The sequence below is a fragment of the Peromyscus californicus genome, unplaced genomic scaffold (assembly GCF_007827085.1).
Source record: "Peromyscus californicus insignis strain IS unplaced genomic scaffold, ASM782708v3 Scaffold_9__1_contigs__length_137607984, whole genome shotgun sequence".
Lineage (NCBI taxonomy): Eukaryota > Metazoa > Chordata > Mammalia > Rodentia > Cricetidae > Peromyscus > Peromyscus californicus.
Window position 1 is genome coordinate 69337024 of NW_026294617.1, and position 67146 is coordinate 69404169.

The 67146-nt window shown below is 49.3% G+C and overlaps 2 protein-coding genes across 4 annotated transcripts; one reads left to right on the top strand and one right to left on the bottom strand.

Annotated features, from left to right (window-relative positions):
• Positions 1–492: 492 nt before the first annotated feature.
• Chrnb2 (cholinergic receptor nicotinic beta 2 subunit) lies at positions 493–10941 on the bottom strand. Of its 2 annotated transcripts, none has more exons than XM_052731526.1 (6): positions 10490–10941; positions 9280–9482; positions 9115–9159; positions 8478–8587; positions 6551–7523; positions 493–3054 (listed from the first exon to the last, which is right to left on the bottom strand). In XM_052731526.1, exons 1-6 carry the CDS (start codon positions 10551–10553, stop codon positions 2884–2886), a joined length of 1566 nt encoding a protein of 521 aa, XP_052587486.1. In that variant the 5' UTR covers positions 10554–10941; the 3' UTR covers positions 493–2883. The 2 variants fall into 2 exon arrangements, with proteins under 2 accessions (XP_052587486.1, XP_052587487.1); XM_052731527.1 differs by having other exon boundaries at positions 9337–9482; positions 10490–10936.
• An 8015-nt stretch (positions 10942–18956) lies between these two features.
• On the top strand, positions 18957–28400 carry Ube2q1 (ubiquitin conjugating enzyme E2 Q1). 2 transcript variants are annotated; one of them, XM_052731529.1, is made up of 14 exons: positions 19300–19414; positions 20627–20737; positions 21486–21590; positions 21928–22032; positions 22671–22721; positions 25190–25330; positions 25513–25597; positions 26134–26194; positions 26375–26465; positions 26576–26634; positions 26735–26783; positions 27029–27124; positions 27438–27504; positions 27913–28400. In XM_052731529.1, the coding sequence occupies exons 4-14, from the start codon at positions 22003–22005 to the stop codon at positions 27942–27944; spliced, it is 762 nt and encodes a 253-aa protein (XP_052587489.1). In that variant the 5' UTR covers positions 19300–19414; positions 20627–20737; positions 21486–21590; positions 21928–22002; the 3' UTR covers positions 27945–28400. The 2 variants fall into 2 exon arrangements, with proteins under 2 accessions (XP_052587488.1, XP_052587489.1); XM_052731528.1 differs by lacking the exon at positions 20627–20737 and having other exon boundaries at positions 18957–19414.
• The last annotated feature ends 38746 nt before the right edge of the window (positions 28401–67146 follow it).

Sequence of the window (67146 nt, forward strand, 5' to 3'; positions counted from 1 at the left end):
CCACTGGGCCTGCGTTTGAGGAAATGGGGTATTCCTGTCTCTGAGGACGTAACCAGCTTTGTGGGCTAGAAGTGTTGCTCAGGGTAGAGTGCTGTTTGGCATGCACAAGTGGATCCCTGGCCCCCAAATTTGAAGATAGACAGTTTTCTTAAAGCCTAAGGTAAAGGCCTAGAGAGGCTCACCCACAGTTTCACTCTGATCCCAGGATTTGGGCGTGGCTCATGCCTGAGCTGTAGGAGTCTGCCAGCTGAAACCTGGGTTTCTTAGAGCGTGAGCTGGAGAGGAAGGCCCAGCCTCCTGGCCATTTCTTTTGCATCTGATCAATGGAGCAGATGAGGAGGGCAGCGTGTGCTGCCACTCACCTTTCCTTTTGAAATAAATGCCTTCCCCTCCCTTGAGTGGGGGTTCCCCTGCATTCTCCCCTTCCGTAGCTGCCAATCTTGTCCGGAAGGGTTAGCTCCCTTCCCCAAAAACAGAACCAAGTAACAGACATATTTGGAAACAATTTTAAGAGGAATGAGTCCAGCTACAGGGGGTGGGGGTGGGGGTGAGTTTAGGGAGAGGGATGTGGACCATTGCAAATATCCCAGGAGTGGAGACGGGCGTGCCAAGGATGGCATGAAGATGAGTGGACTGAAGGCGGATGGGCAAGGTGTCCTCCGGTCCCCAAAGTTGTAGTCCTTTGGGAAGCACGTGACCAACACACTGACAGACTTCTCAGACATGATGGGATAATTATTACAAAGTGACACTTGTTCTGTCCAGTTGGGTTTGGTGAGTGGGAAGCTGGCCAGTGTAAGTGGGGCTCCACAGCCACTTCTGCCTGGAAGCAGAGGGGTGACAAGAATTATGACACTCTGCTTGGAGAACAATTCGGAGAAGACTCCAAAGGCCTTTGCTTTCCTCCCTAGGAGGCTTCCCAAAGGCCATGGTGACAGGCAGGGAGCAGCTACCAGGCCCTCTGAAGACATGCTCTGCTGCTGCTCCTGATCTCTCGGGAGCTTGCGTCCCTCAGGCAGGACTGTCAGAGGCCGAGTCCCAGAGGACAGGCACAGTCGCCAGTCCCCCATTGTCCTTGTTCCTTACAAGGACGTCCTTCCCTTCCCCTGTAATCTCCCCCCCTCCCCCCCAAAAAAAAGCCTTCTGAAGGGTTCTGTGTCCTGTTTGCTTTCGGCCTTCCGCACTTCTTGGCACCAGCTGCTCCAGACTTGTAGGTCTCCATAGTGGCAGGGAGCCTGTGGGCCATCTTCCAGGCAAAGGTGGACGCCAGCTTACTGGAACTTGGTCACTGATGGGAATCCCCAACTCCTTTCTTCATGGCCTCTCCCATGCCACCCTGTCCCAGGGACCTGATTCTCTCCAGAGTCAGCTCCATGGAGGAGGCAAGGAGCCTCCCAACTTCACCCAGGGTAGAGACAGAAGACCCAAAATGACAGGGGCCAAGTTTCCCCAAAGCCTCCCAGTATCCTTTAGGGTTCACACTACCCTGGCACATAATAGCCTCCTACCATCCCTCCCTCATTGTAGTCTTCCTCACCCGAAATGGGGGGGGGCAGCATTGCCCCAGGATCCTTCACCCACAGGTCCTTCCCACCCATCACAGTTCTGCCAATTTCTGTCCTCATGGTTCAAATGCTGAGAGCAGGTTCTAAGGTGGGCACTGTTTGCCTGATATGTTCAACAGGACATGGCCAGGAGTCCAACAAACTGCTCATTGACCTTTCCAGCCTTGGCTGGTGACTGATTGGGACAACAGCCAGTCATAGGAGGTAGAAAGTCAAGGGTGGCCAGAGCAGCAGCTGGTGGGGTCTCGAAGAGGCTGGAATGCCTGCACTGGTGCTGCCCTCCAGAGGGGCAACACCTTTCCAGGTGCTACTTAGAACTCTGGGGGCTGTTTATGATGTTGGGGTGCCTTCTCTGGGGCTGGAAGTTTGGGGGGTAGAGGGGAGAGGCCTAATACAGGCAGTTTCTTGTTCTAGTAAAAGGAGGTCCCTCTTGCCACCAAGCAGAGATGCCCCTGAGTCCATCCTACAACTGGGATGTACACTGAGGCACAGTTCCGATGTCTCTCACTTAGGTCCTTCAAGCAGTCTGTGGCCTTGGAGCAAGGAGGAGGGGGCTCGCTCACCTTCCAGGCCTGTTCCAGATCTGTAACATGGCTCCCACTGGAATCCAGCACTGTAAGAGTTCTGAGTCTATGAGCCTAGAACTCTCACCTAGCTCGTGACCTTCAGAGGTTCCCCTAACACCTTACCTTTAAAAGTGAGAGAAGCAGAGGGAAATCTGGGAGTGCAGAGAATTCTGCCCTGGCAGAAGGGAACCTGGAACTGGGCCCTGGAGCCCTCCAAAGCACAGGCTGTGGGACTAAGTTGAAGCTCCTCGGGAGACTGTGGGGCCAGCTGAAGCTCTCAGGAAGAGCCCCTAAACCTGCAAGTCCTCCCAGATCAGCTGCTGCCCGCTTCAGTGGGTGGGTGGGTGCCAATTACTGGCCACACTCCTCTGCTCCTGTCTCAGTTGTCCCTGTCAGCCTGGCGGGAGGATCTGAGCCCCCTCTTCCCACCTCCTCTTCTCCCATGATCGGAAGCCATAGAAAACTATCCCTTTCTTGGCCTTTTCTCCAGCACCCTTCCCAAGGCGGATGGCTCTGAGACCTCTGGCCTCTGCTTACCAGCCTTGGCTCCCACCATTAACACTACGGTCTGAATTAGCTCAGGAGGAGGAGGAGAACGGCTTGAACAGGAGGCAGCTGGTCCAGCCTCCAGGCTGGAGGGCTCTGTGTGAATGGAGGTGTGAAGCAGGCCTTCGGTGGAGCGGGACAGATCATCTTCCACCCAGTACTACTGAACCCCAGGGGTCACAGGGTGAGGAGCTGCAGAAGAGGCCTCACTTGGAGCTGGGAGTGGAGTGGTCAGGGTGGAGGAAGGTAGTGGCAGTGTAGTTCTGGAAGAGAGGCTGCAGGAACATGCCAATGGTGCCGAAGACACAGACAAAGACAAAAATCCAGAGGAAGAGGCGGTCGATCACCATGGCAACATATTTCCAGTCCTCCCTCACCTGGATGGAGGAAATGTAAGTGGCCCAGATATCAGTCTCATAATGTGGGATGGGATAGAAAAGTCCCTGCCACACAAGCACCCCACCCCTCTCCCTCAGCAAACCCAGTACAACCTTTCACAGTCCTGATCTTGCCTGCTGTAAAGCCTCTAGTGCCCCCACTGCCCCCAGGGCCCATCAGAACCTACCCGAAACAAACAGGAGCCTATTTTCTATTGCCTCCCACACTCCAAAATCCAGACTTAGTAAAAACTCCAATATGTCTTAGTTCTCTCACTTCCTTTAAAAAACAAACAAAACAAAACAAAAAAACCTGGCAAACTCCTACACATATTTCAAAATCCTAATCAAGTATAATCTTTATGAAGGCTTCCCCGGTCCTTTTGTTTCCTTGGCACTGGTTATATATTGCCATCATAGCGTTGAGACTATGCCATAGTGCATCGTATGTCTGGCCCTCCACCAAACTGCAAACTCCTACTTCAGAGGTACCCTGATAGCATCTGGGACAGTGTTCAGTAACTGGGAGTGGCCGCCCCTGAAGCTCTACTTCCATGATAGCTTGGGGAACCCCATCCAACAGCATCCCTCCTGCACAGAGGGCCAGAGGGTGCAAATGGAGCCCAGGTAGGAAAAAAATCAGTCAGAAAGCTAATAATGCGTGGGGCTTGAGAACCAACTACACGGTCACCAGAAGAGGCAGCCTCTCTTCTAGCCTGAGTCTGGCCTTTGCACGTGTTCCACTGGGGACCAGCCAGCTCATGAGATGGGGAGAAGGCAGCTGTGCACCTTCATGTAGCCGGCAGCCAGTCACTCATTGAAGTCACAGTTGGGCCTGCCACAGACCTAGCATCCTGCGAGGCACTGGGACACAACCGAGTAAAATAAACAGCCCTGTGGTTTTCAGGCTCCTCAGGGAGCCAGAGACAATACAGAAAAGATTATTTACTGAGAGGGAATGGAAGACTAGGATGGACAAACAGAAGAAAGACAGGAGCAGAGTGTGGCCTGGAAACGCCTCTTCCAGGAGATGGTACTTAGAGCAAGATCCGATGGGCATGAGGGAAGCCCTGTTTCAAAGTCACACTGACCTTGACATGGTCCAGCAAAGCCAACAGAGCCCTACTCACCTGGCTGGTCCCCTCTAAACTGTTCATCTCGTGAAAGGCAAATCTGAGGGAGGACACTAATGAGGCTTGGGAACTAAACACAACTCGGGGTCTTAGGGCTAAGGACGGTGACCCTAAGAAAGAGGTTACCAGAACAACTGGAAGAGCCTGAGTGTGCACTTTACAGTGGTAAAGGTGTTGATGCTGTCTCCAGAATTCGATCTTTGAACCCAGTCATGGTTATCTTGTCGGTTGTTGGTTGCAGTGGGAACTCACATGCTAACCGTGAACTCTACCACTGAGCCACAGCACCAGCCCTGAAGCTGAGTCATGCAAGAGTATCCCTGTTCTTAAGGAGAGACACACTGAAGTGTTTGCAATAAAAGATTATAGATAGGTTTGCTCTTAAGAGCAAAAATTAATAACTAATAGGTTTTTGTCTTTCGGAAAAAGAAGGTTTAATATCAGCTTGATGAGATTTCGAGTCGCCATGGAAACAGACCTGGGCAAGTCTATGGGAAGTTTTCTAGATTAGATTAATTGAGGCAGGCAGCACTATTCCATGGGTTAGGGTCCCAGACAGAAAAAAAAGAACAAAAGAGAAAAAGATTAATTGAGCATCAGCGTTCAGCTCTCCCTGCTTCCCGGCTGCACGTGCAGCGGGACCAGCTGCTCCATGCTCCTGCTCCTACCTTCCCTGCCTTGGGCTGGAACCTCAGCCTGTAAGCCAAAGTGAACCTTGCTTCCCTGAAGCTGCTTTTGTCTGGCATTTCACCATAGCAATGAGAAAGTAACAAATACAAAGGTTGTTCCAGATGGAGGAACCCAGATGCAAAGGCTCGGGGGCGGGAGAGAGCTTGGCTTGCTTGAGACAACTGAGTGAAAAGCCAGTGACCCAGGCAAAGGGCAGTGTCAGGAGCCGAGGAGGAGCGTGGGTTATTTAACTGCAGCATAGGAAGCTGATCTAGGCAGGCAATTAGGATAGTCTCCTCCGGTCCACACAAGAGCTGAAGTCGAAGGCAGCCCAAGGACCAGGGTGTTAGGGTAAAGCGGGGATCATTTTAGAGGTGGTGCTCAGAGGACAAGACTTTTGATCACTGCAATGATGGAGAGAGAGAGAGAGAGAGAGAGAGAGAGAGAGAGAGAGAGAGAGAAGGATCCCCCAGGCTTCAGTGTGAACCACTTAGACTATGGTGATGCCACTTACTACAAGATGGAGAGACTGGGGCAAGTAAGGGTCAGGGTGGGGGTGTAGATCAAGCACTCAATCCCTCTGAGGCATCCAAGTAGGTCACTGCACCCTCAGCACCTGGCTTGAAATGTAGGCTAGATGATGGACTGCAGAAGGGGTGGAGGCCGGTGATCCAGCAGCAGCTGAGCCCTGCACCCTAGTGTCTCCCAGTTAGCCTCAGCGGCCTCCTCTCCAGTCTCAGCCCCTCTGCCTTCCTCTGAGCTATGAAATGCTCCCTGTCTCATGCTCTCCTGCTGCTGTCCAGAGGAAAAGATGTCTGAACCCAGTTCCCACCCAAAACCACAGGGCCTGCCCTTTCTCCTTCCCCAGCAGGAATGGCAGAGTCCCAGAGGAAATCTTGCTGGTCACTATAGTAACAGCTGAGCCTTGGCCTAGAACCAACCAGGTACCTGAACACTGATCTCAGGGAAGGCCAGATGGCACCCAAAATGGAGGGCAGGATGTTAACCCATCGCACCTTCCCCCAACTCCTGGATTAGTCTCAAGGAATTTCCTTCTGGGAAGACTGGGGGGAAAAAACCAACCAGAAGCCGTATGTGCAGAAAGAGGGTGAGATGACTCTAGGGAGCCCAGGCCTCTACCCACACCATCTCTATAAATATTTCATTAGACTCTTTTCAAGGCCCAGGACAGTAGAAGTGGGATATTGATTTTTAAATTCTGCTCTCTCCACTGGAATCAACCCCATGGAACCTCTAAACTTCCCTTTGCCTGACTGTGGTCGTCACTGTCCTCAATTTTGCCTGCTCTGTGGCCCACAAGGACTCACCTCCATTTGCACTAAGAGCAACACATTAACAACTTGGATGTGGTCATGTGAGCTACAGGGAAAATCTCGGTGACACCCTCAAACCCGAAAGAACTTCTCCCTGCCATAAGGTTCCTGGCTACCTCCCTCACACTGAAGATGTCTGAGCGCATGCATCTCACACCCTGAGTTCTGTTCCTCGCAGGAACCACAAGGTCATCCTTCTGGTACAGACTCCAAAGTAGGCAAGTCAACCTGCTAGCCTACCCCGAGAGTCCACCTCACTTATGTTTTCTCTCCCCTGTACCCTTGCTTTGAGACTCTAAGCAATACCTGCTCCCCACACACAGGGGCTCCTAGGATGCCTAGCTCACACTCCATACTCACACTCTGGTCGTCATCCTCACTTCGCATATGGTCTGCAATGAAGCGTACGCCGTCCACTGCCTCCCGGAGGCCGCAGCTGCAAGGCCCCACCGAGCGCCCTGGACCAGCTGCAGATGCGGGCTCAGCCCTGAAGGCTCCAGTCAAGCCCTGCACTGATGCAGGGTTGACAAAGCAGGTGCATGGGTCAGCGGCAGGGCCCTCACGGAAGAAGAGCGCGCCTGCCCCCTCGCGCTCCCGCTGGCGCCTCCGCAGGCGCAGGCGCTGCCGTGCACAGCGGTAGCGTGGCTGCTGCAGGAAGAGCAGGGTGGGCAGCTTCTCCAGGAAGACCACTTTGACCCAGGGAGCCATGGTGTGCGTGGTGGGCGAGCGGTGGTGCACGTTGAGCACACACACGCTAGTGACAATGGAGAAGGTGACTAGCACCATGGTGAACATGAGGTACTTTCCCACCAGCGGTACGTCAAGGGAGGTGGGAGGCACAATCTTGGAGATGAGCAGCAGGAATACCGTAAGCGCTAGCAGCACAGAGATGCAAAGTGTCATCTTCTCCCCGCAGTCCGAGGGCAGGTAGAAGACCAGGATGGCCAGCGAGGTGATGAGGACGCAGGGGATGATGAGGTTGATGGTGTAGAAGAGTGGCTTGCGCCGAATGATGAAGTCATAGGTGATATCCACGTAGGTGGAATCATCTGGGTTCTCGTTGCGCCGGCCTGGCAGCGCGATGATGTCCCACTCCCCACTGGGTGTGAAGTCGTCCAGGCTGGCCACATCACTTTTGAGCACCAGGTCGATCTCCGTGCGGTCATAGGTCCATGAGCGGAACTTCATGGTGCAGTTCTGCTGGTCAAAGGGGAAGTGCTTCACCTCAATCTTGCATGCACTCTTGTAGATGGCAGGCGGTAGCCAAAAGATGCTGCCATCATAGGAGACCACCGCATTGGAATAGAAGGATACCTCGTACATGCCGTCAGCACTGCCAAGGAATGGGGCAGTCAGCCCTGGCTTGAGGGTCTCCATCCCACTCATCAACCCAGCAAGGAGGACCCAGGCTGTGAATGACCATCTCATACAAAGATATTGTGCAGGAATGGAGCTGGGGGTGGGGATATGCATGGGCTGGTGGTAAGAACAGGTGTCCTATTCAGGAGGCATGTATATCCCTTCAGTGGTAGAAGAGAATGGTCGGGGGTGGGATGCATCTGCTACTTGTCCCACGTTGTGTAAACTGACTAGTCCTTATGAGGGTAGAGGTGGGGGAAGCCAGAGAGGCCAGAGCAAGGAGTCCCAAGCAATGAAAGGATATGGGCACAGTCCCATCATTAAGGGAGTTTTGTGCCGTAAAGGTAAGAAGACTCATTGAAGGGAACAGAACAGAATCTAGCTGAAATAAGGCCCATAAGTTCTTTGTCACCACCCAGGCTTCCAGAAGTGCCCATTCTTTTTTTTTTTTTTTTTTTTTTTTTTTGGTTTTTTTTGAGACAGGGTTTCTCTGTGTAGCTTTGCGCCTTTCCTGGAACTCGCTTTGGAGACCAGGCTGGCCTCGAACTCACAGAGATCCACCTGGCTCTGCCTCCCAAGTGCTGGGATTAAAGGCGTGCACCACCACCGCCCGGCCCAGAAGTGCCCATTCTTGAATCAACTTAGGCATTGACAACTGTCAATCTTCCCTCTCCCTACCCCAGTTCCAAATACTGGCAATCTAAGTAGCTGGAAGGGGCTGGTCAAGGTCCAAGTCACGATGGGCTCACACTGCATCCCACTAGCTGGGTCTGTCTGTGAGGATAATGCCTGTCTACAACCTGCCAGGGAAAAGCCATCTCCTTCTCACAACAGCACATGCCTCTTACATCCCCACCCCATGATTTCATCCTCTGCCAAGCACACCTCTGGTCTTCCATAACCTTCTTATCACTCCAGGGTCACCTACTTGTTGTATAGGACCACATCTGGGAGCCAGATGTGTTTGGAAGGGAGCCGGACTTTCTTCATATTGTCGAACTCCTCGGGCTTCCAGGTGAGGCGATAATCTTCCCACTCCTGGGAAGGGAGAGAGTAAAGCAACACCAACCTCCAGCCCCAGAGGGGGCCCAGAGTCAAAGAAAGGGACAAGAGAACTCACATGGCCTGTGGCAAACTTGAAAAAGTCAGCCTTCTCTCCACAGTGACTTCTCTGCCCAGACATGGGTCATGTGATGATGCTTCTTTGTTTAATTTGCACATCTGAGCCAGGATATTAGACTTTACATTTTACAGATGTGAAAATGACTCTTGGGAGCATTTAACATTTAAAGTCACAGAGTCAAGCAGGTATGGTAGTGAATACCTTTAATTTCAGTACTAGTGAGGCAGAGACAGGCAGACATCTCTGTGAGTTCAAGACCACCCTGATCCATATAGTGAGTTCTAGGTCAGCCAGGGCTACACAGGGAGACCAGATCCTAAATTAATTAATTACAGTGCTGGTGAGTGGCCCAATCAAGGATTCAAATCCAACTATTCAGGACTCCTCTCTGAAGGAAATGAAGAGAGGAGGGGGGGGGGTGTGGGTAGGAAAGAGCACTGACCTGGGTCAGCCAGACATTGGTGGTCATGATCTGCTCCCGCTCATGCTGCAGGGAAACAGAGCAGCTGCTGAAAAGGCCCCCCAGTCCTCAGACCTTCCACCACCCTCCTAAGGTCCCCACCACCGCCACCCCAGAAGCGCCTCAGGAGCAAACTCAGATGCTAACCCTTTCTGGCTGGGCTGGCTTCTGTGGCTGGACAAAGAGTTCGAGACCCACACTCACCACACTGATGAGCTGGGCCAGTGACACCATGAGCTGGACAGTGACCTGATCGGAGCCATTAGTGGCTGGCCGGATCAGCTTGTTGTAGCGGGAGGGATCCAGGAGATGCTCCACTAGCCGCTCCTCTGTGTCAGTACCCAAAACCCCTGGGCAAGGCAAGGCAGTAAGTGGGTAAACAGAAGGGCTCACAAAAGCCCACCTACCCCGGTAGTGGGGTAATAGATCAATTAGCTCAGTCTGCAAGTCACAGCCTCTTACAACCCTGTGCTTAAGGATATTGCAAAATGTTCAATTATGCCTTGGGACCACAGAAGCCCCAGGTTGACTTTCATAGGTAAGTCCCTCTCTGAGACCATATCACGAGTCCAAACAGCTCCAGAGAGACACCTCTAGACTAACCACCCACTCTGAAAAGATTAATTGGGACTTGTTTTCCCCAAAAGGTCTCAGATGGACAAGCCTCTGAGGCTTGCTTGAGGTCTCTGCCTCCATGGTTTGGAGCAGAATAGCGGGGTTGCCTGATCTGGGGGTGCAGGCACCCACCCCCTGTGCTGTCATGCAGGTGTGGAAAGTTCATTCTATTGCGCATTGCCTTGTGCTGGCCCCTCTCCTCATGCCTCCCCTTCTGTGACTCTCCACAAGCACACCATCTGCGCACCCCACAGAGCACCGCCCTCGCCCTCAGTCTGGCATTTTCTCTCTTCCAAGTCTCCTGTCCCATCCTACAAGAGATGGGAAGTCACTGGTGTCCCCTTCCCGCCTTGTCCCTCCCTGTAGGGTGACCCAAATCAGGACCCCAATGAGGAGGATGGGAAATACTGGGGAGCCGGGAGGAAGGCGTTAACCGGGGTCATAAAAAGTCAAATGCTATCAAGCCTCTTGTCATCCCAGGATCCTCTCCTTCCTTCCTCTTTGTGCTCACTTGCTTCTTCCCTGCAACGGTCAGGTTTCCACCTCTCCGTGGCCTCTCGCCTGCGCCTGCGCCTGGGTCTTCCAGACGCTCCCTGCCGACCCTGGAGTCTCTCCCCATCCCCCAGCAGGCTCCTGCACCTCTAGAGAACCCCTCGTTTCGCCTTTGTCCTTGCAGGGGTGACAGAACTTGGCATCCTGAGCCACTAGCTGAGGCAGGGGAGCCTGGCCGGCCACTTCTTACCTGAACACAGCCAGAGAAGGCCGAAGCTGAGCAGCAGCGCCATAGAGCTGGAGCGCCGGGCCATGCCGCCAGCATAGCGCGCTGCCGGCCTGACACTAGGGCTGCGGGCGGAGCGCTGTCCGTGGTGCTGAAGCAGCGCAGCCGCCTGCTTCCGGGTGGGGCTCTGGGCCTCCAGGGCTGAACGGCTCCTGGAACGCTAGGAGGACCCGGCCTCTCACCGTCCGGGCTGCTCTTCCAGGGAACGCAACTGGGACTGAGAGGGGAGGAGTCTCCGCCCCGGAGGCGGAAGCGCGGGATCCCAAGGAAAAAAAGGTGGTCCCTGGGTGGGATGCTCTTTGGCTGGGCCTGCCTAGGTCGGGTATGCGTGAGGAGAAAGCGACCCACTGCTCGGTGGACGAGTTCAAATGCCCCGAAGCTGGGGCAGGACTTGGAGAGGTTTGAGCAGGGCTGGGGGGGAGCAAGAGTGGGAGGGACACAAGTAGGTCAGGGCGGAGTGAGTTGGGGGCGTTTCTGGGGTTCCCGTCCTCCCTTATATTCTTACCCAAACTAATGATTCTGCTTTTCAGGAAAGCTAAGGATGCGCAGAGAATACGCGTGTTAGGAACAAAGAGGCAGGGAACAGGGAGCTGACTAGTTTTAAAAAGCAAATTGCTTTGGAGTTTTGGAATAGAGTCCTTTCACCGGTCCCTTTCTCTGCTCCCTAAGCTCCAATAAGGCCAAGATCCTGCCATCCTTCGGGGGGAATCTAAGGTAGAAAGGTCTAGACCTCCTGAAAAGAAGGTAGCCTTGAAGGTTCTGACATATGGATAAGCAGCCAGTATCAATGGTCCCTTCCACTCCAGTTGTCTTCTGTGTTCTGTGGAGATCAGGGGACCACTTCACAGAGAAAGAATGAAGCTAACACAAAGGAGAGCAGAGATGGGAGAGGTGTCAAAACTCAATGACATCTTTGATCTTGAAAGCCCTGAACTTTTAGCTATGGAGCCCATAAAGGACCCCTTTTTTCTTAGTGGATCAGTGGTCACTTTCAACCAAAAAGATTCCGGTCTAAAGCAGACTTGGTAGACAGCAAGGCTTCTTTCATTTCATCAATGCCTGCTTCCCTAATCTCATCTGGGCACATTGTCCTCAGCTCCACACTCAGCTATTAGCAATGTCTGTAAGATCCTTGAATATTTAACCCCTCCCAGCCCTTAGCCTTTTAAACATATAGTTCCCTCCAGCTCTTTTATCACCCCATCCCCCCTAACTACCTTCTACTTAAACTTGAGTGTTTGCAGGAATTTCAGTTCCTGGGGGAAGCTGTGACTGACCAAGGATTGAGTTAGGCACCTTGTTAGACTCTAGAATATCCTTCTATGGCAGCCACTGCCTTTCCAACTAGAGTATGAACTAGCATAGGGCCTGGCTTAAGATGAAGGCTTAACAGGAAAGTGGTACTGCATGACAGACATATTTTAGTGTATATGGGAAATTCCTGTCTATAAGTGCAAGCAGAAGCAACCTAATTAACAAGTGCTCGGATTTTGGGAGTCCAAGGGTTAGTGACGCAGCTTGGTGAGAGTGCTCACCTAGTGTGTACAAAGCCTTCAATTCAGTCCCCAGCATGGGAAGAAAAAGGTGGGGAAGAGTTTGAAGGGGAAAGACAGCAAAGGACAGGAGAAGCAGCAAGATGATGGGGGGCACCCATAGTGTATGTGGAAGTGGGTTTAGATCTATGCCACAGGTGCAGGGCATGTGCAGGGTCTATGCATGTGTAATAATTTCTTCAGGAAGAGATCTGAACACCAAGAAGTGAAGCCTAGAGAGAAGCAGGGTGTGCAGTCACACCACTTGGGGAAAGGCTCAAGAGTAGATCTGTCTTCAACAATTTAGATCAACATGTATTGAGTATGTCCTGTGAGCCCAGAATTGTTTGGAGCTGAGGAGGCAATGATCAAAGACTTGGTTCCAGTTATTAAAGAGCCCACACTGGCAGCAGATTACTAGCCATGGTGATGACTGCTCTCGGAAAGACACAGAGGACTGTGGAATCTGGGAACAGGGAAGGCAACAGCCTGCATGGACTAGGTAGGACATAAATGGAAGTGGAGATGAATCATAGGGCAAGGCTAGCTTACAGCTCTTCCACACTCCTGAGACAGCATGTCCAGTGGGTGCAGCATGGTTGAGGAAGGCTGGCAATGTCTTCGGTTGCTAAACTTCCTAGAGTGCTTACACTTTTCTTGATGACAGACTGAAGGCCACTCACCTTTTAGATCACAGATTGGGGGACCATTCATTGCCTTCTAGATGACAGACTTCTAGATCACTTGCCTTCTACATGACAGGCTGGGGGGGGGGGGGCATACACCTCGTCTAAAGCCTGTGGTTGTTCTTGCCAGTCCAGGTAGCCTGTATACCTTGGTCTTCAAGTTATCTTCTCAAAACTTCAGTTTTGGCTTCAAGTTTACTTCTAGCTTGGTAAGGATGAGTCCACTGAGATAACCACCCAGTGACTGGGGAGAGTGGGACAGCCTCCCTCCTCATGTGTACCCACATGCCTTCTATACCGTCCCCCGGGAAGAGAGGTTACAGGAGAGATACAGAACCATGTAGGGTTGGGACAAACACAGAAATGTCAACCCTGACACAACAGGGTTAGTAAGCAGAGTTCCAGTGCCCTGGATTGCAAGGAATATTTTCTTTTGAAAATATCAAAGTTAATATATTTCCTTTAAAGTGATTTACATTTTATAATCTTGTTGCCAGAGTAATACTTGTGTTCATAAAGACCAACTTAAAAAATACAAATTAGCAAAACAAAGAGGATTGAGAATCAAACCTCTAAAGGGAGAGACAACCACTTAGCAAAACTATGTATCTACAATTATTTAGGTATAACATTCACACAGAGAAGTAGAGTCAGTGTATCTGGATACATCATCATAACAGAAACACCCAGATTTTGTTTAAAGGAACAATTACCAATAACCAGATGCTTCTCCCAGTCATTATCCCTCCTCGTTGAGGACAGAGACCCCAGTCAACACTACTTCAAGTTCTGGAAGTGGGGCTGGAGCAATGTCTCAGTAGTTAAGAGCACTGGCTGCTCTTCCAGAGGACTCCAGTTTGATTCCTAGCACCCACATGACAGCTCACAACCACCTGTAACTCCAGTTTCAGGGGATGCAATGCCTTCTTCTGGCCTCCACAGACATTGCACCCATTGGTATACACACACACACACCCCCTGTGGATCCACATGGAGATAAGCACTCATACACACAAAATGAAAATATTAAAAAATAAAATTCTGGAACTAGTTATTGGGAATGATTACACAATAGTATGAATGCAAATGGTAAATTTTATGTTATATGTATCTTATCATTATTTGTTTTTGAGAGTTTCATAAATCCCAGGCTGTTCTCAAACTCATAACAGAGCTGAGGCTGGCCTTGAACTCCTGCTCCTGCTGACTCTACCTACCAAGTGTTGAGATTCCAGGCACGTACCACCACACCCATCCAGTTTTTTTAAGATGACTAAAAGGAAAAGAAAAAAAAAAAGAGCTGCCATTCTAATAGCACAGGTCAGCTTTTCCTGTTAGACTTTATATAAATGGAATAATAACCTTTTGTATGTGTGTTTTTGGCATTATGTTAGTGAGAATCATAGCTGCATTGTGTGACTACACTATCATTTACCCATCCACTCTTCCTAGACATTTGTTTCCTATTTAGGACTGCTGTGGACATTCATGTCATATTTTAGGTATACAAATATATACATAAGACGTACATTTTGCTTATCTTGCAAAGAGGAGCAAAGAGTGCTTGCTATACCTTTGCAGTCATCCTTTCTCATTCACTATCCCATTCTCCATAAGGGTAAGTATTCTTTGATCCTATTATTTATTGGTGGTATATACTAGGGGTTTTACATGCTAAGCAAGTCCTCTACTACTGAGATACCCCTCCAACGTGGGAGCCCATTCTCGGGTTCCTCGTGGCTTTACCCAGCAGGTCCTCATAGAGAATGATTAGACCACGGGCCTGAGTGCAGGTGTCTGAGATGGTCTGCACTTGGCTGTGCTGGGGGAGGAGGTCTTTTGCTCCACCCCTTGACGTCTCTATAAAAACCCTGGGGCAGAGACAGCCGGGGCCGTTGGAAAAGGTTCCAGGTCCTCTCGAGGCTATCCTTTATTTTCTATCTGTTTATCTCCGCAAGATTCTCCGCAATAAATCATTCATTCTATCTAATATTTCCTGCTGCTCACACTCAAGAAAACTCTGGGGAGCTGTGGGGTTGGTGGGTAAACGCCCCACACTCCAATTCCTTTTTCTTTTTCTTTTTTTTTTTTAAAGACAGGGTCTGTGTAGCCCAGGCTGGCATCAAATTCATGATCCTCCTGTCTCAGCATCCTGAGTGCTGGATCCCTTCCTTTGTCTTAGAACTTAGGCCTTCCTTCCCAAGCTCCTTCCCCTTCAGAACTAAGTCTTGGTTTGGTTTCCCATAAAGCCCAGTTCTGTTAGTGCTGCTACTGATACTTACTTCCATAGTTTCTTAAGGCTTTGCTGACCTTTTGATCTTCCTTCAACTTGCCACATCCTTCAAGACCTTTGTGTGCCATTGTGATGGCTAAGGAAACTCCATTCTGCACCAGGTATCTCCTTCGTATCTATTAGCCTCTGCCCTAAATTTCTGAAAGATGAGCTCCTAGCAATCTGCACCCTTCCCAGAATGATGTAACTGCTGTGATGATTAACAGCTTGTTCTGGCTTCTGTAAACCTGCTTATCACTGTATACAGGGGAGTAAGGTACCTCCTTCATGGCTGTGAACAGGGGGAAGAGAGACAGCTCCTCACATAGCTGAGGGGAGTGAAGCAGTTTCTTAAACAACTGCAAATCCCACAGCAACGAGGTAATTGTGGTCTCCACCTTTAAAAACCCTTCCCTTAGCCCCTTCTGGGTAGCATGTCTTCAATTTGGCTCTTAAGTCTGTTGCCCTGCTAGCAGTTTTAATAAATCTAGCTAACTACAATTTGAATTGAGTCTGTGGTCTTTTCCCAGTGGTCTCAAACTCCGTAATGCCATCTCTTCTGCTTGGGGCTTGTCTCTTGCTTCATCCACTGTACTCACTCTTCAGAAGTTACTGTCACTTCTTCAGAACACCTTTCCAGACCTCCAAGTCTTCTCCTTTGAGGTACTCCTACAACTTCAATTCAGTACTTGAATGTCTGTCTATGCATTAACTGTCTGGTTTTCTAAGTTTTTATTTATTGTTGGGGGTGAGGCAAAGGCCATGGCATGGTGTGTGAAGATTGGGGAGCAGTTTGTGGAGTTTGTACTCTTCTACCTTTGTGAGTACCCAGGAGTAAACTCAAGGCACTAGGCTTGTGTGACATCTGGCTGGCCCAAATGTCTGCTCTGCCAGGCTGAACATAAACGTGAGAATGTAAGAACTGGGTCTGCTTCATTCAGTGCCGTTTCTTCAGTGCCTCACACACAGTAGGTGCTCAGTAAGCATTTGTCCGCTTCCCACATTTGTAAATTGTGGCTTTATAATTTCTCTTTTCCTTAATATGAGTTCCATGAAGGCAGGGAATTTTTACCCGCTGTTTTCCTGCCCCAGAATTCACTAAACCAACATATCCACTTCATTTCCAGTTTAGCTGGATACCACACTCATGCCTAATCAGTTTAGGTGTGACTTCATATGAGATTTATCAGCAACATAATGCTCTCCCAGCCAGAGAGCTGAGATGCTATAGAAAGTAGCAATAGAAAATCATGCTCCAGTGACCATGACTTCAGGGTTCCTCTGGGAGGTGGGCTGTGATTTACCAGTCTGTAATACTGTGGGACTGTCTCATCATGTTTTCTTCCAAATAAACCCCTTATGAGATGTAGTTCAATGGCAACGCCTAGCCTAGGTGAGACTCTGGGTTCAATCTGGAGGACAATAAATAAATGTATACATTTAAAACTTGTATATGGGGCTGGGTGTAGCTTGAGTTTTCCTGCCTGGCCCACAGTCAGGACAAATCTCTGACACCCGCCAGTCCCACAGCCACTCAGACCCAACCAAGTAAACACAGAGACTTATATTGGTTGCAAACTGTATGGCCGTAGCAGGCTTCTTGCTAACTGTTCTTACAGCTTAAATTAATCCATTTCTATTAATCTATACCTTGCCACATGGCTCGTGGCTTACCGGCATCTTTACATGCTGTTTCTCATCATGGCGGCTGGCAGTGTCTCCCTGACTCAGCCTTCCACTTCCCAGCTCTATTCTCCTCCTTGTCCCGCCTACACTTCCTGCCTGGCCACGGGCCAATCAGTGATTTATTTATTGACCAATCAGCAACACTTTTGACATACAGACCATCCCACAGCAGCTGGGGTGATGGCTATGTAAATGAGAACACTTTTTGCTCTTGCAGAGGACCAGGTTTCAGTTCCAAGCACCCACACAGCAGCTCACAATTATCTGTAACTTCAGTTCCAGGGGATCCAATGCCCTCTTCTGGCTCTGTAGGCACCAAGCACATATGTGGTACATGTACATAGGTGCATGCAAAATATGCACACACATGAAGCTTTTATAGAAAGCTCAAGTCAGGCCTACTGTGTGCACCTGTAATCCCAGTACTTGAAGGCTGAGAAAGGAAGGTCTCAAGTTCTAGTTTCTTGGATAAAGGCTGCAGTCATGTGACCTGTGAAAAGTTCTAAAGGAAGCATGTGGGAAGCCAGAAGACGGGAGCTGAGCAAGGTGGTCCATGCCTGACTATAAGCTTATCATTGGGAAGCTGAGGCAGGAGGATAAGATTCAGGCCAGCCTGGGCTTCATAGCAAAACCCTGACAATAACAAAAGAAATAAAACAAGCAGGTAAGCAGCAGACAGAATAGGGTTAGAGGGCATGGAGACAGACCTAGAAGTTCTGCTCAGTAGTTATAGATCCTGATTTCCACTTGTAAAATAAAACTTAAAACACTTACCTTGCAATGTTGTTGGGAGGGTTAGAAATATTTGCAAAATATTCCTGGCTCAGGGAGCGCTTGATAAATTAAGACTTTTTACCATTTTTTTGTGTGGTGATGAGGGTGTGTCAAATCCAGGGCTCCCGTATACTAGGCAAGCAGCCTATCACATCCCCAACCCTTTCTTATTTATTACTTCTGCGGCTGAGACAGGAGCTCATTAAGTTACCCAGGTAGGCCTTGGACTTTCCACCCTCCTAGACAGTTGGGACCACGGCTAGGTTTGGCTTACCCCATCATTTTATGCTTCCACCTTGTGAACACAGGCACAAAGACGGTATGCAGCTAAACGCTCAGGCTGTTCACATTACAAGAACACTGGCCTGCCCCCCCACCCCCAGGTCTTCAAATTATTAAAACAAAAACAACAACAACAAAACACCAACACGGAATTTCTTTAAACATCCAGAGTTGAACTCGGCCAAGCAAAGCCTTCTGCTAACATCACTGAGGGAGCGAATAGCCCAGAATCAAGGCAGTCAGCTTCCAACAGAGGTAAAGGTGGCGGCGGCGGCGGCAGGGCCAGTGGCTCCCAGGCTGGATTGGCCCCCAAGCATCAGGCTAGAAGAGGCTGACACCTGCCTTTTCTGCAGCTCTGGGTTGCAGGAACCTCAGACAGCGTTGTCCTTTGCGATAGTGCCACCTAGTGGGAAAGCAGAGGTACTGCCGTGAGTTTCCAACCGTGCTCAGGATCAGGGCGACAGGGTGGGAGGGCCAGGGTCTTCTATCCAACTGCTCGATCGATACTTCGGCCAAGTGACGCACTCCTGGGACCCTGCGGAGGAAGCCGCACCGTCCTTCCCCCTCAGAAGTAACTGGCCCGGGACCATACCCGACACTTTGCTATCCTCGCACCAAGTCCTGGAAACAGGCCAGAGAGACCCTGTCGTTCTGTACAGAGCCACTGGACGGATGGAGAGACCGAGGCTTGGCCGGCGCGTAGATAACCCAGGGCCACACAACAACCGTAGAGGAGCCGCAGGGGGAGCCACGCCGGCTTCTCGGGCCGCGGGGCCTTCCCGTCCGCACACCGGGTCCGCCCCAGGCGCAGGGGCGGGCGGGCGACGGCTGGCCGGGGGCCTGCGGGACGGACACCGCCAGCCGCCGCCCGAGCGCGACGCGGAGAGCCCCTTGGGAAACGCCGACGCCGACCACGTGACCGGGGGGGGGGGGAGCGCCGGCCGAGGGCCGTCGTGCGCGGCCACGCACGACGCACGCACGACGCACGGAGGCGCTTCGAGCGGCAAGCGGAGGGCCCCGGGTCACATGTGGAGGGTGACAGGCGCGGGCCGGGGGGCGGGAAAGACGCGCGGATCACGTGCCGGGGGCCGGAGCTCAGAGGTCACGTGAGGCCGGAGGCGGGGCCGCCGCGGAGGGGGAGGGGCGCGCGGCTTCCGGCGGCCGTGGGGGGGGGGGTGGGCCGGCGAGCGGAGGGGGCCTGTCCCGGAGGTGGCGGCGGCGCCATCTTGGCGAAGGGGGGATCAGGAAGTGCGGACCGCGGCGGCGGCGGAGCCCGGAGCGGAGGCCGGAGGCTCCCGGCCCGCCGGCCCCGGAGCGGAGCGGAGCGGAGCGGAGGATGCAGCAGCCGCAGCCGCAGGGGCAGCAGCAGCCGGGGCCGGGGCAGCAGCTGGGGGTCCAGGGGGCGGCGCCGGGGGCCGGGGGCGGCCCGGGAGGGGGCCCGGGGCCGGGGCCCTGCCTGAGGCGAGAGCTGAAGCTGCTCGAGTCCATCTTCCACCGCGGCCACGAGCGCTTCCGCATTGCCAGCGCCTGCCTGGACGAGCTGAGCTGCGAGTTCCTGCTGGCCGGAGCCGGAGGGGCCGGGGCCGCGCCCGGACCCCATCTCCCCTCCCGGGGGTCGGTACCGGGGGACCCCGTCCGCATCCACTGCAACATCACGGTGAGGACCTTCTCGTTTGCACCGCGCTGGGGGTCCCTTGTCTGGTGCTCGAAATCACACCGTAACACCCTCCTGCTCTCGAAGGACCCGGAGGCCGGAGCCCCCTCTTGGGGCTCGGCTCCCTCTCGCCAGGCTACACTTGTTTCTTGAGCTTGAGGTTCTGTGGTGCAGTCACAGTCTCTGCTGTTGACCCCTGAGAGCGAGGGACACCCGGACATGGGGCCCCTCGACCACCCCCTCCTATGAACCCACCTACACCTCGGGTTTTGTGATTTGGGTCCCTTTTGCATACTCCTCCACAACTTTACCATGTCACTTAGGAATGCCCATTTCTTCTCCCCACCCCCAACTCGAATGAGATTCCAGGCCTCTGCTGGAAGGACCTAGCCTGGAACTCGGCCCAGTTCGGTAGTGACCCTTCTCAGCAGTTCTTTCCACTTCGATGTTACCACCTGTGGGTTCCCTCTGCCCAGGCATCCCTCGTGCAACCCCGTTTTGCTCCCTGAATTTCACCAAGTGATAGTTCGCTGTTCAATGACTCCGCTTTGGATTTCCTCATACTCCGGTGTAACTAACCTTTAGCTCCTCTTTTAAGATGCCTCAGCTGGTAGCAACATTGCCACTCCCCTCCCCGTTCCTGGGGTCATGTCTGCTTGTCCTAGGTGGTGGTTGCCTTTTCTGGTGGTGATAGCAATGTGTGTGTGTTGAGCGGTAACAGCGCCCTTGCTCCTGAGTGGGCATCATTCCATCCTAACTATACTAGATTAGGAAACACCTTACATGTGTCCTGCCTTATTTTATCCCCTAGTGTCCCTTGAGGAAATTGTTGGGTGTAATTTTGTAACATCTGGTACTGCATGATCGTGTTGGTTGATAACACCCACTGTTATCTTGTCCCACCTGGAGCTAGCTAGCTAGAGGGCTAGTACCTTTATCCACACTGGAGATGGGAGTGGCCTGGGGAAAGACAGACCTGTGAATTCTGTGGTACTTGAACGCCTCAATTCGTGTTTCATGGTGTTTTCTATCCCTTTCTGCCACCAAACCGGGTCATGGTTTGGTGAGGTGTGGGAGTGGAGTAGTAATGAGACACTTGAGTTTTGATGGGGAATCATCTATCCAAGCTGAGGCTTTACCTCACCAAGCTATGACCACCAGGAGTGGCTCAGTCAAGTAAAGATTTTAGCATCTTTGGTACTGTTTTTCCTGCAGCACTGGTTAGAACTATGGCATCGCTAAGATCCCCAGTAGAAGTGGGTAAGGCTTCCTTGGCATGTGTTGAAACATCAAAGATTGGATTTTGCTAAGTGGATTCACTTACGGGTAGGTTTGCTTCCTCCAGCTGCTTCCTTTCAGTTTCCAGAGGCCAGCTCCTAGCTTTGTCTTTGGGGGTTCTCAGCTGCAGTGCCCACGGCCCCTCTAAAGGAAACTTGGCCTATACTGGCCCCCTTGCCTTGGGCAGAGTGGGGGAGTCTGTTTAGGCTCCTTTGGCACGGTGGCTCAGGAATGCTGGGAATGTCAGTAGCGTAGGCTTCTTTCTCCCAGCCCATGCCTGGACTGAGGAGAGGGCAGGTTCCTGAGGGAGTGGTAGGGAGAATGGGTCTTAGAGGGGTTCTGTTTGGAGGGGGGGTGGTCTTGCACATACCCTTTTATTATTAGCTTTGAAGACTGTATTTTAGTTCCTCCCCCGGTGGCTACAGCCTGCATTTTCCTCATCAGTGTGACTGTTAGGAGGTGATCTTCCTTCCCCTCATTCTGGAGTTTGGAAACACTGAAGGACTCTAGCCTGGGTGTGGGAGAACTTGGAGTGTGACCATCAGGACAGTAGAGCCCCTTCGATAGTGTTAACTTGCCCTGGTTTTTACTCTGGGAGAAAGTACGTTTGCAGGTTGCCTCTTAGTCCAGGTCCTCCTCCCAGGCTCTTTTTCTAGAAAAGCTGAGCTGGTGTTTTTGAGTGTAGGGCATAATGGTGGGAAGGAAAGGAACCAGAAGTCTCCAGGGAAGAAGGAAGGCTAAGCTAAAACTGGTTTCTCAGTTTCCCCTGGTGACCACTCTCCTGCTTTCCCTTCAGGAATCCTACCCTGCTGTGCCCCCCATCTGGTCGGTGGAGTCTGATGACCCTAACTTGGCTGCTGTCTTGGAGAGGCTGGTGGACATAAAGAAAGGGAATACTTTGGTGAGGGGGGCAGGGGGGAAGAGTGCATGTGTTCCTGGTGAGGTTTCAGCCACAAAAGTACCCAGTGAGAGAGAGGTAGATCTGAAAGTGGATGGTACCCCAGTGGAGCGTCTTGGTGCAAACTTCTTAGGAGAGTTGTTTACTGAAGCCAGAGGAGGTAGATTCCTGTAGCAGCTCCAGGGTAGGTCCACTAGGGAAAGTCATTTCTATAACTATGAGGGCCATCCAGTTAGAGAACCAGCCACCATTTGGGGATCTGAGATAAAAGCTCATCCATACAGCAATCCAGATTGCAGTAGGGAAGGTGTAGTTGATGTTTCTGTGGTCTCCACCCCAGCTTTTGCAGCATCTGAAGAGGATCATCTCCGACCTGTGTAAACTCTACAACCTCCCTCAGCATCCTGATGTGGAAATGCTGGATCAGCCCTTGCCAGCAGAGCAGGTATGCAGTTGAGGATTGGGCTTTGGGTCCTTCTGTTCAGTCCCATAGAGCGATTGACAAATACTTGATAATTGAGATGGAACTGCAGTTGCTCCTTCCAACCCCTGCTGCGCCCAAACACCTGTGACTCTCAGCCTCTTTCTTCTCCAGATGAGAATCCAGCTAAATGGGGGCACTACTCATTGCTTCTGTCCTATCAGAACTCATTCTCAGGGCAGCATTCCTCAGGTTGGGATGAGGAGGGCGTTTTACCATTATCTTAGCAATAGCGGTTGATGGCTATTGGAAAGCCAGGCCCTTTGTTTAGAACCAGAAATGCACTGTCACTCTAGAGGAGATCAAATGAAAGACGGGTTCTCAGGAAAGTTAAGCTGGGATCTGCAGAAAAGAGGACAAGAACAGCCGTCCCCGTCCATCTGTCCATCCATCCCCCCCTTTGACATGTAGTAAGAAGAGAATAATTGACTGGTAGCAAAGTCATCCATCCCTTGGGCTTATGCTGGCTGGTGGAGAAACTGGCATCTTTATGGGCACAATGCCCAGCTTCCAGACCTTCAGGGCCAGGGGGTAGGTCGGAGGCTGCACTCTAGCAACCTCCTGGGCTCTGACCTTCATCTTTGCCCCCGTCTCCACTGCAGTGCACGCAGGAAGAAGTGTCTTCAGAAGATGAAGATGAGGAGATGCCTGAGGTAGGCTTGCCACTTGAGATGGCATTGACGGGAAGTGTTTTTCATTAGTATGGGTCACTCATTATAAACAGCTCCATCTTCATACTGGGGAAAGAAACTTATCACTGGAATAAAGAGTGTCCTAAAGTGAAGGAGATTGCCATCTATTATCTATTCTTTGAAAGCATTTAGGTGTGAATGTGTTAAAACAGGTACTGGACAAACTTCATCTCAGATGGCTTCAGGAGTCCTCACCCTGATTGTCTTACTTGGGGAGTTTCAATTATTCTCATGAAGCTACAGTTTTCTCCTCTATAAAATAGGATTATGATACATATTATATAGTTGTTTCAGATAGTAAATAGTAATGTATAATGTACCTGATATATGCATGGATGTTTTCCCTGCATGAATGTCTGTGCATTACATACCTGCAGTGCCTGTGGAGGCCAGAAAAAGGCATCAAATCCCCTGGGACTAGAATTACAGATGGTTGTGAGCCACCATGTGGGTGGTGGGAACCAGTTTTCTAGAAGGGCAGCCAGTGCTCTTAACTGCTGAGCCATCTTTCTAGCTCTTGTTTGTTTTTTTGAGACAGGGTCTTGTGTAAGCTAGGCTGGCCTCAAACTCACTTGTGTGGTCGAGGATGGCTTGATTTGATCCACCTGCCTCTACCTCCCAAGTGCTAGAACTACAGATGTGTACCACCATGTCTAACTGCAGGTGCTTCTCTAGAATATAAACAAGAGTTAGGTTGAACTTCATAGCCAGATAGAACTTGTTTCTGTAAAGTCTACTTTGACTGGGCATGAGAATTAATTCACTAACCTTTAGCTTTTCTATAAAATGGAGATAATGATAGAATAATTCAGCGTTATAAAGGAATAAAGTAAGCTAGTGTGTGTTGCCCTAGCATGGAACTAGACAGGATGTCCTGTTGTAGTATGGTGTCTCTGATCATGTTTCCTAGCATTGGACCCAGATTCTGTAACTCTGTACTGATCTTCAGACCCACAGTGGGCTGATGAGCCATGAAACAGTCTTTCCTGGCAGTGTCCAGCCCTCTGTACCACGCCCTAGCACCTGACTGTGGAGCTGAAGCTGCCTCTGGGTGGCCTCCCCTTGTGAGCCGCTTGGTCACGCAGAGCCGGGTGAATAGGAGCTAATCATGTTGTGGAGTTCAGCCATCTCCTGCTTTGGGCCACCTCGTTTCCATCTGGGGACTCAATTCAGATCCTGCTCTTGTAGGGAGAGGAAGAATTTCATGGTCTGGATTTCTCCTTATGTTTTTTTTTTTTTCATTTTTTTTTATTCTATTTATTATGTATACAGAAGAGGGCACCAGATCTCATTACAGGTGGTTGTGAGCCACCATGTGGGTGCTGGGAATTGAACTCAGGACCTCTGGAAGAGCAGTCGGTGCTCTTAACCTCTGAGCCATCTCTCCAGCCCTTCCTTATGTTTTTAAGATGTATTGTATGTGTGTTGAAAGTCAGGACAACTTGGAGGAGTCAGTTCTATCTACTGTGCAGGCTCCAGGGATTGAACACATGTTATCAAGCTTAGCCGCACACACCTATACCCACTGAGCCAACCTAGCTGGCTCCTAGTTTTCTCTGTTAGGCCTAGGGTCCTAAGGACTCTGGGGTGTGAGAGTCTAGCCTAATAAAACAAGTTGTTAGCCGGGCGGTGGTGGCGCACGCCTTTAATCCCAGCACTCGGGAGGCAGAGCCAGGCGGATCTCTCTGAGTTCGAGGCCAGCCTGGGCTACCAAGTGAGTTCCAGGACAGGTGCAAAGCTACACAGAGAAACCCTGTCTCGAAAAACCAAAAAAAAAAAAACAAAAAAACAAGTTGTTAATCATCACTGCAGGCCAAAGTCAGTCATCTAGAAATTGAGAAATGTCTGCTGCCAAGGGAATTCTAGGGGCAGTTGAAACAGGGTTTTCCTAGGGAACAGAAGACAGTCCCTTTCTCAGTCCTCTTTTTAGCTCTGCTGCTGTGGTTTGGGAATTGAGAAAGAGAAGAAAATTGCCTTGGGAGGCCAGATGTATTGACACACACCTGTAATCCGGTACTCAGGAGGCTGAAGCAGGATGATCCCTGCAAGCTTGAAGCTAGCCTGGTCTACATAGTGAGTTCCAGGATAGCAAAGGCTACATAGCAAGACCCTGTCTCAAAATCAAAGCTTCGTGCACACCTGTATCCCTAACACTTGTCAGGTGGAGGCAGAAGGATTGGGGTTATCCTCACTATATAATGAATTTGAGGACAGTCTGGGCTATCTGAGACTCAGTCTCAAAAAACTAGACCCAGCTTGCCTTGACCTTTAGACTGTGGAGGGAATGAGGCTGAGCCATTTTCTTGAACTGGAAAATGTATTACTAAGATGCCACGGGGGCTTGGGGCTCCGGGACAAGTGGGATAAAGAAAGGATAGTCTATCCACTACCTTTGTGGTGTCGTTCCTCTGCTCCCACACCTACCTCAGGACACAGAAGACCTAGATCACTATGAAATGAAAGAAGAAGAGCCAGCGGAGGGCAAGAAATCAGAAGACGATGGCATCGGAAAAGAAAACCTGGCCATCCTAGAGAAAATTAAAAAGAACCAGAGGCAAGATTACTTAAATGTACGTGCCTTGTAGAGAGGCAAGGTGAAGGGTTGGTGGGTGCTGGCTGGGGAGTGGTAAGCCACTGCCCATCAGTATGGAGAGCTGCCTCCTTTGTGGGCTTGGTCTGCTCCTTCCCCTAGGCCAGAGTACCTTAAGGCTTCCTCCCAGATCAAGAAGTGATCGTGTGCTCTCCTTCCCAGGGTGCAGTGTCTGGCTCGGTGCAGGCCACTGACCGGCTGATGAAGGAGCTCAGGGACATATACCGATCACAGAGTTTCAAAGGCGGTGAGTTTGCCCAGGGCTGCACAGGAGTTCCTCAAAGGACAGGCGTGGGCTGGAAAGATGGCTCTGTGGATAAAACCACTTGCCACCAGGTTTCAGGACCTGAGTTCAGTCTCTAACACCCACATGACGGGGAGAGCCTCCACTTGCATGGGTGGCACATGCGCACATTCATGTCATGGTTTTTAAAAGGGTGTGGTGTGATGCTGGCAAGGAGCCCTGAGAATGTTTATGTACAAATGCTTATAAACTTCTCAGACTGGGATTGGAACTCCTCAGGGCATGGGTTGGTGCATATCCAGAGACAAACCTGGACCCTTGGAATTCCCCCCTGCCCCCCAAGTCTGGCTATTCTGAAACTCACTCTGTATACCAGGCTGGCCTTGAACTCATAAATCCACCTGCCTCTGCCTCCCCAGCACTTTAAAGCGGATTAAAGGCATGCACCACCACTTCCTGGCTTGAGCCTTTTTCTTACAGCGAGGGAGGGATCCACCTGTTGGTCCAGACCCATCTTCTCATGCCTCCTCTCCTTCCAGGAAACTATGCAGTCGAACTCGTGAATGACAGTCTCTATGACTGGAATGTCAAACTCCTCAAGTGAGTGGCAAATCTGGGATGAGACAGCAAATGAGTGGAGTGACTGGTGGAACCTCGGGCAGTCGTGTCCCAGCCAGTGTATTGGTTGCAGGGTCCCAGGACCAGGTGTGGGCACTGGGGCCCATAGGAGGCTGCTCAGTGAGGACCCAGCAGTCTGAGCCCAGATTCGTTGCTTTGCAGAGTTGACCAGGACAGCGCTTTGCACAATGATCTCCAGATCCTGAAGGAGAAGGAAGGAGCAGACTTCATCCTACTTAATTTCTCCTTTAAAGTAAGATGGCCTTTCTCAGTGCTCCCTCCCTGCCTGAGCCTTCCTGCCCGCCTTGAGTCCTAGGAGAGTGCAGGCCTCCCTTCCCTAACTGCTGTCTGCCTCTCTCTCAGGATAACTTCCCCTTTGACCCACCGTTCGTCAGGGTTGTGTCTCCAGTCCTCTCTGGAGGGTGAGTGGCCGGGCAGAGGGAGGAGGCTGTTTGTGGTGCAGCAGGTGAGGAAGGGACTGGACCTCTGGCCAGGCGCAGCTGACTAACCTTTCTTCTGCAGGTATGTTCTGGGTGGAGGTGCCATCTGCATGGAACTTCTCACCAAGCAGGTGAGCGAGCCTGTTTCACCCCCGCCCATTGGCCTGGGCGGGGCTGCCTGAGCTTTAACCAGTGCGGTTGGGGAGCAAACCCCAGCCGTGATACGGCCCTGTGATTGCACTAGGCATAGCCTGTTCCCAGCAGCTAGGTGGACAGGTGGTGACTGTCCTGGGAGTAAAGGGACCCTTCTGTAAAGGCAGCCTCTTCCCTGCAGAGGTGCTGACCCTAACTCCTGCTCTGTCCCTGCTGTGCCCAGGGCTGGAGCAGTGCTTACTCCATAGAGTCCGTGATCATGCAGATCAGCGCCACGCTGGTGAAGGGAAAGGCACGGGTGCAGTTTGGAGCCAACAAAGTAAGGGCCCTGGGACTCTGGGGAGCCAGGGACGACAGCGTGGGCCTCTAGCTGGCTAAAGCTGCCTTTGAGGGACAGAGAGGAGAAGGCCTCTGAAATGGAGGGAGGGCCTTGGCCTCAGGGGCATCTCAGATGTTGGGGTGGGCACAGGTCTGGGAAGGGAAGCTGTATGTGGTGTGTCTTCAAGGCCTTCCCAGGTAGAGGGGCTTAGTGCTGGAAGCTAGGACTCTTAGGTCCCTGGGTGACAGCCTGCAGATGAGGGACAGTAGGCTGCAGCTGGCCATGATCTGACCTGGCGACTTTGTCTCCCCAGTCTCAGTACAGCCTAACAAGAGCACAGCAGTCCTACAAGTCTTTGGTGCAGATCCACGAAAAAAACGGTGAGGCTGGAGCCCGGCCCCAGGAGAGCCAGCCCCACACCAGCCAAGTGCACGAACCTTTGGTTTCTGAGCCTTACTGTCCATTGATCCAGCATCTGCCCAGTTCTCCAGAAATCTGGAGGTGGCTAACCTCACTCTTCTCCCCAAGAAGGACCAGGGGTGGGGTCAAAGGTAGACTTGGTACTGCCATCCAATTCCTGTTACTTCTGGGTGGGCTCACCATTCTCCTTCCCTTATAATAGCCTCCAGGTAAGTATCCTCAGCTTCTCTACACTTTGTCCCCACACTGGACTGGACGTCCTTCCTAGGATCTGCTTTCCTGGCACAGTGGAGATGTCCTCAGGGATTGGAGTGGTCAGAGTTGCCCTGGGCCTGCCCTTACTGTGCTGGTTTGTGTTTTTTGTGCAGGCTGGTACACACCCCCAAAGGAAGATGGCTAACCCTGGAGTATCATCCCTTCCTCCTCCCCCAGGCACCACTGGACCAATTACCTTTGAATGCTGTATTTGGATCTCACGCTGCCTCTGGTTCCCTCCCTCATTTTTCCTGGACGTGATAGCTCTGCCTATTGCAGGACAATGATGGCTATTCTAAACGCTAAGGAAAACAACAACCAACCACACACTGAACTGTTTCAAGTACTCAAGACTGACTACAGACCAACCACCTTGCTGGAACCCTTGCTAGCAGGCATTCTTATAAAGAAACTCTCAAGCCTCCTTACATTGCTGGAAACTCAGCTGTGCTCCAGACTAGAGCCTCCTTACCTATGCTATGGGTTTTTAATTTATTTTCTCTTATTTCATGTACACTGCTTTTTTTGGTTACAGTGTATGATGGATGTGTATGGAAAAAAATGTATCTTTGGGAAAACAATTACAGTTTGTTAATTTGAAGATGCTGGTCTTGACTCATCTTTATTTTTATTTCTACATCCCCTGACTGCTGGGTGGTGGGGAGGGTGCCAGGCCCACCATGCTGTGGTAGCAAGGAGAGGCTGCATTGTGCTGCTAGCACAAGAGAAATACCAAGCTGAAGCACTCGCCTGACCTGACCCTAGGTGCTCCTAAAGGCCGCTGAAGCAACCAGCACCTGCATTTCTTGGAACAGTCTGGCCTGCTGAACTACAGCGCAGAGGCCCAGAAACAACTTGATTGTTACTGCTACTTTGTACTAATCTCCATTTTGAAATTTCCAAGAAAAAGATGAGACTGGAGTAGCAGCTTCATAAACTTCTTTTAAGTTGAGTGGGGTGGGGCCCAGGCTCCTGGATGCATGAGGTTTTCTCTAATCCCAGCAACCTGCTGGCTGGCTGTAATTCCTTGGTTCCCTGCCTTCTCATCCTCTCTGCTCACCTCTCATCTGCTTCATTAGGTGGTCTAAGAAAAGACGTAAACTTTGGATTCTTTCTAGCCATTCCCTGAGCCTACTGGAAACAGCTAGCTCAATGTGGTTGTGTTGTGTGGTGGGTCCTTGGCTCAGCCCATGAACAGCACGGAAGGGGAGAAGTCTGCAGAGCTAGACATCGGCACTGTGCACCGTGTTGGATGGACCTGCTGTTGTGAGACTGCTTTCCTTCCACATAGCACGTGAAGCCTGCATCTCCCTGTCAGTGAGCTTGCTGTGGGACCACCTGCCTGCTGATGTGACAGAAGCGAGGGACAGCTAAGCAAGGTTCCAGGGTTTAGAAAACCCAGCTCTGGGATGTTTGGTGTTGCTTTTCAGGGGGGCATTTTAATTCGGCCGTCCCCCCTGCTCCCACTTTCTTTTAGGCATTTGAACGTCTTGCTGCTTTAGGTGGATGGAGAGTTCACCAGTCCTACTTGATGCTGCCCTCCTTCTGCCTACACCCACCCACCAGATTAGGGGTGCTAATACAGTGAGGCCGAGACAGAGAGGACGCAAGGGGGAGAGTCATCCCGTGGAACTGCAATCTATCTTGTAGCCTGTGTGGCTTCCTTCTGAACTTAATGAAGTCAGCCCTGGCTGGCATGTAGATTGTGTTTTTAGTAATGTGTACTGTGAGCTGTCCTCTGTATAATGTATTTTGTAATGTATTTTTCTCATCTACCAAAGGATGGATCAAATAAAGTTATTTAAATAGTTTGGCTCTAATAAACTTATTAAAATATAATGGATTCATAGCCACTTGACATGAAGGGAAATGTCAGGTTCTGTGAACTGTGACACCAACTCCTTACAATCCTCCATTTTTGTCCTCAAACCTTTTATGATGAAAATTTAAGTGTAGGCTTCTCACAAACTTACACTGAATGTAAAGAGGCCATATCACAAAGGGCAGATTGCTTCTTCGCAGTAGGGAAGGCAAGAATGTGGATCTGTGACCCAGGAAGGGTTGTCTGGCTTGGAGCCCACAGCCTGGGAGCCGAGTGAGCATGGGAGGCTCACAGCTACTTCTCAGTCTCCATGCAGCAGTTTAGAGGGCAGGATAGAGCAGCAGGCAGTGACCAGGAGAAAGTATCCGTCACCTCAAGTGGGAGACAAGACAACCTTAATTTGCTAGGGTGATGGCTCACTCTTCTACCTGATTCTACATGTTAACACCAAGAAACCTAGACAAGGTCTCTTCCAACCTCCATGAGTGCCCTGGCATACGAAGAGGAGAGGGAAATACGCTTGGCTGCCTCAAGCTTCCTTTTTTTGGTTCAAATGTTTATGCCAGTTCAGTAGACTAAAGACACCTGACAAGACTTCACCCTTTGGAAAGAGGAGTTGGAATAAAGGCAAAGTGGAAAGCAACTCCATGCTGGGGCCCCAAGAACAGATGACACTCGGCAGTGCAGGCAGACAGATAAGCTGAATGTTCCCACCAGTCCCCATTAAACTCTTCAAACTTCGGGGTGTGTGGCTAGAAGGAAAGGAAAGTTGGTGGGATGGCAGGGTGCCTCCCATCTGGTTCCCCAACTCCTGGCCCATGTTCAGCTTGTTTCATCCAAGATTTCAGGGACCCGCAGAATCCTGGCAGAGGGACAGTCACCTCTCACAAGTGCCAGTGATTTTTCCCTGGGGATTTAATGGACACCTGGTGTGAATTCAAAATGTCTGCAAAACAAAATACCACAAAACTTAGGGCAGGTGGTGGCAGAGGAGGGAAGCAGAAGGCGGGGAGGCCACAGGGAGTGGGCTCTGGCGGCAGATCAGCTCCCCAACAAGTCTCTGCTAGTGTCTGCTACCTCCCGGCTCCGGCTCCGGGACGATGAAAGCCGGAGCAGTGGGAAGCCAGGGGCTGGGGCAAGGTAGGAGCTTGTATGGAAAGAGGCAGCCCTGTTATTGCTGTTTAAACAATTAGAGGGTCCTGGGTTGTGCTCTCTAATGGGAAATTCTGTGGGGATAAAATGCTGTTTTTACCATGGTAAGCGAGCACTTACATGCAGAAAGACAGGGTCGGGGTACCAGCCAAAAATTCACCTTTCTCCAAGAGGTTTCTCTAGAACTCGGCTCTGCCTTCCCTCTCACCAAGGCCTCCAAACTTTGGGGCTGTTCGAATGAGTGAGACCAGTTCTAATTAGGGCAAAAGGAGTCCCTCCCCCAGGATGCCATTTTCACGCTATGCAATACCAGGAAGGTCCTTTCACTTTCCTGAGTCTGCCTTTCCTCACCTACATAAGGAAGAAAGTCATCCCCTGGGGTGGCTTTCTCAGAGTCTACTGAAGAAGTAGTACACAGCTGGGCTGGGCACTCTGGCTCTCCTGGCAGCTGTTCATTGGATCAGGAGGCTCCCTTCTGGGCCGCTTTCCAATATCCGGAACCAGAAGGTCAAGAGACTGCTGTTCCTTCCCAGGCATGGCAGCAGACCTTTTCTCATGCAATGACCCACGATGCCCTCTGGGTGGAGCTCCTGACCACTGGGTGGAGCACCCTGACCACTGGGGCACAAGGCTGCTGGCCTCCCAGGTAGCCTGAGACACGCACTCTAGGAGGCACTTTTCCATCTAGGGAGTGGGCTGTGTCTACCTCGACTTCTCCCAGTTCTCCAAAGCAATATTTCATCCTCTCCCTCAACCTTGCGAAGGGACAGGGAAAGGAGGGGGTCTTCTGTGTTTCTAGAATGTGGAAACTGATATCTCCTCACCTGGATCTAAAGAAACAGCATGACGGAAAGACCACCCCCACCCCCTGCTGCCGCCCCGAATCCAGTGCTCCAACCTCTACACTGGTTTCCAAACTTTCATTTTCTTCTACAGCAGAATCCGTTCCCAAAGAAATTGTAAACAAAATTGGGAGCCTGAAATACCTGTCATCTTAGGGGCTCTGGTGGAAGCAGGGGTGGGAAGTCTCCCTCACCAACTAAGAACTCAGCAGCAGCTGATATCCTCAGGGACACTGAGGTTCCAGAAACAGGTGTGAGAAGCCCTAACTCAAGAGAGCACTCTACTGGCGTGGCTGCTGCTAAGGTGAGGAGAGGGCAGAGCCAGAGGCTGAAGGGAACCTACCGAGGCCATCCCCCAGCCCCCCCCCCCCCCCCCCCCCCCCGAGGTTCCAGATGTAGGCATCTCCTGTCTCTGATCCTCAGGAGAGGGCGGAAGACAACTGACCTTTCTCCAACATGGATGGCTGAGACAGGGGTGGATGGTCCAGAAGTCAGTCATCAGTGTCTGGACTGCACAGGGACCACACAGGGATGGTGCTCTACTGCACAGTAAACATGACCACAGCCCAGCAGCCTGCTTTATCTAACCCAGCACTCTGCCAATGGGAAGGAAGGAGAGGGGCAGGTTATTCCACTTGGTCCTAGGCACAACAGCTCTCCGTAAGGGGACAGAACTCTAAGGAACACGACACTGCTGGTCCCCATATCAACTCTCAGCTGTGCGCATCACTGAGGTATACAGGGGTTGTTGGCTCTCTCGGCTCTGGTGCCTTCTTCCTGGCGTGAACATGGCAATGGGGCCGGGTCAGTGCTGGAGACCCAGAACCGCCGTGCGATCCCTGCTATGAATCTTGTCTTCCCCAGGGGGGCGCTTAGGTTCTCTTGAGGATGGTTAGTAGAGCCGCTGTAAGAGGACATCTGCAGAGACAGGTCTGGCCCATTGCATTCACCCTACCTGCAGACGCTCTGCTGGTACATGTAGGTTCTAGCTATTCGGAGGACCTGAAACCTTTCCTGGGTGGCTCAGCCCTACAGCTTGGGGCTTCTGCCTGGCAGAGCTCCATCTGGGCATCCGCATTGGAACAGGTGTGCCCCCCAACATGAGGACAGTGGGGGTGCAGGGGACGCTAGCAGAAGAGTCATCCCTTTATGTCCTTGCTTCTTTGGACCCCACAGAGGCCCTGGATTTGAGCTAGCCAGGTCAGGTCCCTAAGAAGCAACTTCAAGAAGGAGCCAGGAGCCAGGAGAGTTGGGGAAGTGAGTGATGGGGCAAAGGAGGTGAGTGGCTGTGGGGCCAGCTGCCCTGGGCAGTGGGGTTGTGCCAAGACCAAGGCCCAAGAAACACAATGTGAAGGAAGGAAGGAAGGAGGCCTGGGCCAGGGAAAATCCCTGAAGGGGAAGGAACACAGCAGGCAGGTCCATCATGGTGCCCCTTGAGGGAAGAAGGTCTCACCAGGTGAATGTTGAGCCTGCTACAGTGACTTGCTGAATGACTCAGTTGTGAATTGCCCGGCAACACAGGACTCCTCCCCCAACTCCTGGGCTCTGGTGCTCTCCAGCCTCCTGCCACTCCAGTTCCTAGGGCCTGCCTAGGTCACACATGGTTAGTAAGAAAAACCTGCTTCTTCAAAGACAAAACCAAAACTAAGACGTCTGCTAGGCACTATTCTGGCTCCTCTGAGGTTAGGAATGGTGTCTATGCCAAAAACAAAGCAGATGTGCTGTGCCTGGTGATCTGGAATCCACAGAAGGGTCTGCCACAGGCTCTCACTGTACCCAGAAGGGAAACAGGTTGGTTTCAGGAGTTGTTAGAATCTTCATCCTGTAGAACGAAGCTTGCCGACCCCATTTGCCTCGGTGAGCCTTCTACCTGGGTTCCTGTGTTCTCTCATTCTGTGGGAACTTCAAAGGCTGCTCTGTTTTCTCATCTGGGGGTGAGGTGGGCGGTGGACCCCGTAGGAGTGAGCCTTGTGCATGCTAGGAAGGGTCAGACCTGTGCTTTTGGAGTGCAGCCCTCCCCAGGTGGCCTCAGCCTGCTCCAAGGTAGCCTAGGGTGGGCTGAGAAGATGCACCCTCCACTTCCCAGCCCCCACATCCTCATGTGGACTAGGAAAGTGCCCTAACAGACAGAAAGGGGGAGAGGGACATTTCTATACTTTCAGTGGGAAACAAAGCTGAAAAGGAGGCTGAGTAAAGCCATGGCTGAGGTGGGCAGAGAGAAGCAGAGGAGCTGTGTGGACGTGCTCAGAGTCTCACCTTTGGTCTGGCTAATCTCCAAAGCCTGAGGAGAAAGAGGCATCACCCGGGTGTGGCGGTGTCTACGCTACCAGTTTACGTGTTGGATCATCCCTCGTGGTTTAGAGGCCCCAGCAGCCTCTCCTTCCTCTCAGAATCCTGGAACAGCCCAAAGGGGTGCACGGGAAGTGAGGAGGGCCAAGGAGGCTGCTGCTGGTGCGTGTCCTCACAAGCCCTCCACAGACAGCAGGGTTTAGCCAGGACTATCAGCCTGGAGGCTCCCTGCTGGCGCTTCTCAGAGGACAGTGAGAGGTAGAGGTAGGAATAACTCTGGGTACAAACAGAAAGTCCTGGATGCTAGCCACTGCCCGCAGCCCTGCACACACACCCAGCTTCAGCTGGTATCCCTGCTTTCTCACCGGGGAAACCGCAGGCCTGATTAAATCCAAAGATATGCACACATGTGAGTACACACACACACACACACACACACACACACACACACACACACACACGTGGCCTCCAGCTGGGGCTGCGCCTGGATGTCAGTATAATCAGTGTTCCTGAAGTAACTCACTATTAGCTAGGCGTGATGGAACATGCCTGCACCGTGGGAGGCTGAGGCAGGGAAGTTGCAGTGAGTTCAAAACCAGCTTGTGCTACAGAGAGAGTTCAAGGCTAGCCAAGCCAAGGGTCAGAAAGATGGCTGAGCAGGCAATGTTGCCACACCTAAGAAATTTGATCCCTAGTCCCACATGGTGGAAGGAGAGGACAGACCCCCACATGCTGTCCTCTGACCTACACACACACTGACATGCAAATAAATGCAAAATAAAATAAAAACAAGCCAAATAATATCCCATGGAGCCCCTGCTAAGCCCTACCTTCTCTCTCTCCAAAACGCACCAGTCACACCTTCCCCCTTCAGAACCACACCCTTCCCTCACCCCCTCAACGGGTGAACTTCGGTGCCATTCACACTGCGACGCCCCTGCACCACCCTCTCAGCCGGACTCCCCACTTCACCTCACCCCTTTAGGCTGCCCTCCTCTTCCGCATCTCTCTCCTGTGGGGACCTTTCCCACTGGGAAACAAACATGGCGTGACTCTTGTCTGTGTCTGGAAAGACCTGACTCGACCCCACATCAGCCTCTCCTACAGCCCTTCTCTGCTCCAGAGTAGAAAGTGTTTTCCCGGCCCTTCCAAGTGGCTCTACCCAGGAGCAGCAGTCACCTTCACAGTCCCGCAGCCAAGTCTCGGATCTGAATTTACTACCCAGTTTCCATCCACGCCCCCCTTATTTGCTTGTTTGCTTGTTTATTTATTTACTTACTTAGTTATTTACTTGAGACAAGTTCTCTCTCTATAGCTTTGACTGGCCTGGAACTCGCTGATCCCTAAACCTCAGACTCATAGAGATCAGCTACTTCTGCCGCCCGAGTGCAGGACTAAAGGCGTGCGCCGCACACCTGCTCCCCTCCTCTCTTTAGACACTCTGGCACATTTCCTCATCAGCTGCTTTCCAAGCCTGTCCCCAGCTCTACAGTTTTGGGGACCAACAATGCACCCAGACTCCCAAAGCTGGACCTCCTCCTCTACCTTAGTCACTCCAGACAGTGGTTCCCAATCTGTGGGTTGTGACCCCCTCAAAAGTCAAGTACCAGATACCCCGCATATCAGATATTTACATTAGGATTCATAACAGTAGCAAACTACAGTTATAAAGCAGCCGAGAAAATAACTTGTTTGTTGGGGGTCACCACAACATGAGGAACTGCATTAAAGGGTCACAGTGTCGAGAAGGTTGAGAAACACTGTCATAGGATTCTATTCAAATGTGTCCTAGAAAATCCTGGCGCATACTATGTCCTCAGTAAATATGCACTGAATTAACGAATGAGACAAGACACAAAAGGGCCAAATCCTGAACTCTTTCTTAAACATTATATTTATTTATTTACATCTGATGGGGTTGAGGTAGGCACATGCCACAACATATATATATGGAGGTCAGAGGGACTTGGGGGAATCAGTTCCCTCTTTCCACTATGTGGGTCCCAGGGATCAAACTCAGGTCATCAGGCATTTTAGTAAGGGTTTCTATTGCTATGAAAGAGACACCATGACCACAGCAACTCTTATGAAGAAAACATTTAATTGGGGTGGCGGCTCACAGTTTCAGAGGTTCAGTCCATTATCACCACGACAGAGAGCATGGCAACCTGAAGGCAGACGTGATGCTGGAGCTGAGAGTGCTACACCTTGTAGGCAACAGGAAGTCGACTGTAATATTGGGCAGTATCTTGAGCATAGGAAACCTCAAAGCCCACCCCCACAGTGACACACTTCCTCCAACAAGGCCATACCCACTCCAAAAAAGCCACACCTCCTAATAGTGCCACTCCCTATGAGATTATGGGGGCCAATTACATTCAAATTTGTACATCAGGCTTGGGGGCAGGGTCTTTACCAACAGAATCATCTCATATGCTTAACTCTGCAAGCCCGAGTTTTCTTCTCCCTTTCCCTTTTCACTGATTTTGAGACAGGTTCCCACAAGGTGTCAGGCTAGCCTTGAACTCAAGGTGATCCTCCTGCATCTGCCTCCTGAGTAACGGGATTTCAGGCGTGTACTATGGCACTCAGCAAACCTTCCTTTTCCTCTGTACCATGAATGTCACCTGCTGTAATGTGAGAGTTTAGTAGAGCTGTCATGCATGGACCATGGCCTTCAGTAGGTGCTTTAAAAATAGAAGCAGTGTGGCTGTTCACAATGCAGGTTCTGGAGTCCATCCGAGCTCTAATCCTGGCCCCTCGTTACCCAGCTGCTTGACTCTGGGTGCTACCAGGTGTGAGCCTCTGTCCAGCACTTACCGTGGCTATCAGATGTGTCCTATGGTGAAGTCATGAACAAGAGAGGAACCTCTGTGCCCAAACCGCTGTTCTACACCACACTGCGCCTTGCCTGCTTCCCCATGCCACAGCCATGTCCTAAAGTTTGCCCCTTCTAGCCAAGCACATACAGTCCTTTCTATTTAAAATTCCCAAAGGTGGTTCTAGTCGATGACCCTAAGAACCAGTGTGAAGATTTAGGATTTTTTAATTGCTTACATTTAATTATTCACAACACGCATGTGTAGATCACAGAACAACTTGCAGGAATCTGTTCTCTCCTTCCACCATGTGAGTTCTCAAGATACTGAACTCCTGACCCTTCTGCTCCAAGGGAGTTGTGGGTGTGCACCATCACACCTGGCTTTTTATCCATTTATCTTGCTCAGTTTTCCACTTCTCTTCCTGCCAACATCAACCTTGGAGCCTCCCATATCTCCCTCGGTCCTGGACTGCTGGCTTCACATGTAGCCCTAAGACTTCCCTTGATGAGCTTGACGAGTTTGAGCTGGCTCTTCTGCTGTGGAATGTTCTGTATGGCAAATGTGTTGCTGATTAGTCAATAAATAAAACACTGATTGGCCATTGGCTAGGCAGGAAGTGTAGGCGGGACAAGGAGGAGAATAAAGCTGGGAAGTGGAAGGCTGAGTCAGAGAGACACTGCCAGCCGCCACGATGAGAAACAGCATGTGAAGATGCCGGTAAGCCACGAGCCACGTGGCAAGGTATAGATTTATAGAAATGGATTAATTTAAGCTGTAAGAACAGTTAGCAAGAAGCCTGCCACGGCCATACAGTTTGTAACCAATATAAGTCTCTGTGCTTACTTGGTCGGGTCTGATGGCTGTGGGACTGGCAGGTGAGAGAGATTTGCCTTGACTGTGGGCCAGGCAGGAAAACTCTAGCTACACTCTTCCCTGCTGTTTTTGGTTTTTCAAGTCAGAGTTTCTTTGTGTAGTCTTGGCTGTCCTGGAACTAGCTCTGTAGACCAGGCTGGCCTGGAATTCACAGAGATCCGCCTGCCTCTGCCTCCCGATACTGGGATTAAAGGCGTGCGCCACCACCGCCCGGCTCTTCCCTGCTTCTCTAGCGTTCAGATGGATCTTATGGGAGTGCTGTCATTCCTGCCTTTCTATGAACAAGTACAGGGGACATAGGTTTTCTTTAGATGTACACTTCTGAAAAAGGCTTTATTCTACCTTCATTGAGACCACCCAATTCCGTGTCCTCAAATATGCATCCTCTTTCTGAAGCTTTACGGTGCATCTATGTGTCATCTTGGAACTCAAGATCCTCCTGCCTCAGTTCACCAAGTACTGGATCACAAGCACACACCATGTCTGCCTTGACAAAGTGCCAGGAAATCTTTTATTTGATTTTTCACAACCATTTAAAAATGTACACTCCAGGTGATGGTGCACACCTTTAATCCCAGCACTTGGGAGGCAGAGGCAGGCGGATCTCAGTGAGTTCAAGGCCAGCCTGGTCTATAGAGTGAGTTCCAGGACAGCCAGAACTGTTACACAGAAATCCTGTCTTGAAAAAAAAATGTACACTCCATTTTAAGAATTCTACCGTGGGGTGGGATTGGCATGGTCCTTCCGATTCTATGAGCTGAGTGAAGTCAAACCTGGCTGTTGCATATAAAACGTATCTAAGATGATTCAGAAGTGGCGAGAAGATGGGCTGACTAGAAACCTTGGCACCCAACGTACATGGCAATGGGTTCTCTGGGTTTTCTTTGTGGTGTGTATATCCCCGACTCAGAGCAGAAAAGGCTGGCAACCTAGGAATTCCAGCTGACATAACAAACCTGCCCCCACCTAAGCCTGCTTCCTCCAGGCAAAGGACCAGAATGCAGCATGGCAAGACAGAGAGCCTCCAAAGGACAGCTCCTGTCTTCTGAGTGAAGTGATTCCTACACACACACACACACACACACACACACACACACACACACACACACACAGAGCCTCCACAGCCTCCAGAGGACAGCTCCTCTCTTCTGACTGAAGTGATTCCTCTGCACACACACACACACACACACACACACACACACACACACACACACCCCAAAGCAAAGCAGAGCAGATAGCTCAGACTTCCAGGTAAGTCACCTCAGTCTCCTCCCCTGATGGTATCACAAAAGACAGAGCAGAGAGGCAGACGTTTCATCCTCCAGGAAGTAAAGAAGTCACTCACTCTCAGGCCCAGTCTGGATATCAACGGAGATCACTTGAGAAGTTTAGACATCCATGCTTGCCCAGCAGGATTAAGACTCTCCCTTTCTCTACCCACTGGAGTAAGTCCGAAGAAGTCAAGGGCAGAGTCAGAACTTTCCCAGGGACCATGGCCACACACCAGACTATGTCAGTGGGAAGCATGAGCCAGAGTCAGCAGTAAAAGGAGCTGCTGTCACCTTAAGAAACTGGACTTGTATTTGTACCTTCTTCCCAGGCCACAGCAGTGTAAAGAATGCGGGAAGCACAAAGCCAGTCACAGGGCTGAAGAGATAGCTCAGATGCTAAGAGCACTGGCTGTTCTTGCAGAGGACCCGGGTTCAGTTCCCGGCACTCATACATGGCAGCTCACCGCTGTTCCTAACTCCAGTTCCAGGGGATCTAACACCCTCTTCTTGCCTCTGCGGGCTCTAGGCATGCAAGAGATGCACAGACGTACATGCAGGCAAATCACCCATACCTATAAAATAAAGAAACAAACAAACAACTAAATAAAGATTTCAAATCCAGTCACATAACTAAAAGAAAGAAGAAAATATCCAGGTTTCCAAAGAAAATCTCAAGCAGAATAAAAAAGGTAATCAAATCTTGCCAACAGCATGATATCACACTACCTGACAAACATTTTTCAGCAGACATGAGAGAAAGCGTAAGTGTGAATCGCAATCGCAAACACTCTTAAAGCAGATGAGAAATAGAATTCTCGTTAGAGGCCTAGAAAGCTGCAGGGGAAAATTACAAAGATTTAAAATACCTTTAAATGGACATTTTAAAATAGAAAAAATATAATAACCAAAACCTCGGCGGATAAACTCAACCACAGGATAAGGGAAGCAGAAGAAGAGGTGGGAACTAGAAAGTAGAATGAAGGGAGTTATACAACCGGGGGGCGGGGGACAGGGCCACTGAAAAACTTCAATTCAAAAAGGGCTGGAGAGAGGGCCCAGTGCTTCAGAGCACTGGCTGCTTTGGCAGAGGACCTGGGTTCAGTTCCTAGCTCCCACACTGTGGCTCACAACTGTCTGTAACTCCAGTTCCAGGGCGTCCAGTGCCCTCTTCTGACCTCCACAGGCAGCAGGCATGCTTGTGGTGCACACACATACATGCAGGGAAAACACTCATACACATCAAATAAAATAAATAAGGAAACCTTTAAAAATTATATATAGGGTCAGGCATAGTGGCGCACGCCTTTAACCCCAGCACTCAGGAAGCAGAGGTAAGTGAATCTCTGTGAGCTTGAGGCCAGCCTGGTCTACAGAGCCAGCCAGAGCTGTGTGTATATATATATATATATATGTGTGTGTGTGTGTGTGTGTGTGTGTGTGTGTATGAAAATTGGAGGACTATGGTTGGGGGAGGAGGAGGCCTAAAAGGAGGCAGAATGGGGAACAGAAAAAAAAACAAATATCACATTTTCTCCCCCTGGAGAAATCTAGCAGAATCTAGATTTAACTACACACACATCGCTCTGGTTAGTTTCATCAACTTGATACAAGCTAGAATCATTTGAGAAAAGAAAACCTTAAGTGAGGAAATGCCTCCATCAGACTGGCCAGTAGGTATGCCAATGGGGAATTTTTTTGATTAAAGATTGATATGGGAGGACCCACAGTGGGCAATAACACTCCTGGGCAATGGCCCTGGGTTGTGGAAAAGCAAGCTGAACAGGACACAGAGAGGATGGTGGTTTGAATGAGAGTGGACCCCATAGGCTCATGTACTTGGGATGGTGGAACTGTTTGGGAAGGATTCGAAGGTGTGGCCTTGTTAGAGGAGCTGTGTCTCTGGAAGTGGGCTTTGAGGGTTCAAAAGCCCACACCATTCCCAGTTAACTCCCTCTCTGCTTCCTGCTTATACATCAAGATGTAAGGACTGGAGAGATGGCTCAGAGGTTAAGAGCACCGACTGCTCTTCCAGAGGTCCTGAGTTCAATTCCCAGCACCCACATGGTGGCTCACAACCATCTGTAAAGAGATTTGGCACCCTCATCTGTATACATAATAAATAAATAAATCTTTAAAAAAAATAAATCAAGATGTAAGCTCTCAGCTACTGCTCCAGCACCATGCCTTCCTGCCTGCTGCCAGGCTCCCTGCCACAATGGTCATGGGCTCACCTCTGAAACTGTAAGCCCCAAATAAACTTTTTCTTCTATAAGTTGCCTTGGCCATACTGTCTTCAGGACAATAGAAAAGTAACTAAGCTACAATGCAAGCCAATGAGCATTCCTCCATAGTCTATGCTTCAGTTCCTGCCTCTAGGTTCTTGCCCTGACTTCCTTCAGGGATGGAATGCGGCCAGGTGTTATAAGATGAAATATACCCTTTCCTCCCCAAGTTGCTTTTGGGTATGATCTTCATCACAGCAATAGAAGACAAACTAAGACATACACACAGATAAGAGATGAAATCAGAAGATAGACCATGGTACATGTTCACCTGTGTGTACATATTTGTACGAGAGTGGAGGTCCAAAGTTGGGTGCCTTTCTTGCTCACTCTCCACTTTTTATTTGTTGATGCAAGGTCTCTTGCTGAACCTAGAGCCTGGCGATTCCTGCTGTCTATCTAGCTTGCTCTAGGGGTCTCCTGTCTTTGTCTCCTAAGCCCAGGGATTACGGGTGGCTACCACACATGCCAGACTTTTGCATGCCTGCTGAGGATCTGAACTCCAGTCTTTTTTTTTTTTTTTTTTAAGATTTATTTATTATGTATACAATATGCCTGTATGCCAGAAGAGGGCACCAGATCTCATTACAGATGGTTGTGAGCCACCATGTGGTTGCTGGGAATTGAACTTAGGACCTCTAGAAGAACAGCCAGTGCTCTTAACCTCTGAGCCATCTCTCCAGCCCTGAACTCCAGTCTTGATGCTTACATAGCAGGCACTCCATCCAGTGAGCGATCTCCTTGTCACAGGTGTTACAGATCATTTCTTCTTCTTTGTTTTTGTTTTTTTTCTATGTAAAGAAACATTAGCCGGTGAGATGTCTTAGTGGGTAAAACACACTTCATGCCAAGCCTGATGACCTGAGTTCAATCCCAGAAAGGGGAGAATTGACTCATGCATGTTGTCCTCTGACTGCATCATCCATGGCACGTGCACCCTCATACCCTGTGCTGGATAGTTTCATGTCAAATTCACACAAGCTAAAGTCATCTGAGAAGAGGAAACCTCAATTAAGAAAATGTCTCCATAAAATCAAGCCTGTAAGGCATTTTCTTATTTTCTTTTCCCTCCTCTCTTTTCTTTCTTTCTTTTTTTTTCTTTTCTTTTTTTTTTTTTTTTTTTTTTTTTTGAGACAGGGTTTCTCTGTGTAACCCTGGCTGTCCTGGAACTCTCTCTATAGACCAAGCTGGTCTCGAACTCACAGAGATCCACCTGCCTCTGCCTCCCGAGTGCTGGGATTAAAGGTGTGGACCACCACCACTCTAGCCAATAAGGCATTTTCTTAATTAGTGATTGATGAAGGAGAGCCCAGCCCATTATGGGTGGTGCCATCCCTGGGCTGGTGGTCCTGGATTATATAAGAAAGCAGGCTGAGCAAACCATGATGAGCAAGCCAGTAAGCAGCACTTCTCCATGGCCTCTGCATCAGCTCCCACCTCCAGGTTCCTGCCCTGTTTGAATTCCTGTCCTGACTTCCTTTGATGAGAACAGTGATATGGAAGTGTAAGCCAAATAATCCCTTTCCTCCCCAACTTGCTTTTTGGTTATGGTGTTTCATTGCAATAATAGCAACCCTAACTAAGACACACTCTTGTAGGATATTATTTTAAGGTGTGTTACTTTTGTTTATGTTGTATTTGTTTAACACTGTGAAGCTGTGTTACTTTGCCTGTTGAAAATACCTGATGCTCTAATAAAGATCTGAATGGCCAATAGCAAGGCAGGAGAAAGGATGGGCGGGGCTGGCAAGAGAGAGTATAAATAGAAGGATAAATCTGGGAAGAAAGAAGTAGCCAGAGAAGGGGGAGGACTCCAGAAGCCAGTCACCCAGCTACACAGCAAGCCATGGAGTAAGAGTAAGATTTACAGAAGCAAGAGAATAATGGGAAAAGCCCAGAGGCAAAAGGTAGCAGGGATAATTTAAAGTTAAGGAAAGCTGGCAAGAATCAAGCCAAGCTAAGGCCGGACATTTATAATTAAGAATAAGCTTCTTGTGTGTGATTTATTTAGGAGCTGGGTGGAAGGCCCCCAAAAGACCAAAAACAACCAACAACACACCCCATACACACAAAATAAATAATGTAAAAAGAAGAAACATCTCCCACAAACAATTTCCTTCCAATAACATATGTCTTTATTTTTTATGTCTTACTAGATAACCAAAACCTCAAGTGTGCATTGAAAAGAAATAGTGACAGTGGACATGTTCCCATCTTAAAAAAAATAAAATAAACCAACAAGAATGCTTCTGAGAGTTTGGAATGTAGCTCAGTGGCAGAGCACTCGCCTCACACACTCATGCCCTAGGTTCCATCACCAGTACTGTCCAAAAATCACAGAGTTTTAGAAATCTAAGAAGAGAATGCTAGAACTATGTTCATGTCATTAGGTTTCCAGAATCATCACTTTAATATCTTTCATTTTAGCCTCTGCTGGATTGGTCTCTTTTTCATTGATAATAAAAATCTGTGTTGTAGCCCACTTTCTCCTTGATTTATCAGTTTGCTATTTGTTTTGAGGCAAGGTCTTGCTTTGTGGCCCAGGCTGGCTGCAAGACTGTGACCCCCCAAGCTCAGACTTCTCAGTGCTGAGAGAGAGAGAGAGAGTGCCACTTACACGCCATACTTTCAGATCCAGAGGGGTTTGTTGTTGTTTGTTTGGGTTTTGGTTTTTTGAGACAGAGTTTCTTTATGCAGCCCTGGCTGTCCTGGAACTCACTCTGTAGACCAGGCTGGCCTCAAATTCACAGAGATCCACCTGCCTCTGCCTCCCATGTGTTGGGATAAAGGCGTGTGCCACCAACGCCTGGTCAGAGTTTTTGTTTTATTAATTTTTTAAAAGAAAAACCGTTTGGAGAAATGACCCAGTGGTGGATGGCACTTGCTTCTCTTCCAGAGGACCTGGGCTTGGTTTCCAGCACCCATATCAGGTGGCTCACAAACACCTGTAACTCCAGCTCCAGGGGATCTGACACCCTCCTACCCTAGCAGGCATCTGCATACATGTGGTGCACACAGCTAGGCACACAAGATAACCAGGCAGACACCAAACAAAAATGTTTCTTAACAAAATAAAACTTTGGCTCTAACAATCTCTTTGACTATAGTGTGTGTGTGTGTGTGTGTGTGTGTGTGTGTGTGTGTGTGTGTGTGTGTGTGTGCTTGTGTGTGCTACTGGGGTAGAACCCAGGGACTTCCCGGCACATGCTAAGGCAGCACTTATCGACCACGAACCCTCCACCTTCTCACCTTTGAGATAAAGTCTTCCTAACTGGTCCAGGCTGGCCTTGAACTCTTCTGCAGTTAAGGCCAACCTTGAACTTGTAATCCTCTTGTCACAGCTTCTCAAGTAGCTAGGGTTACAGTTCCACACCCAGGCACAGCATATAACATTATTTTTTTTTAATTTTCAAGTAAAACTTTTTTGCAGTAACATCATCTCTCTATTTGGTCTTCATTAATCAACTTTTCCCATCTGCTAATGAGTTTTCAAGCTCCCTTTGATAAGACTGGACCTTTCCCACGCAGCACGGCTCTCATTATGTCTCAGAAACTTCTCGTGGGCTGGAGCATCTTTATTGTTCAGTTCTGTGTTTTAACACTTTTGTTACAATTTCCATTTTAGCCCATGGGTTGTTCTAGGAATGTTAGATTCCCAAATGGGTGGGACTCTGCACTCCTCTTCTGATGATTTACTTCCGACTTAGAAGCATTTAGGAACCCACATCTGGCCAAAAGAACTCAAGGGAAGACCCAAGGCACACTCCATAGCTTCTGGACCCACGTGACAGCTCCTCCCACACACAACGCTAAAGGTTGTTGCACAGAGAGCAGAGGGCAATTTCCACAGGAAAGAAGGTTCTGGAACTTTACCTTCACACTGACCTTCAACCTGTGGACTTTCCCACTCGCAGCACAGGCTGGCAGGGTCTGTGCTGATAAGACAACCTAGACACTGGAAGGGTGGCAGAGCAGGTTCAGTAACAGGAATCGTGTGAGCTAGTGTCCCAGAGAGGACAGGGCCTCGGAGAGGTTCCAAAAGTTAGAGTTAACCGCCTGCTTGGTTCAGATTCAAAGCAGTCCCAAGTACAGGGCATTTTCTAGAAGGCCTTGAAGGGAACAGACGCTGTGAGGGATGAAGGGTGGAAGCAGAAGCAACTCGAGGGTTCGTCTGAGACCCCAGAGACACCAAGCTACAAGCTCAAGCTGGCACAGAGGCAGCCTAACATCAGCAAGGGCTCCACCCTAAGTGGATGAGAAAGCCATTGCTCATTCCTTTCTTCTCTTCTTCTTCCTTCCTTTTTTGGGAGTGGGCAGGGGACATGGGAAGACAGGGTGTCACCGTGGAGCCCTGGCTGATCTGGAACCCACTACGGTAGACCAGGTTGGCCTCGAACCTCATAGAGATCCTCTGCTTCTGCCTTCGGAATGCTGAGAGGTGTGTGTCACCATGCCTGGCTTTGTTTTCCAGTACTGACTGGGGTTTAAACTCAGGGCATGTGCACGCAGCTGTTCAACTCTCATTTGTATCCCCAGCCCTCTTTTCCCTTTTTATGTTGAAAGAGGGCCTCACTGTGATGTCCACGCTGGTCTTGTAGTCTTTTTTTTTTTTTTTTTTGCTTTTGTTTTTCAAGACAGAGTTTCTTTGTGTAGCTTTGGAGTCTGTCCTGGAACTCGCTCTGTAGACCAGGCTGGCCTTGAACTCACAGAGATCCACCTGCCTCCACCTCCCTTGTGCTGGGATTAAAGGTGTGCGTCACCCATCGAATCTAGGCATGCTGTTAAAGAAACCTTGTTTGTTTTGAGGGTTCATACATGTGTAAGTGTGTGTGCACACGCATGGCCCGCCGCTGGCATGTGGAAGACAGAGGAAAACTTCTGGTGGAAAGCTCCTTCACCATGTGGGTCCTTGTCCAAGGGACTGAACTCAGGTCAGTAGGCATTGAGGCACTTGCCCTTATCTACTAAGCCACCTCAATCCTCCCCCAACCAGGCAGGCTTTGAACTCACGATCCTCCTGCTTCAGTCTCCTAAGTAGCCTGTCTACACCACCAAGCCCAGCTATTAATTTAATTTTTGCTATAAAAATATGATACTATTTAGAAGACAAACACATTATATAAAGCCTCGATATCTAAGGTATCTAACTTTTAACAAAAATTACTGTGTTTGTGAAAATTTTGAAAATTTTACCTATAATCACAGGGTAAATATCAATAAGATCAGATTCACAGATGGCCAGATATTGGTATTAACAAGAAGTTATTTCATAATCGCTACTATAACTATGCTAAGGGGAAGAAAAGAGACACACTAAGTGAACAGTGAGCTAGGGATGTGCGCCAGCGTAGCGTGCACGAGGTCCTGAGTGCAAGCCACGTTGTAGTATTTTAAGGGGGAGAGATGGCTCAGCGGTTAAGAGTACCTCATTCTGTTCCCAGCACCCATGTTAGGCAGCTCGCACCCACCTGTACCTCTAGCCCCGGCAGGACAGACACCAACTCCTGGCTACCAGGGGCATCTGCACACACATGCACATACCCCACCATGCCCACAAACACACCACAGAACTAAAAACAATAAAAAGAATATTTTTAAAGGGTCAAGGATGGAGGATTGTAGAAAGATATGGGGAGGGGAGGACCACGTAGTATTTGCGAAGTACATGCTCTTAAAATGCAAATGTCCTTAAGAGCAGACAGCACAAAGCAACAGAAGTACAGAGATGTGGTCAACATGTGGCCCTAGGCCACACATCCCAGGACACCTGTAAATGAGGCCCAGCACATTGTGGGTGTCAGTGTCGTTTTGAAAATGTCAGAATGTTGGGCACCCTGCCTTGGTCAGTTTGGAAGCGTGAGAAAGCCTGTGACTGTGTGCACACTGAGCTCATGCCCAGGTTGTGCAGATGTTGTTAATAGCTCAGACAGCTGATTCTGAACAGGCAGAGGGCTTGGCTCAGCTAGCGTTGGGGTTTTACAGGGCATGATCCAGTGAGAAAAGCCCGTCTTGGACTAAGGAAACTTACAGACGTTGGGAGCTAAGCTAAGGAGGAAACAAAGCCATAACAAGGATTGATTCCCTTTTAATTTTAAGACAACAGCTCTATGTAGCCGGCACTGGACTCAGACTCCTGACCCTCCTGCCTCAGCCGTCTGGGCGCTAGGATTGCAGGTGTGTGTCACCACGCCTGGCCCTGCAGCTTGTCCCAGCAGACTCATAGGATACTTCTGTTGCTTGTTAGAGTCTGTAAACCAGACTTGTAGAAAGAGAGATTCAGGGTCGGAGGTGCACAGCGGGATACTTGGAATGGAGGTTTTGGAAATACTTGGTTACAACAAGGTCTGAAACACAGCTAAAACCTGAGAAGCTGTGAGTTGGAAGGCCATGGAAGGCAATGGTTTAAGGAGTGGATGGGTCGTTACCAGGGACTCAGTCTGAGTACTGAGTGAGCCAGATGAGGCAGTTCGCAGTGAGGGAGAGGTGGAAAGAACAAGGGTATCAGTGGAGGAGCAGCAGAGAACCACATTCAAGAGCGGTCCTAAAGAGGAGGACGGGAGGTGGCCACAGCCCCTCTCGGTGGAATTCGGACCTGGCCCATGCCCACACTCCCGCTCCCATCTCTCCAGCCTGTGGAGCCTGCCAGCTGCCTGCAGACCTGTGTTCTCGCCTCCTTTGGTGACAGACCCAGAAGTGTAGCAACAATGTGCTTGTCTCCAAAAGCCACATCTCCAGCATCTCTGTACAAAGAGGCCAGGAGCCACAGAACTGCTCGGTGAAGTGCCAGCAAAATGTGCTCGGGGGTCTGAGGATGCATCTCTGAGGAGGATAAGGGGCCTTTGTCCTCGATTCCTGCTTGGAACCCGTATAACTTGGTGGGCTTCCAGAGCAGCCTTGGATACCTCTGGACTACTTCCCCTGGAAGGCAGGTAGGGAGTGAACATGTTCAAGCCACTGCATGTGGACTTCCGTGAGTGCAGCCAACCCTGACATTCAGGCTCTGAAACGGGATCCCTTGCTCCTGATTCACCCTTCCACACTGAGCATGCCCCCCCCCGCCCCCAAACAGAGGGAAGCTCCTGCGGGTTCCTTCTCTGCCCACAGAAGCTCTGCCACTGACCTCCCTCTTCCCGTGCCTCAGTTTAGCAATGTTTGTCTTCCTGCCAAGAGGGACCAGATTTTATCCACCCCACACCAGCATCCAGAGCCAGGCTGTGCAAATCATAAGCAATTAATATTTGCCACAGTAAGCAAATAAAAACAAGAATTCCAGTATTCCAAGTGGGGAAACCCCAGCTGAACTGTCACATGACTCTTTCTGTTCTTGCCAAGAAGACAGACTCCCCTTTATTTAAAAACACAGTGCTCCAGGTGGTGATGCACGCCTTTAATCCCAGCACTCGGGAGGCAGAGGCAGGCGGATCTCTGTGAGTTCGAGGCCAACCTGGTCTACAGAGTGAGTTCCAGGACAGCCAAGGCTACGCAGAGAAACCCTGTCTCAAAAAACCAAAACAACAACAATAACAAAACCCACACCGCTTTCTGAGCCTGGACGGGCTGCTGACCGTCAAAGGCAGCCAGAAGCTATGACAGTTGGCTGAGGTCATCTCGCCCAGACTCACCGGGTGGGCGATCTCAAAGTCTCCACCCTGGGGAGTGAGAACAAAGCAACCAGAGCGGAGGCCACCAGACTCACCAGAAGTGGGGTGGCTGGGCCACCTGGGGATGTTCCAGAGCCTTCTGTTGGCATTCATAACCTCTGCTCTTGAGAGAACTTGCCATTGAACTGGACCACAAGTGCCACCTCCTGCAGGGAGCCCAGATCTGCCATCACAAAGCTGAAAAGAAAGACAAGAGAAGCACCCGTGAGCCAACGAAGCCACAGCTGAGCTGGTTCTGGTGGCACAGGCCTGTGATTTTCACCACGGAGAGGCCTGGCTCGCACTTCCAGGCCTGGACTGCAGGGTGAGCTCAAGGCCTGGACTCCAGAGTCAGCTCAAGGCTAGTCCGGGTAACTTAGTGAGGCCCTGTCTCAAAGAGTACAAAGAGGGAGGAGGGTGTGACGACTCAGGAGCAGCTTGGTGGCAGAGACCCTGGGATCCATCCCCAGTACTGGGGGGAATGCCGACCAGAGCTGCTGAGCGGCAGCAAAGCCTCCAGTAGGCTTCTGTCCCCGCCCCGGGGCCTCAGAAGAGAGCACCATGGGGCTTCCAGTCAGGGCTTCCAGTCAGGGCTTCCAGTCAGGTCAGTCTCAGGAGTGGCCTGTGCCTCAGGAACTAGGAGAAAATTGTTTTCACCATAAATAGCATACCTCTGACTTTGTATTTCTTTAGTCCACCCACCTGCAAGGTTCCAAGAGCTTTTATTACTTTGAAAATAGCGGCATGTGCCTCAAGTCCCAGCACTAGGAAGACAGGCGGGAAAACCTTGAGTTCAAGGTCAGTATGGACTACATAGTGAGACCCTGTCTCAAAAAGGGGGGTCAGGGAGAATATAGTAGATCATCCTGGTGGGGGGGGGGGCAGCTAAGTCTGAGAGCGGCCTAATCACCTGTCTCAGGTTAGAAAACAGCATAAACACAGAAGAAAAAGTCACTCTGGCCACCAGACGCCGACACCAGGGCCGGGTGGAGCAGACAGTGCTGGCTGCTGAGCCGGAGGGTTAAAGACGGAACGGGGAGTTTCCAGATGACACTTTGCCAAAGTGTCTCATCCACAACATCCACATATCAGCAGAGTGGACAGAGGAGGAGGAGGAGCAGCTTCCCAAAGCAGACAAAGGAAGCAGTCAGTGCCACTTCAGCTCTTTTGGATTCTGCAGACATGGAGAGGGTTGTGTAGTCCGTTAGAAGGGAGAGAATCCCCTCCTGCAGCAGCAGCAGGAGAGAGGAAGTGGAATCACTCACAGTGAGCTCCTGAGGCCTCGGACCCCAGCCCGCTAACCCCAACTCAACCGAACACACTGAGTGAGAGAATCTGCCACATGCAATGTGGGTCAGACAGACTTCATGCCTGAGAACACAGAATCAGGCAGGAGGGATGGAGACTGCCTTCAGTGAGCCTGGGCAATTGAGTGGGGATGGATGTGAAGGTAACGGGCAGACGTCACAGAGCGACATATTCCACTGTGAGCGTGTAGGACCAGTGCCGCATCTGGATTTGAAGGCCGAGGCAGAAGGTCCCCGGGAGGAAGTGACTTCCATGCCTCTGCAGATCCTCCCACTGCTCTTGAACATAGTCTGGTCTTTACTGTCCTGGGATAGGACCATTTGGCCCCATGCATCCCCGTTCCTCCTCTTTACCCCCACATTGCCCTTCGCTAGGGAGCCCCAGTCCTCAGTCCCAGCCTACTTTGACCCTCTCCCCTGCTCTGATACCATCCCTGCCACCCTGGTGCCCTGTGAGCGACACTCTATTATGCTGGTGGAAAGCCGTCCTGCCCTTCCCCTTGTCTGCCGATCGGCTGCGGTCCCCCCCCCACCCCCCGCTGCTGAAGCAGCATCCGAAGGTCACAGGTGCTGGTTGGTGCGGTTGTGATGGCTTGCTTGGCCAGCCTCAGCCTGCTCATCTTGTACCTGCACACCTGCCGTGCTGCCGGCTTCCTCCGGCCACCTGCATGTTGTGCAGTAAAACACTTCCCAACCAACCATGATGAAGACTCATTCGTCCCTGGGAAGTCCTATTCTGGAAAACTGTTATTTATGCCACCATTTGAAAGAGCACATCGTACCAACCTAAAGGCGAGGTTGGTGAGGAAAACAAAGCAAAGGAAATATGCATTATGTATAACTCCTGCGTCCCATGCTATGTGTTTATATTACATTTAAATTCAGATTTTAAACTTGCTTTACTCCTAAATATTTACTGCTATTACACTTGAATCTGTGAGATGCAGAGCAACCAGCAATCTGCAAGGACAACTCCACATTATCTGTTTAAGAAGAGCTTGCACATCTTTATTCTGCAGTCATCAAAGCCACCCTGTGATGGGCACATTGTTATATGATCCTCATCACAGTGACTCATAAAAACACGGAGAAGAGGTTAAGTGACCTCCCTCAGATTACACAGTCAAGCTTCAGTTAGGATTTGTGCTTGGGGGCTTCTAAGTCCATTCTTCCATTTTATCATCAAACCGTAATGTGACCAGCATGATGCACATGCCTATCATCCCAGAGGCCAGCCTGGGCTACACAGTGAGCTGCTGTCTCAAATAACAAAGGCCTTCGAAAGGGCTGGAGAAATGGCTCAGAAGTTAAGCGTGTTCGCTGCTTTTGCAGAGGCTCCAAGCTCACAACTGCTTGTTCCTCCACCTGATGACTTCATGGCACCTGCACTCAGGGGCACAGACCACCCCCACATACATGTATAGACATAGTCAAAAATAAATAGTTTTCTCTATACATAGTTTTAAAAAAAACTTAGTTTGTCTCATATTTCACCAGTATTAAAACAAAATGGAAGAGGATTTAATATTTTTGTATCTTCTATATTGGGTCTCAGGAAACCAAAGTCTTGAGCCAAATTCAGCCCACTACCTCTTTGTTTTGCAAGTAAAGTTTGTTGGCACGCAGCCGCGCACTTTCATTATTTGCTGTCCATGGGCCTCTCACTCCAGCCTGTATGCTACACTACCCACAGAAGCAGACGACACTGAAAGCCTAAAATGAAAATATTCATATGCGACCTTTGCAGAAGGATTGCCAACATGTATTCTACAGGAATGGTTCTTTTTTTCAGGTTTACTTATTGATTTTTTTTTTAAGAGTTAAAACATAAGCCAGGTGGTGGTGGTGCATGCCTTTAATCCTAGCACCGGGGAAGCAGAGGCAGGTGGATTTCTGTGAATTCAAGGCCAACCCGGTCTATAGAGCTAGTTCTAGGGCAGCCAAGTCTACCCAGAGAAACCCTGTCTCAAAAAAAACAGACCAAAAAAAATATATTAAAACGTACGTATGTGTGTGTATTCCTAAATACATAAATACAACTTGCTCAGTCTGTCCATATAATGTTATATACAGGGCTGACCATTGGTATTGGGTAACAAATTGGTATGCTCTTTTTTGGGGGTAGTATTGTCAGTCCAAATAGGAATTTTTCTTCTAAACTGTATATGTATATTATACACATATGTATACGTATACATATACACAGATTTGTCTGTATTATATGTAATTTTATGTAAATAAACAATAATATGATTCCTTATAACTTTTCAGATAAGACTTATTTCTTTTTTATGTATATGGGTGTTCTGCCTGCATGCTGTCTATTCACCAAGTGTATGCAGTGCCCAGGAGTCCAGAAGAGAGTATCAGATCCCCTGTGAGGAGAGTTACAGTTGCAGGCTGCTATGCAGGTGCTGGGAATCCAGCTGTGGAACTCTGCAAGAGCAGTCAGTGCTTTTAACTGCTGAGCCATCTCTCCAGCCCCTAACACTGGATCTTAATTCTGACTGCTGACCAGATTCAGAAGGAAAAGTCACTATTTTTCTCCTTTTTGACAGCTGATGAAGTTCCGAGCCCATCCCAGAAAAACAGAATCAGAACAGGAGTATAACTAAAGCATCAATTCTTTGAAAACCTCTCCACCTGTACATGGTAAGAACATCTGCAATCCCAGCATACAGGAGGTACAGGTTCAAGGCCAGCCTAAACTACAAGGGAGGCCCTACCTAAAAACAAACCCGATACTCCCTGGACAACTTTAATAGTCGACCAAGGTCAGAAGCCACTGCTTGGGAGTGTACGGCAGGCCCAGGAGGAACTGAGTCTGGAACATGTGCTTGAGAAGGAGAGAAAAACCCTCCCCCTCCCCTCCTTCCTCCAACACACATCAGGATACAAAATAAAGCAAAATCCTGCTGCCCTTTTTTCACCCACAAAATGACACCACCACTGTTGGTAGTTGTGACTAGCATCCCCCAAACCCTAAGACAGGCCCCACCCATCTTAGGTTGCTTTCTATTGGTGTGACAAACACCTGACCAGAAGCAGCTCCAGGAGGAAAGGGTTTGTTTGGCTTACATTACACATCACTGGAAGTCAGGGCAGGAACCTGGAGGCAGACACTGAAGCAGAGTCCAGGGAGGGGTGCTGCTTTTTGGCTTGCTCCCCATGGCTTGCTCAGCTTACTTTTCTCATATGCCCCACGACCACCCACAGCAGTCTGGCCCCTCCCATATCAATCTTAATTTAAAAAAAAATGTGCCAGGCGGTGGTGGCGCACGCCTTTAATCCCAGCACTCGGGAGGCAGAGCCAGGCGGATCTCTGTGAGTTCGAGGCCAGCCTGGGCTACCAAGTGACTTCCAGGAAAGGCGCAAAGCTACACAGAGAAACCCTGTCTCGAAAAACCAAAAAAAAAAAAAAAAGCCCCTCAGTCTTGCCTAAAGCCAGTCTGATGGAGGCATTCCCCAGTGGAGGCTCCTCTTTCCTGGTGACACTTGCTTGTGTCTAGCTGACAAAAAACTACCCAGGACACACCCTAAGTAACATTTTTCCCTGATACTTCTTAATAGTTTGAGTACTTAAAATTTTTTTCATTGATTATAGATTTGACAAAAGGCTTGGTAGAGTAAGCTAAAAGTGCCTTGTGCCCCATAGGAACTCATTTATATCTCATTTTAAATAATGAAAATAACCTATTAGGTTTTTTAAATTACAGACATTAAATGTTCATTGAAGAAATATTAAAAGATGCAGATAAACAAAATAGAAGTGTCATCCAAAAATCTGAGCACAGCACATCTATCTGATGGACGAACTCCCTGCGCCTCGTGCAACACGGCAGTTCACTTAGCCATGTGCCCCTTTCAGCCACCATCGCCCGCTCCACTTGTCAAGGGATCTACAGATGACTACTAACTGGAGCCCCACATGATGTCCTTCCTGTCCTCTGCCCAGTTATCACTCCATCCCTTTCTCCTGAGACAACGTCTCAGCATCCCTATGACCTAGCACTCACCATCAGGCTCCCACTTTGCCCAGACAAAACCACGTGTGCTTCCCAGGCCCTCTCTCTGCTCAACTGATAACCCTCGGGTCTTCTCAAGCCCTCTGCTCCTCAGAGGTCTCTTCTGCCTTGCACCAACTCTCCAATAAATGAACTCTTCACAGTCTCAGAACAGCCTCGGCCCCACCTCCCCGCTACACCCCGCCTTCCTCTCCTACAACACTGCAGTCCTTAGGTGATGTCACCTTTCATTCACTATCTCTGCTTTGTCTCAGGCAACAAATATGTGCCAGCTCCGTGCTAGAAAACGTTTTCGGTGGAGCCCCAAAGAGTAGCTAGCAGAGTGTTCAGAGCTACACGTAGTCCAAACTGCAGCCCAGTTCTAGAAAGCAAGCCAAATAAAATTTGTTATAAGCCCCCCCAAAAAGGAAAGAAGGGGACCACCAGTAAGCAAAACCTTTTCATTCCTGAGCTTATCTTCTTTGCAGAAGATGGAGAATCAAGCAGAGAACAAGCAGGGCCTGACAAGATAACCCGGTGGAGAAGGGCACCGGCTGCCAAGCCTCACAGCCTGAGTTCGATCCCTGGGACCCACATCGTAGAAGGAGAACAGATTCTCACCATTGTCCCTCTGATCTCCGCACATAGGCCATAGTGCAGGCACCTGTGTGTGTGTGTGTGTCAGACACACACACATGCGTACACACCCACAAAATAAAAAAGATGGTGAAAAGAGAGAGAAATAAGTGAAGCACATGGCAAGTGTGCGGGGATGTGTTGAAGATGATCCAAAGCGGGAGAGGACTGAGGAGCAGAGCCTGGGCCTCCTGAGAAGGGGAGCACTAAGAGCAGCGCATGGAAAGCAGATCACACCAACCCCCCCGAGGCAGGTTAGCATACAGTACGGCTACCATGTAGGCAGAGAAGAGAGAAGACCATGGGCAGCGGGGAGCGGCTCAGGTCTCCTGGTTCTCTAAGTGAGAACGGCAGCGGCCGAGGCTCTCTATCAGGTTCCACACACTACGCACCATGTCAGCTGCCACGCTGAAACACGGTGGGCGGGGAGAAGGAAAAGGAACTAAGAGGCCATTGTTCACTCAGGTGAGAGACACCACGGCCTGAGCCAGCGAGCAGAGCGTGTGACGGAAAGTGAACAGACATGGCTAACAACTTGTTAGGAGACATGCTATACACACAGGACGACAGTGAACTCACAACCGTCTCCAAGCTTCACAACTGCCACCATCTTGCTGTAACTGCTGCATCTCTCTCTCTCCACATACACTTGCTCGAGGGATCTTAAAGTGAACCTCAGACATTGTGTCAACCTTACACTTCATGTGTGCCTCGGAAAGGCCACTTCATGGGTTGACACATGCCATTGTCAAACTAAGGAAGTGAACAATAATTTCTTACCAATAGGCAAATTTCAGTGACGGTCTCAAAAATATCTTAAGCTTGTTTTGTCCAAACAGGACAAAAACAAAAAAAAGAGTTAAAACAGGGACCCCAAATGTGACTAACACACGGCCAAGATGGCATCTAGGAGAGTGACATCTACCACTAGAAACCTGTGAACACAACAACAGCTTTTCCCCATGATAATACTACCACTGAGGCCACCTGCTTCGGGCTAGAACATAAAGAGAAGCGTAGGAGCTTCTGTCCACGTAATTCAACAGTCAACGGTATCGTCTGGCAAACAGCACCGACTTCCCTTCTGTGCCTACCATCTTAGCTCAACCCACCACCTCCCTCCCTCTCCACCACCGGCCGCTAATAATCGCAGTGTGAGACGCCAGCCTCACACTCCGTGAAGACCTGTCCCTGGTAGCTGGTTTCATCGGAAGACTCTCCTTGACCTTGGCTGTGAAAGCTGTAGTTTTCTTTCTCTATAAATTCTGCCAACCTAAACAATGAATTTACCGCAGTCTGGAAAGGGACCCATTAAATGAACGAGGACTGGAGATTCACTGGTGTAACTAATTGAAACCAAAATACTTTCAAGGAGTCCCACACGGGAGATGATATTCCAGGTTCTCTAAATTTCCAAAAGGAGGCCTGTGAGATGACTCAGTGGGTAACGGTGCTTGCCGCCAAGCCCGACAACCTGAGTTCAGAGTTCAATTCCCCAGGACCCACATGGTGGAAAGTGAAAACTGACTCCTGAAAGACACACACACACACACACACACACACACACACACACACACACACACACACACACACACGGGGAAGGAGAGAGGGCTGGAGAGGGAAAGCAAGAGGGAGAGAGAGATTTAAAATAAAAATGTAAATGTTAATTTTCTAAAGGCTATATTTAGGGTATTTTAGAGCATCCTAGGAATCAGTTGTATCTCAATGGGAACAGTTAAAATGTTCTCTATGAGTCCCTGTGGCAGTCCCTATTCGGCTCTTCATGCCAGATATAACCTTCTATGGGTGGTGGAAATTCTGCTTTGCTCAGAATTGTCCTGACTCTTTGGCAGTTAAGTGCAGTCATCTTGGGCTGGGGAGATGGCCCAGTGGTTAGAGTACTTGGTTGGTGGCTCACCCAAAGCTCCTGTGCTCCCCCAGAGGGTGGAGACCTGATCCTGGGAGCCGGATGGGCAGCTACAGCAGCTTTCAGAAAGCTCTATGCCCAACTGAGGGGCGCTGCCTCAAAGGTGAGGTGGATTGCAATCAAGAAAGACCCTGCTACAAACCTCAGGCATGCACGTCCCGACATTACACACCCATACACCCACATACACGTGAACACACATGCACATGAATGCACTCTACACACACACACACACACACACACACACACACACACACACACACACACCAAATCATCTTAAAACCTAAACTACTCATTCTTTTCATCCTAGTTCAAGATGGAATTTGGTGACCAGAACTGAGAGGAATATGTTAAATGAGATCAATCAAGGGGACTTTGGACTATCATTTCAAAAGCAGAAAGTTTGTTCATTTAGAATTAAACTGTATCCCTGAAGTAAAATTTTGAACTTGGTCAGTTATTTTTTCCTACGTTAGAGATGAGATGCCGCACAGGGAATCGCGTTCCTGACTTAAAGAGATGAGTGGAGAGAATATAAACCATAATTACTTCACAGGGTGTGGGCTTGTCCTCACAGTACATAATGCATCAGGAATACAAGTGTTAGTGCCCAACAAGACAGGCTGAGTGGAAGGCCAGTAACAAAGACTAATGGGGTCCAGCCCCTCTATAGTCTTTTCCCAGAGTTCCAGAAGAGACGCGACCAGCAACCCGATTTCACTAATCTGAGAGATTCTTGAATGAATCTACATGCATGAAACTCTTTAGTCCATTCACTTTATTCTTCTGAGTCAGTTCTCCCTCGACACAGCTTCTTTTCGGCTCCTTTCTTGCCTGATATTTCTCCTAATTCTCCCTTCTTAGTCCTTCCCATCTTAGTTCTGCCCATCTAGTTCTTCCTCTCTTAATTCTCCAATCTAGTTCTTCCCAAGTCTCTGAGGTTTACAGTTATATACCTATGCAATCAGCAATGCTCTGGCCAAGGCAAGGTCACATGGCTTGAATTATTTCAGGGTCAAACAGAGTTGATAAGATCCACACAAAGAGCAGTGTCAGCTTCATTTGCAACCCAAAGGAGGAGTGATTTGAGGAGGTGGGGCCAACTAAGGGCTAAAATTGGTTAATAGATCAAAATGGGAATTTATGTGCTCAAACTATATTTTTAGAAGTGGTTAGGTAAAATGTTAAAATTCTATAAATCATTAAGTTATGAGTGAAAATAAAACTGCCTTTTTTTCCTTTTGGAGCTGTATCTGTCTCAGCCTAATCTCGGCTGTGCTGTTTTTTGGCAGGGCGGGGATAGCTAGGCAGCCTGTGTCACAGCTTGATGTACCTGGTATGTAAAAGCCCTTTTGTTCTGAGTTAATTGTTAAAGGGGAAGTCTAGAGGTACCACTTGGGCTGTGGGAGAAAGGAGGGTTTAAGCTTAATTTGGACAAGAAACAAGGCTTCGTACCTAACATCTGCCCAGCCTTGGTGGTTGTCTCCGTATGGATATTTACCTTATTTTCAGGAGACTAGCAGGTGGTCTGGATGCTTATCTATCTGCAGTCTATCCTTGGATGTTGGAGAGGTGTCTCAGATAAAATGCTTTTGTCCAGAGATGGCCCTGGCCCTGGATACTTGCTAAAGGAGATAATTACAGAAGCCAGGTATCGGATTCGAATGTTAAAAAGGGGAAACAAATGCCTGGAAAAAAGAAGTCTCGCCTGTGTGACTATTGTCAACACAGTTGGGAGAAGCTGTCCAAATACCTTAATTGTATAGGGAAAAACTGTGCCCAGTGAAGAATCAACCACACTGTTAGAAGTTCTTAGAATCAAGTGGGAAAGCTATAATAGCACACATGAAATTCATAGCAGGAAACAGCTGATATATTCAAAAAGCCAATAACACCAATACTCCTTGAGCCTTGGCTTCCTCTGGAGAAGTCCTTGACTCTTCCAGATAATAGCTTTGCCATAGTCGGTTGAATTCCCACTTCATGTTTCTGCAGCTCGCAGCAGGCCAGGACAGAGTGTACACGATCAGCTAGGAAGGGAAAGCTCAGCACAAGCAGTTGTAACCCTAGACAACACACTGTTAGTACTTAATTAATATTGTACATTTTTCCAGATCTGAGAACTTAAGACTATTATACGAAGCTAAAGGTTGAACTGATTGAATCTCCCAACATTTTTTTTAGGCCTCTTGAAAAGAAGAGAGATGATCTGATGGGGAATGGGGAAAACAGGAAGGTTCTAATTGGGGAGGAAGAGGGAGATAAATACAGGGGGTGCTAAGGAAGAGAAATAAAATCAATCTCCTTTCCCTTAGACACACAACAAAGGATCCTAACACTGCTATACTTTGGAAGAATTTCTACCCAGCTTCCCTGAGAAGTAGCTTTTTTACCTGAGGCAAGAAGGAAGCATGTTTTATCGTAGTGGTATTATTAATACTAATACTACAGGCAAGAGCACGTTTGGGTCAGGGAGAAGTCTCGTCGGTTGCTGCTGTGCGTGCAAATGGTGCAGCTATTTAGGGAAAGTGAGCATTTGCACTGAGTTAAGCATGGAATCGCCATATGACTAGAAAGCTTGTCCTTAGTTATGTGCCCAAGAGAACATGTATTTACACAACAAAAAGTTATATGGTGGAGCTGGAGAGATGACTCAGAGGTTGAGAGCACCGGTTCCCAGCACCCACAGTTCCCAACAACCCATAACTCCAGTTTCAGGAGTTCTTATTCCCGCTTCTGGCCTCTGGGGGCACCAGGCATACATGTGCTACAATATACACACAGGCAGGCAAAACACACACAGAAAATCTTCTTAAATGTTTAAAGTTATACACTAATGTTCATGATAACCAAAAAGTAGAAACGACCTACATGTTCACCTGACAGGTATACAAAGTGCAATCTATCCACACAGTGAAATACTGTTCAGCCATAAACGGGAATGAAGGATGGGACACACTATTCCTTGAATGACCCTTAAATCACCCACCACAAAAAGGGGGAAAAAAAAAACACAGTTCTGTGAATTGTCTGAGCCTATTGCTGTGAAGAGTCCAGAATAACCCAAACTTTTAAGCACACATGAAAGTCGGTTCCTGTGTGCACAGAGAGTAGACTGGGGGCTTTGCTAGGGGCTGGAAGGACAGGAGGAGAAGAGGGGATGTTGAGTTCAGGGCTTATTTTTGAATTAATAAAATGTTTTGGTGAAGCTTATGAATATGTTACTTCTTGTGCATGCATTTTTTTGAGCCAAATTTGAAGTAAGATTTATTAAAAAAATACTGGCCGGGATGATGGACACAGGCTAGGTCCATATCTGGGACTGCCAGATATGGAGGAGGTGTGTCATTGGGAGTGAACTTCGAGGTTTCAAAAGCCTCCAACACCCTCAGAGCTCTCTCTGCCCCCAGCTGCTGCTCCATCACCACGCCTGCCTGCTGCCATGCTGCACTCCCCACCACGGTGATGATGGGCATCTGTCTCTGAAACAGTAAGTCCCGAGTACACCCTTCCTTCTATAAGTTGCCATGGCCGCGGTGTTTCATCCAGCAGTAGAAAAGTGACTGAGACTGGGAACGAGAGTGCAGTACCCTCAGAGGCCAGAAGGCGGCACAAGCTCCCCTATATCTGGAGTTGCAGCCACTTATAAACGGCTTGATATAGGAGCTGGGAACCAAACTAGAGTCCTCTGCAAAAGCAGTACATGTGCTTAAACATTGAACCACCCCCTCCGCATCCGAACCTTCCATTTCTAAAGACGAATTTTATTATAATACAAATTATACCATAACTTAAAAAAAAGTTAGTAGATGATGCCAGGTGGTGGTGGTGCACACCTTTAGTCCCAGCACTTGGGAGGCAGAGGCAGGTGATCTCTGTGAGTTCGAGGCCAGCCTGGTTTACAGATCGAGTTCCAGGACAGTCAGGGCTCTGTAGAGAGACTCTGTCTCAAAACAAAACAAATAAGCAAATTTAGTAGATGAAAAGCGTTCTAAAGAGAGAAAGATAGAGTTGGGGGTAGGTAGCTACATTACTGTTGTAAGTCATAGACCATCCTGCAACTCTGATCCAGAAGTCCTGTGTTTGGGTGGCCTCAGTGGGTGAAGTGCTTGCCATAAAAGCCTGGTGACAGGAGTTGAACCCCAGACCCACAGTGGAAGAAGAGAACCAGCTCCTGACAGTGGTCTTCTGACCTCCACACGCAAGGCACAGCACTCACACACATATCACACACGCAACACACACACATATAAACATGCTTAAAAAAAACCCAACATTCTGAGTCTTCTATTAGGGGTAAGTCTCCTAGAGAGACGGGCAGCATGGTAAGTGGTGCCACACCTGTGGGAACAGAGCCCAGGGGCTCCTATGCCCATTTCACTGGCAAGGATTGGGTTGTGCCAGCCTTCCCAAGATGGACAGGACAGGCAGCTCTGTCAGGTGCGAGGGCCACCAACTTGCCTCCTGGATTATGATTTAATGGTTCAAAGTGAATTATTCAATTCTCGGTGGCCCAATGCCATTTTCTTCTCTCTTAAAAAATATTATTTCATGTGTATGTTTTGTCTGCATGTATGTCTGTGCACCATGTGCATGCCTCATGTCAGCAAAGGCCAGAAGAGGGTGTTGGATCCCCTGGAACTGGAGTTACAGACGGTAGTGAGCCAGCACGTGAGTTTCAGAGAATTAAACCTGAGTCTTCTGGAAGAGCAGCCAGTGAACTGCTGACCCGACTCTCCAGCCCCACCCCCCTTTTCTTCCCTCTGTCAGAAGAACACAGGAGGCCCCCCTGTTATCGTGGTGAGTCGTCTCCATGTATAATCACTTACGCAGTTTGGTACAAGGCAAAGAACATAGGACTTAGGGACAATCCGACCTAGGGTCAACTGAAAGTTTATCTCCTGAAAGTTCATGGTATTGGGAGGCAGTGGAGCCTTGAAGAGGTATGGCCCAGTGGGGAGTAATCAGGCTGGAGGAGACTAACACCCTTCTTAAAGCAAGGAGTTAGGGATGTTAAAGAGCAGGGCCATTCTGTACAGCTTGCCACTGCCACACAAGAAAAAAAATGTTAAGGATGTAGAGGAAGACAGCACTTGCATGTACAACACTCCCTAGCCTTCTTCTGGAAAACAGTCAGTAACTCTGGCCCTCAGCAAACACTCGTGCATGGAGGATGCTGAGCACCGGCCACACACGTCCCTGCCCTTGAGGCAGGAGCTTGGTTGGGGGGGGGGGGGGGCGGCTTGCAGAGTGAAGGAGAGATCCAAGCTTTCAGTGAGGTTCTAGGAAGTGGTGGAGAAGAAATGGAGCTGTGCTTCAAAGAGCTGCCACCAATGGGGGTGGGGACAAGGCAAGTATCTGAGACAGACCAGAAGGAATTCACAAAGGCACGAGGAGCCACCGAGGCTCCCTGGGGAAACTGCGGGAGTCAGAAACAGCTGGACGGCACACTTGCCGCCGATGAGTCGGGTGAGGTGGGATGCTGGAGAAGACAGCAAGTCGTCAAGGAAACTCTCTGTGGTCACAGTCCATCGCCCTGTCAGGAAGATGCAGCTGAAAGGCTTAACCAGAGTGGTGACATCCTCATGTCAGGAAGACCATTCTGAAGACGTCAGAGAACATGATGGAAGACGGCAGAAATAAAACCGCAATGCAGCAGCAGAGTGGCCAGGGCACAGTGGAGGTGATGGGAGCTGTGAGAAAGGAAGCAGAAGGAAGCACAGCCACTGACTGCAGGACGGACAGAAGCCATACAGACAAGGCCCATTCTTCAACAGAAACCAGGTACAGTGGCCTTCCTTAATGAGACTGCAGTCAGGACCCCTGCACCTCCCCTCTCCCCAGGAGCATCTGCTTCTCCAACACTTATCAGAAGACACGAAGTCAATGCTGTTTCAACACTGTCAAACACAGCATCAGCACTGCCCTACCGAACCCAGATGCCCAACCAAAAGGAAGGGCAAGGGTCTCTACACAGACCTGCACCCCACCTCCTGCCTGAGTACCGCCCCCCTCAGGAGTCCAGTCAAAGGCAGGAAACAAACCTCTCCAGGTCTTTTAAACACTCAAAGTACCCTGTAGCTGGAATCAAGAGGTAAGAGATGCTGCAGATGATTTGGGAGGAGGGAGCACTTTTTGAGGCAGAGTTATGCTACGTAGCCCAGACTGGTTTCAAACTCCAGGAGATCTGCTTGCTTCTGCCTCCAGAGTGCTGACATTACAGGTGTGTAACACCACACCCAGTTCAAAGGTGATTCTTTTTTAAAGTGTATATATAGTGTGTTTCTCTGTGTGTGCCAGATATATACAGGTGCCCACGGAGGCCAGAAAAGGGCATTGGATCCATTGGAGCTGGAGTTACAAGCAGTTGTGAGCCACCCAATGCGGGTGCGAGAAACCAAACTCTGGTCTCCTGCAAGACGAGCGAGTACTCTTCACTCTCACTCCAGACCCTCAAAAGTTATTCTTAAGGACAGGCTTTGTGAGAAGGGTGGAGATGGGGCTAGCAAAGATAAGGGGCTTACATGCTACAGTTGTTTTCCAACAAGCTTCTACAAAGCAAAGCAGTCCAGTTAGAGACAGGCTGAGGGAATCTCCACTCAGTAGGTGATGTGGTAGTCATGGTAATGTCTCCCAGCCCTCCACATCCTCATCCATAGGACCTAGAAATATGGTGGTGGTGGGGGGTGCTAAGCAATTTACCTTAAAATAAATTCTCTAAATGGGCCCAATGTAATCAGATAATCCTTGAAAATGGAAGAGGAGGGCAGGAAAGAGAATTTTTAAAATTGAAGGCTAGTAGTAATATTGAAGTCACGTGAAATGATGAGCTGCTTGTCAGAGAAGATCGTCCACCAGCCGAGGGGTGAGGGTAGCCTGAAGAAGCTGGAAAAGGCAAGGACTGGGAGGCTCCAATTCTGGTCCCTTTGTGTCAGCCAGGTGGACAGCCTGGCCTTAGCCCAGTGGAATGCACATCAGAAGTCTAACCTGTAGCCCAGTGGAATGCACATCAGAAGTCTAACCTGTAGCCCAGTGGAATGCACATCAGAAGTCTAACCTGTAACCCAGTGGAATGCACATCAGAAGTCTAACCTGTAGCCCAGTGGAATGCACATCAGAAGTCTAACCTGCAGACCTGAAAGATACCATATTATTTACGCCACTGTGTTCCAAGCAACAAAGGAAAGTAACACAGAGGCTGTGAGCAATATTGTTGCCACTAGCAACAAAGTAACACAGGTCTTGTGCACAACTTTTAAGATAAAAAAAAAGATCTTGTTGCTGTCGTTTTGTTTTGTTTTTGTTTTTTGTTTTGGTTTGTTTGTTTGGCTTGGTTTTTTCGAGACAAGGTTTCTCTGCATAGCCTGGCTGTCCTGGAACTCACACTGTAGACTAGGCTGGCCTCAGACTCAGAGATCCACGCGCCTCTGCCTCCCCAGTGCTGGGATTAAAGGCGCCCTATATATGGGAGTTTTTGCCTTGCAGGTGATGTGTACCGCATATATGCAGTGCCTGCAGAGGTCAGAAGAGATCATTAAAGCTCATGGAATTGCAGTTACAGACAGGTGTGAGTTTCCATGTTGGTACGGGAAATCGAACCTGGGTCCTCTTCAAGAGCAGCCAGTACTCTTAACAGCTGAGTTATCTCTTCATTCCCCCAAACCATGAACAACTTTTAAGCTCCACATACTTCTACACTGTGGTTGGCCTGTGAGAACAAGGCCTGGGAAGCTAGACCTGCAGTTCCAACCTTGAGCATGCTTTTTCCATAAAATGGGGATTAAAGCATCAATATCATAGATAGGGCTTCTGAAACTTTCCGTTTGAAAATCCTTTTGTCGGCCGGGCGGTGGTGGCGCACGCCTTTAATCCCAGCACTCGGGAGGCAGAGCCAGGCGGATCTCTGTGAGTTCGAGGCCAGCCTGGGCTACCAAGTGAGTTCCAGGAGAGGCGCAAAGCTACACAGAGAAACCCTGTCTCGAAAAACCAAAAAAAAAAAAAAAAAATCCTTTTGTCTAAGAAAATTTTACATGGTTCCAGTCATATAGGTGTCTTTGTTAGGTTTCTACTGCTGTGATAAAATACCATGGCCATAAACAAATTGGGGAGGAAAGGGTTTATTTTACTTATACTTCCAGGTAACTGTCCATCACTGAAGGAAGATAGACAGGAATTCAAGCAGAGCAGGAACCTGGAGGCAGGAGCTGATGCAGAGGCCATGGAGGGGTGATGCTTACTTGCTCATCACGGCTTGCTCAGCCTGCTTTCTTATAGCACCCAGGACCACCAGACAAGGAATGGTAACATCCACAATGGGCTGGAACCTCCCCCATCAATTATCAATCAAGAAACTGCTCCACATAGCCTTGCAGCACAGACTGATTTGGTAAGGAAACTTTTTGTTTTGTTTTGTTTTTGTTTTTGTTTTTCAAGACAGGATTTCTCTGTGTAACAGCCCTGGATGTCCTGGAACTTTTTTTAGACCAGGCTGGCCTCCAACTCACATCGCCTTCCTAGGCCTCCTGAGTGCTGGAATTAAAAGTGTGTATCACCACCACCCGGCTTGGTGAGGGCATTTTTTAAAATCAGTTTTCCTCTTCCTGAATGACTCCTTATGTGTGTCAAATTGACACAAAACTAACCAGCACAAATAGGTAAGTTAAATGGGTATATAAATCAAAGATTTAGCCAGGCAGTAGTGGCACACGCCTTTAATCCCAGCACTCGGAAAGCAGAGACAGGAAGATCTCTGTGAGTTGAAGCCAGCCTGGTCTACAGAGCACATTCCAAGACAGCTATGGCCACAAAGAGAAACTCAAAAAAATGAAACAAAACAGATTAGAACAAAATCAAGGATTCACTGATAGCAAATGATAAGAAATTTACTTTAAAGCCATTCTTTGGTACAGATATGGTTTTACTGTTTGTATTTTCTAAAACTTTGTTTTTGTTTTACTATTGTGTGTGTATGGTACAGATGAATGCAGACGCGTCCATTCTTGCTGAGGCATGTGGAAGTCAGAGGACAGGGGGCCAGTCCTCTCCTTCCCCCGCTGGTTCTGGGGACCAAACTCAGGTTGCTGGGTTTGCATGGCAGGCACTTCCACCCACTGGCCATTGAGCCCGCTCAATGTTACCGTTTATTGAGGAGGAAAGTCAGGCCAGTGAGATGGCTCAGTACGTAAGAGCACTTATTGCTGAGTTTCACAACCTGAGTTCGATGCCCTGATCTCACACTGTGGAAGAAAACTCAGTCCCACAATTGTCCTTGTCCCCTACACAAATGCCATGGCCCATGTGCACCACACCCATATACAAAATAAATGAACAAATACTTTAAAAAAAATTGATGAAAGCAAATTTGCATGGTAATGAGATGGATGTGCTTGGTTTTGCATAAAGAATAAAATCTGGGATGAATATTTGATACCAAAGGAATACAACATCTTCAATGCTTTTCAGAGTTGATCAATATTTTGATTTTATTATCATCAGTGCTGAGTGTGACACTTCACATAAACACATACCCAAATGGCAGAAGTAATTCAGGGACATTTCAGAAAGTACTGGAACCTGTTGTACTTCAAAATGAAACCCAAATCAGCAATCCCAAAACCATTTTGTTCCTCAGCTACAGGAGCAAAAAACCTAGGACCTCCTACATACTGGCCTTAAGTGCTCTACCACTGGGCTACATGCCCCAGTGGTTAAAAAAAATTAAAAATCAAATAGTCTAGCATGATATGACCCAAAGATGCACTAATTTGATGCTGGGCAATGGCAGTGGAAAGATATTGTATTGATTTCCATAACTAGACTGTTGTTTCTCTATGAGTAGGAAACTATGCATGTGCCATAAAGATAAACAATTCAGAACATATGGTAATGCAAGTCCAAGCTGCAGTGTTTTATGCCACGCTCCCTGGCATTGCATTGCCTAGCAAGATGACATTCATAGTGCAAAGTGTGTATGCTGTATGTTCAGAACCAAAGTTCAGCTGGGCAGTGGTGGTGCACACCTTTGATCCCAGCACTTGGGAGGCAGAGGCAGATGGATCTCTGAGTTTAAGGTCACCTGATCTACAGGGAGAGTTCCAGGACAGCCACAGGGAGAGTTCCAGGACAGCTACAGAAAGAAACCCTGTCTTGAAAAACAAAAGAGAAAGAGAAGGAGGAGGAGGAGGAGGAAGAGAAGAGAAGGAAGAAGAGGAGGAAGAGCAGGGAGAAGAAGGAGAAGAAGGAGGAGAAGGAGGAGAAGGAAGAGGAGGAGGAGGAGGAGGAGAAGAAGAGTTCAGTTATGTGTTCGAAGCAACACAGTCATGGTGTCTGGGTTTTAATTAATTTTTGGCTTGCTATTTAGAAACTTCTAATTGTTGCCAATTCCTCATAACCTCCATGTGAGTTGTGCCACGGAGTGTCAATGGAAGTCAGAGACAACTTCTGGGACAGAATGCTCGCCGCCCATCTTGTTGGGGCAGGG

Excerpts from the sequence above, each read along its gene's own strand:
- Chrnb2 (XM_052731526.1), bottom strand. The coding sequence starts at position 10,553 with ATGGCCCGGCGCTCCAGCTCTATGGCGCTGCTGCTCAGCTTCGGCCTT. Across the intron at positions 9,483-10,489 it reads CCTTCTCTGGCTGTGTTCAG|GGGTTTTGGGTACTGACACA; the intron begins GTAAGAAGTGGC and ends TGCCTTGCCCAG. Across the intron at positions 8,588-9,114 it reads CCAATGTCTGGCTGACCCAG|GAGTGGGAAGATTATCGCCT; the intron begins GTCAGTGCTCTT and ends CTCCCTTCCCAG.
- Ube2q1 (XM_052731528.1), top strand. The coding sequence starts at position 19,094 with ATGCAGCAGCCGCAGCCGCAGGGGCAGCAGCAGCCGGGGCCGGGGCAG. Across the intron at positions 26,466-26,575 it reads TACTTAATTTCTCCTTTAAA|GATAACTTCCCCTTTGACCC; the intron begins GTAAGATGGCCT and ends CCTCTCTCTCAG. Across the intron at positions 26,784-27,028 it reads TGGAACTTCTCACCAAGCAG|GGCTGGAGCAGTGCTTACTC; the intron begins GTGAGCGAGCCT and ends TGCTGTGCCCAG.